Raw genomic sequence first — 72089 nt, forward strand, 5'->3', positions numbered from 1 at the left:
AACTGTCCCTAACGACAGATGTAGAAAATAGTCCAGAAGGCTAATAGGAATACCTGTCTTCATATCTAAAAGCTGGACTACAGAGATGCAGACATTATGCTGCAGTTAGACTAGTTAGACCCCACTGAACTACCATGAGCAGATCTGGGTACCACACCTTAGGTAGGATGTATAGGCCCTGGCAGGAGTTCAACACAGGTTCACAAGGACAACACCTTGACTTCAGGGGTTACATTATGAGGAGAGTTTAGGCCTTTATTCTCTAGAATTTAGAAGGTTAAGGGGTGATCTAATCAAAAGTCTTCAGGACATTAACAGGGAAAGACAGGGTCAATAAAGATAAACTATTTCCACCAGTTGAAGATTCCAGAACAAGGGGCAGAGTCTAAGAATTAGGGCCTGACCATTCAGGAGGGATGTTAGAAAGTGCTTCTCCATGGAAAGAGTAGTGGAGGCTTGAAAATCTCTTTCTCACACAGTGAACAGTAAATCAACTGTTACATTTAAATCTGAGATAAAACATATTTGTATTAAAGGGATATGGGCTCAAGGTAGACACAGGATGTTAGGCCACAGGTCAACCATGATCTTATTGGAGGAGGATTGAGGGCTAAATGACCTACTCCTGTTCCTATGTTCCTTTGTGCCCATGTTCCTATGTTCCTTTGCAGGCGTACCTATCCTAGTTAAAAATCACACAACACCAGGTTATAGTCCAACATGTTTAATTGGAAGTACAAGCTTTCGGAGCGTCGCTCCTTCATCAGGTGATAGTGGATTGAGCCCTCCACTATCACCCAATGAAGGAGCGACGCTCCGAAAGCTAGTGTGCTTCCAGGTAAACCTGCTGAACTATAACCTGGTGTTGTGTGATTTTTAACTTTGTACACCCCAGTCCAACACCGGCATCTCGAAATCGTACCCACCCTATGGGGACTACAGCATTTCAGACTCATGACCACCATCTCAAAGGCCTTAAGGATAGTGAACGTAGGCATAGTGACATGAAGGAATAAAATCAGATCATCTCTTTACTATCACAATAGTGTAGATGGGAGCTTAGTGAGTGTAAATTGATTGCTGCTATTCCTATGCTACAAGGTCACACGTCAGGTTATAGTCCAACAGGTTTATTTGAAATCACTAGCTTCCGAGCATTGCTCCTTCGTCAGCTGAAGGTGAAGGGACAGCGCTCCAAAGGTTTACAATTTCAAATGTATCTGTTGGACTACAACCTGGTGTCATGTGACTTCTGACTTTGTCCACCCCAGTTCAACACCAGCACCTCTACACCATGGATCCCTATGCTACACCAGTGAATATACTTCAGAAAGAAATCTATAAGTATAGAACACTTTGGACTATTCCTGAGGTTGGGAAAGATTCATTATAAACTTGAGTTTCTTCATTTTCAGCAACTTGAACAGTCCCTGAGTCAGGAGTGTGCAGATTTAAATCTGTTACAGGAAAGTTAAGCATTCACACACAGATCATGTAAACTGAAAGCTCTATTCAGAGGAAGTCAAACATTGAAGAGAGTTGGACTGCTGTAAGTCACTGAAACATCCAATTGCTGAAGGTTCTGGCATTGCAAAAGCTAAATAGGAGAGAATTCATGAATAAATTAAAAGCCCTTGTTCAAAGATTCTTGCGAGGATAATAATCTAATTGAAGGACATGTCAGTGGATTTCACTAATTAAGTAAACTTCCATTTATTAATATATAATGAATCAGATGAGTCGAATGGGTCATTTGGCAGAAGAAAATGTTTGCTCAAACTTTATGAAATTAGTTTTGTTTAATCTGATGCAAAGAGTAAGTGCTGAAACGATCAGGCAAGTTAGCAAACCATTGTGTGAAGGCTAGCTGCTGAAATCTAAATGGGTCTGTTTGAACTCAGGAGACCATGTGAATGCAAGCAAAGGGTTCTTGAGGGTCAGTAGCAGTGTTTCAACCTCTGAGCCAGGAGGCCTGGGTTCATTTCCTACCTGTGATGTCACAGTGTGCAGTGGTTAGCACTGCTGCCTCACAGCGCCAAGGACCCAGGTTTGATTCCAGCCTCAGGTGTCTGTCTGTGTGGAGATTGAACATTCTCCCCATGTCTACGTGGGCTTCCTCTGGGTGCTTTGGTTTCCTCCCACAGTCCAAAGATGTGCAGGTCTGCTGAATTGGCTATGCTAAGTTGCCCATGGTGTTCAGGGATGTGTAGATTATGTGCATTAGTCAGCAGGAAATGTAGAGTAATAGGGTAGGGGAATAGGTCTGGGCGGGGTTCTCTTCGAAGGGTCAGTATGGACTTGCTGGGCCAAATGGCCTGTTTCCACACTGTAGGGATTTGCTAACATCTGTGACCAGGTTGATTCACAAATAGTAAGTGATAAATTAACTAATCAATGCAGGTTTCATGTAGCTCTCCTTCCTGAAGGATGAACTCAGGAGCTTGTGCCATTAAAGATGGAGTGCATGTGAAACTGGGGAGTAGAGGAAAGACCGAGGGGAGTGTTTTTCCTGTGCATCATCAGTGCCGGGTTTTGAAAGAGAGCTGAAAATGCATCAAAAATCATGGAATCTTAAAGCACATAAGGGAGAACCTCTTTGGAATATAAACCAGAAATTGCTGGAAAAGCTCAACAGTTCTGGCAGAGAAATCAGAGTTAACGTTTCAGGTCAAGTGACCCTTTCACAGAACTGATAGTAGCTAGGAAAATGTTGGTTTATATGCAGAAGAGAGGATGGGGCGGGGGGGAGGAGGGGGTAAGGAATAAATGATAGATGGGGATGGAGCCCAAAGAGAAAGAAGAACAGTTGGACGGAGAAAGGAGTGGATAACAATCAGGCTAGGAGGATGAATAGCTGTTAATGGGGTCTGTTAGTGGCTAACAATGGGCTGTGTGTAATAACAGACCATGTGATAACAAGGCCTGGTGTGTGGGGATAGGATAGGGATATGGGCGAGCTCAATCCCTAAAATCGTTGAGCTTGATATTGAGTCCAGAGGGCTGCAGGGTTCCCAAGCGGAAGGTGAAGTGCTGAGACAGAGATATTGACCAGGGAACAGGAAAGAAGAGCACTTCTTTGGTACTGGCTTTCTGGAAGAGCTCTCTAATTCCTCTCACTCCTCTGCTATTGCCCCATATCTGTAATTTTCAGATAAATATCCAATTCCTTTTTGCAAGCTGCTGCATGATTTGAGGCAGAGAAAACCTCAGTCAGAGCTACATCTCTGCATTAAAAGACAAACCTTCAGTTCCCCTCTTTTACAAATTATCAGAAAACTGTGTGCTCCGATTAGCAATTCACCCATCAGTGGAAAACAAATTTCTAATCTTTCTTTCAGTTGCTGATGGACAAGCTGCACTTTCTGGCATGTTCTGTTTCTCTCGCCCTCTCTGGAGTGCCAATGGGGTGAAATTGTTCTTTGATTTGTCGCTGATCAGCTGGCCACAGCAAATCTGAAAAGCTTGTCTTTCTACAGCGCCTAGTAGGATAGTTCAATGTGCTTTATAGATAATGAAACACTTTTGAAATGTGATAATGTGTGGAATAATATGTGAATCAAACTCCAGCAACCACTGCTGTTACTGCAGCTGTTCCCCTCTATTGTTACTGCTGCCTGCCAACATTTGGTCTCTCTGCCTTTGACGTCTTACCTCTTCCAATCGTCATAACAGAAGGAACTCACTGTAGTGTCAAGCCCCACTAATTAATTGGAATTTCTTTCCACCTTGCCCTCCCTCAACACCCTATCAATGGTTTGTCTGGTAAAGCTGAATCGTTCTGAAGTGTCTGTTTAACTCAATAACCCAACAGTGGTCTAGTTCACTATTGTAGCAATCTCTGCAATGCCAACTAGCTTATTCCAGTCAATAATCCATACGTGAGTGTCCTCACAGCACGTAGCAACTCTCTCAGGATATTATTTCTAGGTTCTGATGTTCTTCATGTGGTCTCATTTTTGTGCCATCCATTACTTTAGCTGGCCGTGCCTTGCTTTGTGACTTTAGACTTTGCTGCAGCTCATCTGGGAGCATTCTTATGTCTGAATTAATGGAATGCAGGTTCAATTCATAATCCACCAGCCTTTTCCAAAGACAGAACTGTGAGGGTCCAGGCTCACTTCCCAACACATTACTGAGGGATTTATTCAAGTGAGACACAAAAATCACATGCGGTATGCTTTGGTAAGTGGGCTGAAGAGATCCCGGGGAATCCAGTTGCCAGTTCCAGTTGTTGGGAAGCAGCAGGAACGGAGCCAAATAAATTCCAGAAGACACGGTACAGCAGCATCTCACAGGAGGTTCCAAAGCACTGACGATTTCACATAGACGGGGGACAAAACGCCTGTAAATCAACTTCCCAGCTCGGCAAACATATCCACAACCATGGCATTTTTTGAAGTCTCCACCAACAATTTGCAGGAGTGAGATTTCATTGTTTAAATTGTTCACTTTCTGGACCTGAAATGTTCAAGTAGTATTGAAGCAAGTTAAAGGTCATCATCAGAAAGTTTCTTACGCTGTTAAACACCAGCCCTCATTTTCTGCAGCCAAGTTAGCGGACAATTAATGTGCAAGTTCAGCAATTTCATTGTGTGAGAATGAGGTGAAGCTGCTATTTTCAGAAAGTTAAGAGGAGAGTGGGGAAATAGGGTGAGTTAAAATCAAATCAAACACAGAAAATGAAATGAAGAAAAGAGAAAATTGAGGATTGGCTGCCAAGAGGAGAGAAAGAAGAGAAATGAGAATGAGAAAGCAGCTGAGCAATTGTCCAGAAAATTGGCGATGATTTGAACCTCATCGTGGAGTTTTTGTTTGCCTGAACTTTCTGGTCAATTTACATTTCAGTCAGCATGCATCAGAAACAGCAAGGTTCAGGGCTGATGGTTTGTACATTATACACACAAAGACATTATACTCCTGAAATAACTTTTTCTTTAAATCTTTGTATCCGAGGGAATACATAACTCAGTGGCAATCCTCTGTTCTCTGTAGAGCAGTCCAACTGGCTTCAGTGAGTTCAGATCCATTTTGTATCCCTATTAATAAATAAGGGGCCTAGTGGACAATTCCCTATCAATCCCCTCGATACCAAGTCAAAGCCCCAATTCCTTCCCAAGCATAAACGAGCTGTCAACTCTAAGTTCATTACCACAAACAGCAATTTAATTTGATGGATTCAAGGAACTTTGTCAGAATACATTAAAGATATTGCATTTTTCCCACTTGGCATTAAGCTTCGCAAAATATTATCTATTTTGAGGGATCTTTGAGTGTGTTGTGTTATTCTTTGTGTACTTCCACCATCTAGTGTTCACATAGAAGTACTGCACTATTATAGTGTCATAGTCATACAGCGTGGAAACAGACCCTTCAGTCCAAATCGTTTGTGCTGACCAAGTTTCTCTAACTCAACTAGTCCCACTTGGCTGCATTTGGTGCATATACCTCTAAACCTTTCCTATTCATGTACCCTTCCAAATATCTTTTAATTATTATAACTGTATCTACCATTTCCTCTAGTAGTTCATTCCACATCTCTTTGGAGGGGTGGTGTGGACTTGTTGGGCCGAAGGGCCTGTTTCCACACTGTAGAGAATCTAATCTAATCTGCATGAGAATTTTGCCCCTCGGATCCTGTTTAAATCTTTCTCCACTCACCTTAAAAATATGCTCACTTTCAACTCCCCCAGCCTGGGGTAAAGATCTTTGCTATTCACCTTACCTATGCTCCTCATAATCTGATAAACCTCTGTGAGATCACCCAACTATTGCTAATAATTGGATAATATTTTCTTAACACGTTTACGTATTCTTTTTGCTGATCTTAAAACTTATTACAGATTCTCCTAATATGGTGATAATATTTTAGTATTAAAGTCATCTGCTCCCCCTCCAACTCTGTTTTGATTTAATCCCAGCACTCTGTTTCACCTTTTTGATCACACAGCATTGCCCTCTGAAAAGGGCACTGCTTGTCACTGGCCACTTGGGTGCAGCCTTTCTTCCTGGTGGTGGAAATTGAATAAAGATTCGTGCACCTTGTGTCTTTCACTGTGTCTCACACCCGCACACACAACATGGATGCTGGGGAAAATATAAGCAGTTAGGCGGTAGTGTGGGGGTTTTGAAAAGAAAAGAAATATAACCAGGAGATTTGGAGTCACCTCAGTTCTAAAGAAAAAAAAGTTATCTGCTCAACATTCTTTGTATTTTGAACTATTTGACCAGGCAAGACTCTAAGGACCATCTCATGACTGAAAGTAGCATGTTCCTGGAACTGGGATCACAGCAAAGAATCAGCAAATTCACTCTAGGTCAGTCTAATGAGATAGAATTGTGCAGAATGCCCAATATTCTCTGGAGTTTAGGAGAATGGGCCACCATCTTATTGAAATGTGTAAAGTTCGTGGAGAGTTTGCTAGGGCAGGTACTAACAGGCACTTTCCCTGAATCTAAAACCCAAGGGGCTCAGTTACAGGATGACAAAGAGGAAACATTTCTTCACTCTAAAGATTGTGAATCTTTGAAATTCCCTGCCTCAAAGAATAAGGAATACACAGTTACTGAGTATGATAGAGAATTAGAGTTATTTCCATAGAATCCCAACAGTGTGGAAGCATACCATTCGGCCCAGCAAGTCCACACTGAAGAGCATCCCATCCAGACCCATTCCCCTCCCCTATCCCTGAATCTTTCATTGCTAACCTACCTAGCCTGCACAAAATTGGCACTATGGACAATTTAACAATGCTAATCCATCCAACCTGAACATCTTTGGACTGTGGGAGAAAACCAGACACCCACAGTAAACCCCCAGAGACACAGGGAGAATGTGCAAACTCCACCCAGACAGTCACCTGAGGCTGGAATCAAACCCAGGTCCCTGGCACCGTGAGGCAGCAGTGCTAACCACTGAGCCACCGTGTCACATGTACTCAAGTGCAAAAAATGTAGTGAAAAGTGTACAAAGTCGCTATTCTCTGGTGCCATCTTGGGTACAAAAATGTGAATTTAAAAACAAATCAACCTTTTAGATACAAAAAACAGTATTTAAAAGAAAACAGTAATACCAAAAAAAAGAACCAAGAAGGAAGGGCAATAAAAATTGTAAGAGAACATGGGTACTTCTAATTTTTCTGGATCTCGAAACTGAATTATCTTCCCATCGTCAATATTTTTAGAACCAATAAACAGAGACGTCACAAGAAAATGAGAAAAAAATGCAGCCATTTATAAAGTCCTGTGTGATTTTTCTCCAAAGGTTGTTTATAACAGTCAATATTGATGAACAATAACGTGACCACCTGCAGTGATTATAAGGAGGTCACGCTTTCAAGGTGAGAGGTGAAAAGTTTAAGGGGGATACATGCAGTAAGTACTTTACCAAGTGGTAGGTGCCCAGAACGTGTTGCCAGTAGAGTTGGTAGAGACAGGCACGGTAGATTCATTTAAGATGTGTCTGGACTGATACATGAGTAGTTGGGGAACAGAGGGATACCGATGTTTAGGAATTGGGCGACAGGTTTAGACAGTGGATTTGGATCGGCTCAGGCTGGGAGGGTCGAAGGGCTTGTTCCTGGGCTGTAAATTTCCTTTGTTCTTTGCTTTTAGGTCAGTCAGCTAGACCTCAGAGAGTATGAGTTCTCTGTTTGGGGCTGTTAATCTGGTTTATTCAGGGAGGCCTGTCGGACACATAAAGGTTGAGTGTCAGGGATATTGACTCTGACTCTGAATGAGGCAGCGCTATAGTCAAGGACAATTCATGTGTAAATAAATGGTGAGCTGGTGACAGGATCCTAGCCTCTATGGAGGTATTTCACAACTAGGGGGGTCTTCTGCTCCGTCTAGAGTCTTTGTCACCCATATTGACTCTCAATAAGTCTCAATTAACCGGGCAGGTGTTGGTGATATCGGGAGTCAAGGACCCTGAGGATCAGAACTCTGGAGAAATCAGAGACTATCAGCTGTGTATTGTTTGACATTGCCACTGGGAGGGCAGTGTCAGTTGTTGGTATTACACTTACACCTGGCCCAGAATTACCAGATGGCCCAGGATACTGGAGAGAGATGGCAACAGAGAAGGGAGGGTGGTTGTGGGCTGGAACGACACAGACAGAGGAGAATGATGACATCTCTCAGAGTGAGGTACCCCCTTTCTTATGACAGCTCCTGGTACTGAATGACTTTGAATGAGGAACTGCCACCTCTCCCCACAACTCTACTCCCCAGGAACCTGCAAACACCCCAGGATTTGCTTTACTTTCTTAACTTCCCAGAGAGTGAGAGCCCAACCATTGCTGCTTAAGATTAGATTAGATTCCCTACAGTGTCGAAATAGGCCCTTCAGCCCAACAGGTCCACACCGACCCTCCGAAGAGTAACCCACCCAGACCCATTCGCCTCTGACTAATGCACCTAACACTATGGACAATTTGGCATGGCCAATTCACCTGCCCTGCACATCTTTGGACTGTGGGAGGAAACCGGTGCACCCGGAGGAAACCCACGCAGACATAGTGAGAATGTGCAAACTCCATACAGTCACCTGAGGCGGGAATTGAACCTGGGACCCTGAGTATGATCAACTTGTGGAATTCTTTCCCAAAGAAGGATTTGGAGGCTGGGTAACTGATTATCTTCAAGAAAAAAGATCATTTTTAGGTATTAAAGGCATCAAGGGATATGGGAAAATGTGGGAATATGGCATTGAGACAGAGGATGGAGGGATTGTCTTACGAGCAAAAACCAAACTGGTTGGGACTCCACTCACTGGAGCTCAGAAGAATGAGAGGGGATCTCATTGAAACATATCGGAATCTGAAGGGGCTTGATGGGGTAAATGTTGAGAGAATGTTTCCCATTATGGGAGAGTCAAGGACCAGAGGATGTAGTCTCAGAATAAAGGGAACACCAATTTAAGATCAAAATGAATTTCTACCCTTAGAGGGTTGTGAGTGTTTAAAACTGCTTGCTACAGAGAGCTGTGAGGGCACAGTCCTTGTGTATATTAAAGGCTGAGATAGATTCTTGATCAGTCGGGAAATCAAGGGGAAAGGGCAGAATAGTGGACCTGAGGAGTGTTGGATCAGCCACAATCCTATTGAATGGTGGAGCAGGCTCGAGGGGCTGAATGACTTACTCCTAAACCCTAGTAAAATACATTTTTATTTTGCTCCGTCACCCTCTCCCTCTCCCTCTCCCTCTCTCTCCCTCCCTCTCTCTCCCTCTCAGTTTTTCCTCACACTCCCATCATTGTGAATAAATAGTAATATAAACATGGACAGCAGAAGGGCCCCACCTTGGGGAGAAGATTGGACCTCAGGTATTCGAAGGGCCATTTGCAGAATTCAATCTAGTCCAGCAGCTCGCTTTTCAGACTGCATGTATCTCACTAAAACATCTCCAGCTAGTAACAGAGCACTAACAGTTGCTCCATGTCACAGGAAACCTGGCAGGCCTGTGATCACCTTAACAACAGACTGAGCCGTGACTGTGGCCCTGTTGTTAGCATCCTCCTTTCTCAGAGCTGTACGAGTGCTGACAGCTTAATATCATCTCTGCTGCAGCAGCTAACAACCTGAGGGAGCTCAAGCAGGCCAGAGAATTCCTCAAGGCACCAGTGAAATGGTGCACTCTGCTATCAAGCAAAAATAAAGAGCTACAGTTTCAAACCAGTCCTGTCAAACAGGATACCTTCCCTAAATTGTTAAAGAGGGAGGGTAAAGTGCACATCAGAAACTGAGCATCACAACAAGCTTGTCCACTGCTAAAGTGCAGTGTACTGATCTATCTAATGAGTTACGTGGCCTCAGTTAATCTAATGCACTCTTGGCTGGTGTCCATGGTAGAATATTAGATTAGATTCCCTACAGTGTGGAAACAGGCCCTTCGGCCCAACAAGTCCACACCGACCCTCTGAGGAGTAGCCCGCATAGCCCCATTCCCCTCTGACCAAGGCACCTAACACAAAGAGCAATTTAACATAGCCAATTCACCTAACTGCACATCTTTAGACCATGGGAGGAAACCAGAGCACCAGGAGGAAACCCACACAGACACTGGGAGATGTGTAAATTCCACACCGACAGTCGCCTGAGGCTGGAATCGAATCCAGGTCCCTGGCGCCGTGAGGCAACAATGTTAACCACTGAGCCACCTTGCTGCCCCGGTGAATATCTGCCATTTTAAGGTCATCCAACTGGCCATATCCTGCTCTGTATGACATCCTGGTAGGTAAAAACAATGACTGCAGATGCTGGAAACCAGATTCTGGATTAGTGGTGCTGGAAGAGCACAGCAGTTCAGGCAGCATCTGAGGAGCAGCAAAATTGACGTTTCGGGCAAAAGCTCTTCATCAGGAATAAAGGCAGAGAGCCTGAACCGTGGAGAGATAAGCTAGAGGAGGGTGGGTGTGGGGAGAAAGTAGCATAGAGTACAATAGGTGAGTGGGGGAGGGGATGAAGATCAGGAGGAGGGTGGAGTGGATAGGTGGAAAAGAAGATAAACAGGTAGGACAAGTCATGGGGACAGTGCTGAGCTGGAAGTTTGGAACTGCGGTGAGATGGGGGAAGGGGAAATGAGGAAATTGTTGAAGTCCACATTGATGCCCTAGGGTTGAAGTGTTCCGAGGCGGAAGATGAGGCGTTCTTCCTCCAGGCGTCTGGTGGTGAGGGAGCAGCGATGAAGGAAGCCCAGGACCTCCATGTCCTCGGCAGAGTGGGAGGGGGAGTTGAAATGTTAGGCCACAGGGCAGTGTGGTTGATTGATGCTGGTGTCCCGGAGATGTTCCCTAAAGCGCTCTGTTAGGAGGTGTCCAGTCTCCCCAGTGTAGAGGAGACCGCATCGGGAGCAACGGATACAATAAATGATATTAGTGGATGTGCAGGTAAAACTTTGATGGATGTGGAAGGCTCCTTTAGGGCCTTGGATGGAAGTGAGGGAGGAGGTGTGGGCACAGGTTTTGCAGTTCCTGCAATGGCTGGGGAAGGTGCCAGGATGGGAGGGTGAGTTGTAGGGGGGCGTGGACCTGACCAGGTAGTCACAGAGGGAATGGTATTTGCGGAAGGTGGAAAGGGATGGGTAAGGAAATATATCCCTGGTGGTGAGGTCTTTTTGGAGGTGGCATAAATGTCAGCAGATGATTTGGTTTATGCGAAGGTTGGTAGGGTGGAAGGTGAGCACCAGGGGCGTTCTGTCCTTGTTACGGTTGGAGGGGTGGGGTCTGAGGGCGGAAGTGCGGGATGTGGACGAGATGCTTTGGAGGGCATCTTTAACCACGTGGTAAGGGAAATTGCGGTCTCTAAAGATGGAGGCCATCTGGTATTCTGTGGTGGAACTGGTCCTCCTGGGAGCAGATACGGCGGAGGCCGAGGAATTGCGAATATGGGATGGCATTTTTGCAAGAGATAGGGTGGGAAGAGGTGTAATCCAGGTAGCTGTGGGAGTCGGTGGGTTTATTAAAAATGTCAATGTCAAGTCGGTCGTCATTAATGGAAATGGTGAGGTCCAGGAAGGGAAGGGAGGTGTCAGAGATGGTCCAGGTAAATTTAAGGTCAGGGTGGAATGTGTTGGTGAAGTTGATGAATTGCTCAACCTCCTCACGGGAGCATGAGGTGGTGCAAATGCAGTCATCAATGTAGCGGAGGAAGAGGTGGGGAGTGGTGCCAGGGGTAATTACGGAAGATCGACTGTTCTATGTAGCCAATAAAGAGACAGGCATAGCTGGGGTCCATACATGTACCCATGGCTACCCCTTTGGTCTGGGGGAAGTGGGAGGATTCGAAGGAGAAATTGTTAAGGGTGAGGACCAGTTCGGCCAAACGAATGAGAGTGTCGGTGGAAGGGTACTGTTGGGGATTTCGGGAGAGGAAAAAACGGAGGGCTTGGAGGCCCTGGTCATGGCGGATGGAGGTGTAGAGGGATCGGATATCCATGGTGAAGATGAGGCGTTGGGAGCTGGGGAAACGGAAGTCTTGGAGGAGGTGGAGGGCGTGGGTGGTGTCTCGAACCTATGTGGGGAGTTCCTGGACTGGGGGGATAGGACAGCATCGAGGTAGGTAGAGATGAGTTCAGTGGGGCAGGAGCATGCTGAGACAATGGGTCGGCCAGGGTGGTCAGGCTTGTGGATCTTGGGAAGGAGGTAGAACCGAGCAGTTCTTGGACTATGAGGTTGGAAGCTATGACACCCTGTTCACTTCCTGTTCAGTGACTGTGATTGGCTTTTCATCTGACTATTCCTCAGTTTTAATATAAAATAAACAAAATAAGTAATACTGGACCAAAAAGATTGTCTCTGCTTTCTCACCATAGATGTTGCCAGATCTACTGCATCCATTGCACACAATGTTTTCTCCTCTACATCAGGGAGACAGGACGCCTACTTGTGGGTCATTTCAGGGAACATCTCTGGGACACCCACACCGACCAACACCTCCCCCCCCCCAAATGCTGAACACTTCAACTCCCCTCCCACTCTGTCAAGGCCATGCAGGTCATGGGCCACCTCCAACGCCAAAACATTACCTGGAGGAGGAATGCCTCATACTCCGCCCTTGGGACCCTGCAACCACACGGGATAAATGTGGATTTCAACAGCTTCCTCATTTCCCCTCCCCCAACATTATCCCTGTCCCAAGCCTCCAACTCGGCACCACCCTCCGGATTGTCCATCACTCCACCCTCTGCCCTATCACCTTCATCCACCTATCACTTTCTCAGCTACCTTCCCCTAATCCCCTCCCATTTATCTCTTAGCCCCTAGGCCCACAAGCCTCATTCCTGATGAAGGGCTTATGTCCGAAACGTTGATTCTCCTGCTCCTCGGATGCTGCCTGACCTGCTGTGCTTTCCCAGCCACACACTCTCGACTCACTTTCTCCTATGCTACCAGACATGCTGAGTTTCTCCAACAAGTTGTCTTTTTCTTCTTCGGTTTTAATCCTTAGAGTCAAATTCGTCAACTGTCATACCTCCACAAAATCTCTGGAACTCTCTCCAGCCCTGCAACTTCCTGGGATCTCTGTCCTTGTCCAATTGATTAGATTACCTACAATGTGGAAACAGGCCCTTCGGCCCAACAAGTCCACACCAACTCTCCAAAGAGTAACCCACCCAGACTAATACACCTAAAATTATGGGCAATTTAGCATGGCCAATTCACCTGGCCTGCAGGAGGTAACCAACACAGATACAGGAAGAATGTGTAAACTCCACACAGACAGACACCCAACGCTAGAATTGAACTTGGGACCCTGGTGCTGTGAGGTAGCAGTACTAACCACTGAGCCACCACACCACCCTGTCCCTTGCACAATCCCAATTTCCTGTATCCAGCAATTGGTGATCATGCCTTCAGCTGCCTCCTTACACCTCCCTCTTCCTTAAGATATATCTTTAAACCTCCATCTTTGACCAATCTTTCTGCCAGCTATCCAATAATTCCTTCCAAGGCTTGGAATGAAATTTTAATAGCGCCTTCGGATGTTATACTATAGCAAGGTCAAGCTGTAGATATGAGTTCTTGTTGGTATTCACTAACAAACTCACATACAATGAATTGATCCATGAACAATGTGTTTTAGGAAGCCTGTGCTGCCCCGCATAGTTCAATAGTCCACCAGCCTCCATTACTGTGGTGACCACAGGAAAATCACCATTTGTTCAAAAAGTACATGGGACCAGAAGCAGCAAATACAAATGAAAGCCAACCAAAGAGATAAAAGGAAATGTAGGAGCAAAGACTTTAATAGGTTGCATGTTTATTCAATTTATAAAGTGTTATTGCTTTGGATCTTTTCATAAAATTGGATACCTTCTGAATGTAACTTTGATCACAAAAGTTTGATTTGCATTTTGGGAATAACAAATTTCTCATTAATCTAATCCGTACATGCAAATCATTCAACTCATTAATATTTTGCCCCTATTAACCTTGTGTTTATATCTTTCCATCATCATTAAAAATAGAGTTTAAATATTTTGCATTACAGGAAAAACTTATTTAGGTAATTAACCTGCATGGGTTATGCACATGATTCATTAAACATGAGCCACTGAATAGGTGCAGAGTATGTCACACCATAATACTGTAACATGTTATGTTTGAATTAAAAAGCAAAATGGAATGAAAGCAGTGTTTTAACATTACTGCAACATTATCCAGAACTTTCTCCTCCTTCAGTTAATACACAGTGACTGTACAACAGCATACTGGATCTTATCATTGTATTATGGAAGGATACAGAACACTTGGAGGCAGTTTGGGCATTTTATGATTGGCCCAATTCTCTGGCAAGAGCTAAATAATCAGCCTGACTCCAACTTTCTCCCATAGCCAAGGAAATGTTATCCTTCACATACATTGAAAGTCCAATATAACATAAATATTGGGACTCTACAAAGTGAAATGGTGTTACATCTACTATCTCAGTTACTCTGCATCAGGAAAGATACAAACAAAAAAAAATAATGATTTAGACCATTTGGGAGCTTAATAATAAACCATGTTAATGTCAAAGTCTCTGTGTAAAGTATTCCATTGCTTCTGACTGAGTTGCCCATTTCAGAGTCAAACTGCAAGTCATTAACTATCACTCAGAAGCCAGAATGTAAAGATATCGCACACACACATTCTCCTTCCTGCAATTTTGATATTTCGCCATTGCCACGTCCAAGGGAGGTCCTATAACCTCCCTCATCACACTCAGTTCATATTCTGGCAATTTTGATGCAATCAATTCTTTTCTGTTGTGCTCATATTCACGAATGAGAAACAAGAATGAAATTTATCCCATTGGAGGGCCCAGGAATTCTCTGAACTGTATGTGAATTTGCTCATTTTGTTGTATATTATGTCTGTCCTCTGCTACATCTGGCCAGTTCCAATTTGTAAATTCCTATTGAATCCTCTTCCACTGGCCTTTCAGGCAGCACATTCCCATGTGTTGCAAGTCACAGAATCAAAAAATAATATTTCCTCAGGACAGTCCTGGCTGTTTTGGTAATCAGCTTAACCCTCTCTTAGCAAGTCAGTTGAAAGATTATCTCCAGATCCTCCATCAAAATCCTTCAGGATTTAAATCTAACCCTTAACCTTCTCTGACTGCAGGAAGACAGTTCCAGCTTCTCCAGGCTATCCATGTAACTACAGTCCCTCATGCCAGGCACCATTCCAGTAAATCCCCTCTCTATCCTTGTCAAAGTATTAGCATCTATTGAAAAGTGATCTGCGATGTAGACCTATTTGAGGAAATATCTAATGGTTGTGAGATCAAGTCCATTGAAAGTGATCTCCTAATGTCAGGGCAATAATGGTATAGGAGTAAGATCTTTACACTACTAATACCAGAGAGGCTGATGGTAACCATGACAACTGGGGGAACTTCAATTAATAACTTTGAATTTGAAGAGAGTTTCAAGGTCACCATTACAATTATTAAACTCCATTACTCCTTTAGGGAAGGAAATCTGCCATCCTTACTTGAACTGATCTACCTATCACTCCAGACTCACAGCTAGGGGGGTCTTAACCTCCCTCCAATATAGCTGAGTATACCATTCAGTTCAGTTAGGAACCACCAACAAATGTTGATCTTGTTGTGAGGCCCATATCTCATGAAAGAAGAAAACAAAAATAATCTTTATTCCAAATTATTTCTTTCAGACCCTGTAGACAGTTTAATTCAGTCAATAAAATACTTGGGAGATAAAGTGATGATGCAAATGACCAATCAGATATTTCAGCTCTTTAAAAGTGCAGGAAGATGAAGTTAACGCGGCAAACAGCTGACCAAGCCGGAGAATGGGAACCTGGGAGAATGAGTAAATGAGGAGGGGTCTGAAAATTGGGAGAAGAGTAGGGTCAGGTTAGGTGTAGGTGAGAGAGCTTGAGACAATGAGGACAATGGTCTGGTCATTGTAGCATTGGGCACAGGAGTATCTTAGTCGGTGAAATTCAATAGCAGGGAAAGTTCAAGCAATTGCTGAAGCAAGTGTTTAATTGCTGCTTTATTCAATATTGTGCACTTACACCAGCCTCCAAATATACTTTTCTGCAGAATGAGACTCTCTTTCCACTTCACTACTTTTTAAATTCTTGTCAAAATGGGGAACGTCAGTGACCAGTTCACACTTTCCCAGACTCTCCCTCAAAACTGCTTCTGGACCTTTATCTTCCAACCTTAATCCTGGACCTAAATTTCTGGATTAAGTACAGTAATTGGATTGAGTTTTATTACCACTGGAGCATTTAATTTCCAACGAAGGCTGAGTGTTTTTAATACCAGTTGGATTGGAATACATTAGGAAATTACACCAATTGATTCTCCAACACTGCTGCTTGATCCAATGTGCATGACAGGGCAGTTTGTATTAAGTGTGTTCCAACAGTATGAGCACTGGCCACAGAGCAATAACACTTTACAGTAAAAATAATTTGTCTTCTTCTTCAACTGGGGAAAGCCAACCAACCTCCCAAGTAAACAGATTAATAAAGTATTCCAAAGAAGTTCTACAGATTTGAAATCATGTAATGAGCACTGAGAACAGTTAACATAACAACTGTGGTGATGTGGTGAACTCCCCAAGGTGCTGCACAGGCCTATATTCAGACTGAAGTGCATAAGTCACCAATACCCCATGTGAACAAAGGTGTGGGCAGAGAAGAAGTCATTAAGAGAGGAATAGAGGAAAGGAAGCGACAGAAACAAAGGAGTGCACCCATCTCCTGCATTCCTAACCTAACTCCATTACAGGAGTTGCCATCACCGGATGGATCCCACTGTCTTTGTGGAGTTGGATAGTATATCCATAACTCACAGTTCACAACCTCTCAAAGGAATGATGAACCACTGACTGGGTTCTGGAGCCTTGTGAAATTGGAGCCAGGTACAAATTGTCAGACCCATGCCACCCCTTGCCACATCCACATCCCTGCCCATTCATTCAATAGGAAACATGTGCAGGGCCAGTAAGTCATGCATTAAGAATGAATATCTTAGAAGCGTGGAGAAAACAGGTTCAGAATGTGACAATCCTACAAATGTGCCACCCATACAGGGAAATTGCAAAGGTTTAATCGCAAAGGCTTTAACCTGATCACACCACTTATATATTTGTGACTGGATCAAAAACTGAATTGAGATTTCTGGTCTGCTCCTTCACCAATTGGCTTTCAGAAATGAAACAGATAATATTATTTCACAACCTGAGGATGTTCCAAAAGCATTTTTTCTGCCAATGCCATTTTTTTCAGATGGTTGTACTGTCCAAAATGTGACTTCCAATATTGCGCAGCGAGTTCTGATAAACAGCAATGTGATAATGTCCAGGTGATTGGTCCAATTTATCGTTATTTCTGGTTGAACAGAAATTTTTACAACATACAAAAGCATCACTGTCATACTCAAATATTTTAAAACCACACCAAGTGTGATTTATAAGTCAAGGTATTCTGAAAAGAACTGTCCTATATTGCTGATGCCATGGATATTTGTTGTTTGCTGAGCTTCAAACAACAACTGCGAAATGCACCCAAAGTGCAGGACATTATGTCATAATTCCTCCCAGAAAGTTAGCAATTTTAATTTCAGTGTGGCTGAGTTATCACACTCCTCACCGAAAGCAGCCCCAGGATGAACAGCAGTAATCAACCTGCAATGAAACTGGCAAAATTGCAACAGTTATGAAGCAAGTTGAAAATATAGTGGACAGTAACAGAGAAATATTAAAACACTGAGAGTTATGTTAAGGTTCAGTAGAACCTGCAGCAATTCTGTGGCTATTTTTTACATCATTCGCTGTTGTAACTGTACATGATTGATAAAGTGAGGATTCTATATTTAATCATTCATGTTATAGACAAAGCATACATAGATATTTAAATACTGCCTTCAGCAAGAATTATTCTCTTAAAGTACTGTCAGTCTTAGAGAAGATTCAGCAATATGTTAACGGAACCTCATGCATGATAGATAGTGTAAGCAGCATTTTATCGACAGGGCTAAGTGATCGCACGACCAATGGTTCAGATCTGAGCTCTGCAGACCTTCCACGTCGAGATGAATAGTGGTGGACAAATAAATAACTCACCAGAGGAGGAGGTTCCACAGATGTCATTTAAGCTTTGTCTTTTTTATATATTCTTAAGCTATTCAAAATAGCACAAGATCATGGCGACAGTGGAAGCTTTTCACTGAATTTTATTGTATTTTTCACTGTCAAATAAATTTGACAATAAAATCATTCATTCATTCATCCATCCACAAGGATGGGAGATCCCGGCACATCAGTGCAAAAGATAAGGCTGAAGCATTCACAAATGTCTTCAGTCAGAAGTGTGAACTGGATGATCCATCCTGGCCTCATTCCAGGTCTCCAAACTTAAAGATGCCAATTTTCAGCGGATTCTATTCACTTTGTGCGATAATGAAAGAAGCCAGCATTATGATTGGGTTCTGACAGGGCTACTCAGTTCTCGACCTCATTACAGCCTTTCTTCAAACACGGATGAAAGAGCTGAATTCCAGAGGTGAGGAGAGAGTGACAGTCTGTGATAGGAATAAGGCATGTCACCAAGAGTGTCATCGAGAAGCTCGAGAAAACCTGGAGTCAATGTGAATCAGACACTGTTTGGTGTCAGACTGTTCCAAATGCAGGCTCCTTTAATGATAGAGTAGAACAGCTCCAAACTGAGAGCTTGTGATGCTCATTGTACTTTGAAATCTACCTTCCTCAGCTATGTTATTGCCAGGGTGTCCTTAGAGAGGGAGCATGCAGTGTCCACCAATACCCTCAATACTTATGGAGAAAGATAGATGCGGAGTGCTTTACCTTCCCTTACAACTCCATATTGATTTCACCCCCTCTCTATCTCCCTACTGCTCGCAGTTTGTATTGCCACTAATGAGCTTTGCACGTAATTTGATTAATTAGAAAACGCAGGTGATGTAGTCATGGTGAATAATAGATTAAAAATACCATGGATTTGGTGGTGGGAAAACAAACCATTCCATTGTCTTTGATAATACTTCCAAACATAAAATTGTAGGGTTTTTGTGGTGTAGCCATAGTGTCCCTACCACTGGACCAAGAAGGATGGATTCAATTTCCACTTTTCTCGATGACTTTCTCTCTCTCTCTTTTTTTTATTATTATTCACTTGGGGATGTGGTGTCGTTGGCTGGGCCAGCATTTATCGCTCATCCCTAGTTGCCCTTGAGAAGGTGAGGGTGAGCTACTTTCTTGAACCGCTGCAGTCCATATGCTCGAGGTAAATCTACAATGTTCTTAGGGAGGCAATTCCAGGATTTTGACCCAGTAACACTGAAGGATCGGTGATATATTTCCAAGTCAGGATGGTGAGTGGATTGGAGGGGAACTTGCATGTGGTGATGTTCCCCTTGTCCTTCCAGATGGAAGAAGTCATGAGTTTGGAAAGTGCTGTCTGAGGATCTTCAGTGAATTTCTGAAAATCCCCTGTTGAAAGAAATGACCAGCAGACCTGAAACCTTAATTCTGATTTCTCTGCACAGATGCTGCCAGACCTGCTGAGCTTTTCCAGCAACTTCTATTTGTGTTTCTGATTTACGGCATTCACAGTTTTTCAGTTTTTATATGGCTGTTACTGTACTCTTACTGTAGGAGTCTGGTCACACAATTCCACGAACTTCCTGGGAAAATTATGTTTCCTCTGAAGGGTGAGGTAGAGAGAACGAACCTAACAGCTCTGCCACAAAATGCTAATTTTGGGCCGTAGTGTGTAAATGTTATTTGTAGATACGATACAAATCACACTCATGATTAAGAGGCCTTTTTGTTTTCTAATTCCATTTGTAGATCAAGTGAGTTCAAGCTATCAATTCTCTCCCACTCTTTGTAAATTGCATCATAACAAAATATGCCAGAACCTGTCACTTACTGGATCTGACTTAATTTTGAATTAAGCCATTCACTCATCCAATCCCATTGTCAGTTGAACAGCAAATGAAATGAACTCTTTGAAGACCATTAATTACAAAAGAACTCAATGTCTTGGGCTGTTAATTCATGCTGGAGTTCTAATGGAGAGTGGGTTAGATGAGTTCTTCAGCTTTGTCATTAACATAACACACTGCTCACAAATCACAAATAACGTCCATTGCCTTATTTTACTGTGATCTGCATCATACCAATGCAGCACTCAAAAAATCGTTTCAATTGATGATGTTGTTGCAAAGAGTAGAAGTCCTATTTCATACATATTTCAAAAATAACAATATAGATTTTTTTAAAAGTCACTGCAGAGATAGGAAGAGAGATACAACTGGTGGTGGTTTCGCCTGAGAGTCACCATACCTCATGTCCACTTAATATTAAGTTGAGAAGGAGGTTCCTTCATGGTAACCTCAGCCAATGCAGGAATTGAACCCACACTGTTGGCATCACTCTGCATTCCAAACCAGCCATCCAAGCTAACCAATTCCCATAATAGCATTAAAGCACAAAATCAAAAGTTGTTGGCAAAGCTCAGCGGATCTAGCAGCCTCTGTGAAGAGAAATCAGAGTTAACGTTTCAAGTTCTGAGGAAGGATCACTGGACCTGAAACATTAACTCTGATTTCTCTTCACAGAGGCTACCAGACCTGCTGAGCTTTTCCAGCAACTTCTGTTTTTGTTTGTGATTTCCAGAATTTGCAGTTCTTTCAGTATTTGTATGGCAATATACAAGTTGCTCAATGATACAGAATAGGAAACATTAAGAGATAGGAATTCTGCTGCTGGAGTCTCAATTCCGAGGAACGCCAGCTATTAGCTTCATCGATGTCTGATCAATTTGAAGTTTGGAAACCTCCCTGTAAAGACTCAGTACTGGTCTCTCAACCACTAGTCTCCGGGCTGGCAGACAAGACGCTTGACACCACCACAAAAGTCCTCCTTAGTTTCCGAGTCTCTCAGATGCCGAACTGGTGTTTTAGCTTATATTAGCAGCTTTGAGTTGACAAGCAACTCATTAGGTAACACACTCAGCAAAGTTTTCCATTGCCAAATGAATTGCTGAGCAGTTACAGCGGATTGTTTAGAGGGCAGGTAAGGCACCAGCTGAAATAATCTCTGTGTCTCTTTGAAACTAATTGGAAGTCAGTTGACCGCACCAATTTCCCTCCTCCAGCAAAGTGACAGTTCCCTTCACACATTCTTGTGAACTGTCTTGGAAAATTGGTCTGCAATTAACATCATTTGGTGCTGAGCTAGAGATAACTTTGAACTGGAAAGTCCCCACACTGAACTTAGAGAGACTGCCAAAGTTCAACTCATTTATAGCCTGCTCAAGTTCAAGACACTATCAGTTTTTGCTGTATTAGAACCCTTCTCCCAGAGCTGCTTTAACAAGCTGTCTACACCAAGACTGTCCACTTAACGTTAAACTCTAATCCACTGGGATTTCCCCACAAACAATAACTGGTCAGTTTGCAACAACCATTTACAGCTCAGGTCACATTGTCTAAATTGCTGGAATAGGAGATATTGTTGTCTCTTAAGTTGATCATAGCAAAAAGAACACCAATTGACTGCTGCAATCAGTACTGCCAAGAAGTTTCTAAATTCTTCTGTTATCATCCAAACTTTACCAGGCTGAGACACGCTTTCAAGTCTTTTGCTATGAAATTTTCAATTGGTTGCTGCACAATACAATAGTGAATACATTTCAAAATTACTTCATAGGTCCCGGTTCTAGAATCAAATATTTTTGATGTACATGTTCAGTAGATAGAGTTGTGACATTTAAAGGTTTATTTTCAGTGGAGTCGGGCAGGGTGACTTTGAGAATGACACCGGATAAGATGCTTTTGTTGAGGTTGTGTTTCTTTTCGCCACGTGGTTTAATGCCACATTATAAGTCTACATTTAAGACTAATTGTCCAAGTAAAGTTGAGAACTGTCTTCAAGCCTGGGCTTCAAAGTAGCATTACTCACTTAATATTAATATTAAATACTGCTCTACATTTCAAAGCTGCCATAAAGCACCTTATAGCCAATGAGACTGTAGTGATTAGAACAAGGTGGATCTCATTGAGTATGAGGTCCTTGTTTGGGGCAGTTAACCTTGGCCAATCAGGGAACCTTGGCTGACAGATATAAACTGGAGTATTATGGAGGTAAAAATAATGACTGCAGATGCTGGAAACCAGATTCTGGATTAGTGATGCTGGAAGAGCACAGCAGTTCAGGCAGCATCCAAGGAGCAGCGAAATCGATGTTTCAGGCAAAAGCCCTTCATCAGGAATAAAGGCAGAGAGCCTGAACCGTGGAGAGATAAGCTAGAGGAGGGTGGGGGTGGAGAGAAAGTAGCATAGAGTACAATAGGTGAGTGGGGGAGGGTATGAAGGTGATAGGTCAGGGAGGAGAGGATGGAGTGGATAGGTGGAAAAGGAAATAGGCAGGTAGGACAAGTCCAGACAAGTCATGGGGACAGTGCTGAGCTGGAAGTTTGGAACTAGGGTGAGATAGGGGAAGGGGAAATGAGGAAACTGTTGAAGTCCACATTGATGCCCTGGGGTTGAAGTGTTCTGAGGAGGAAGATGAGGCGTTCTTCCTCCAGGCGTGTGGTGGTGAGGGAGTGGCAGTGAAGGAGGCCCAGGACCTCCATGTCCTTGGCAGAGTGGGAGGGGGAGTTGAAATGTTGTACCACGTCTCCTCGCTCTAGGCACTGGCTTGGAGCTGACGGGATAGAGTTTATGTATTGTCCATGTGTAAATAAAGAGTGACTGGGTGATGGGACTCCACCCTCCACACGGTTATTTCAAAAACACTGCGTTCAACTGTAGTCACTGTTGTTTTGTACAAACCAAGCTCCCACCAACAATAGTGGTATATTAATCAGGTGGAAACAGAAGGTGCTGGAGAAACTCAGCAAGTCTGGCAGCATCTGTGCAGAGAGAAACACAGTTAGCGTTTCTAGTCAGGTATGACTCATGTTGAGCACTTATATTTTTCCTTTATTGATCAGTGGTCTTGATTGAAGGCAAATGTTAGCCTGGTTGCCAGGGAGACTCCCCTGCCCTTCTTCATAATAGTGTCACAGGATATTTTACACCCACCCAAGGGGGCAAATTGGACCCAGTTTGATACCTCCTTTGAAAGACAGTACCTCTGACAGCACTGCATTTTACAGAACCGTATGGGGGTGTTAGCCAGGATTACCTGCCCACAGATTTGGGATGAGTCTCCAACCAATGCGCTTCTGATAAAATCATAGAGACATACAACACAGAAGAAACCCTTCAGCCCATCAAGTCTGTGCCAACGTATTTACATTAATCCCACTTACCAGCAGTGAGATTCCAGCTTTCCTGCACTTTTTTCACTTTAAGACAAACCACTGAACTGCAGCTTTAACAGAAGAGCTGAAGAAGAGTGAGCTGGAAGGGATGGACATACCTGCAGCAAGTATACCTAGTCCACCATTTAATGACCAACCAATCCTTTTCAGAACAGAGAGAGAAAAAAAAGACTACTCTCCATCAAAAGACAAGTACTTGACACTGAGATGGTGGGAATTCCTTCCCACTGGTCTTACAGACAATGGAATTATAATTGATCCCTTGAGTCATGTGAAAACTGTGAAGCTGTTGTTTTACTTTATAGATAACAGCAAGATTTGAGAGCTATCTTGGGAACAGTAACCTGCATTGGGTAAAAGTGAATCTGGATGCTACAAAAAATCCAGCCTCAGCAAATTGCAAAACTTTGTTATCATTCCCTCAAGTCAAGTAGTGATCAGCTTGAACTTCTTCGAAGTTGAAAGTATTTATTGGAATAGTTGCATGCTGGTCACATTGCTAGGACGGACTAGATGAATAATTTAGGGTTACATATTCAAGTCCCACCATGGTAGTCAGGGTTAATGGTCACATAGGTAAAAACAAGGACTGCAGATGCTGGAAGCCAGAGTCTAGGTTAGAGTGGTGCTGAAAAAGCACAGCAGGTCAGACAGCTTCCGAGGAGCAGGAAAATCGACGTTTCGGGCAAAAAGCCTGCATCAGGAATAGAGGAATAGTTAATGGTCATATAACCTACTGGAATTTTATTCCAGCCCAAATGGATTACTCTTGAGTTCTGAAGATGACTATAGAGTCATAGAGTCATACAGCATGGAAACAAACCCTTCGGTCCAAACAGTCCATGCCAAACATAATCCAAACTAATCTAGTCCCATCTGCCTGCTCCTGGCCCATATCCCTCCAAACCTTTCCTATTCATGTATCCTTCCAAATGTCTTTTAAATGTGGTGATTACACCCACATCCACCACTTCCTGAGAAAGTTCATTCCACATACAAACCACCCTCTGTATTAAAAAAAAAGCCTCATGTCTTTTTAAAAAATCTCTCTCCTCTGACTTTAAAAATGTACCCCTTGGTCTTGAAATTCCTCATCTTCCTCAACTCTGTCTATATCTCTCATTATTTTATAAATTTCTATCAGGTCACCTCTGAACCTCTTATGCTCCAATGAAAAGAATCCCAGTCAATTCAGCCTTTCTTTACAACTCAAACCTTCCATACCTGGCAACATACTGGCCAATCTGAACCCTCTATGTATTATATTGAACTTTGAATGTTAACTCTGTTTCTCTGATCACAGATGCTGCGTTTCTGGATCACTCAAATGAATAAGAGTCCACCATGTTAGGACCCGCTGTATCCTGTGGGTGATTCCTGTCTGCCCTCTGAATTAGCAGCAAGATTGTTTGTCACTGCCACCTCAAAGATGATAGTGTTGGGCAATAAATAATGGGATTGGTATCAGTGTTCTCTTCCTAGGAAATGAATCAGAGAAATGTTTTTTTTTCTGGTGAGTGCATCGAGAGCCAATGGGCACTTGTTTGAAATTAGACATGGATCATTTCAGAAAAAAATTAGAAAACAATTTTTCACACCAAGTATAGTGGAAATTTGGACGTGTCTCCCAGAGCTTGTAGATTCTATAGCTGTTCAACCTGTCAAGACAGTGATTGGTACAGTTTCATTGGACAGTGATGTCAAGGAAAACGCAGAAGACATGAGCATCTGGAATTGTGTCACACAATCAAATTGAATGGCCTAGTAGGCATAAGATGGCTGAATGGCCTACTCCTGTTCCAAATAACTTCCCCATCAATTACATTGAAATTACTCAGCAGCTTGTGGCATTGTTGTCTCCGTTCTATGGTACTGATGTTTAAAAGTGAGGCCTTATTTGCCTTGTAGGAAGGAGAAAGTTAAAATATTTAGCGCCTTAACCTACTGCATATTTACCTTCGGCTGGTTAATGGTGGCTCTGCCCTCCCAGCTGCAAGAGTTTGTTTGAGCCCAAGAGCCCTCCCTTGAAATAAAACTGCAAGGATAGCAAACCTAGGCAGTGATTGGTGACGTGTTTGGCTCCAAAGGTTTTGGAACATGCCTTCCCCATGGTTACACTAATGGCTTTATAATGGGGTAATACCAGTTGCTGACTTTGCAGTGTCATAAGGCCTTTCTCTCTGCCCATTCATTATTTGCAGCTGCACCTGCATTCTGTCCTCGGTGAAGTTAGAATTTTCCAAGATTCACAGTAACTCATCAATTAATAGAATATTGTTCATATTTGTGAAATACACACACACACACACACACAGACACACACACACACACACACACACACAGACCTGCATAGAAAGCAAACTGTAATAGCTAATACATGTGCAGATATAAATTCTTAATGTTAACCTTCCCACATATTTACTCCATGACTTGCAAAAGGATTAACTTGGATCAATTTTGAAGTGTTTGACTTCGAGTTTTACAAGTTATCCAAGCCATCATAATCCGACTTACTCAGAGCTATTTGCTTAGTCACATTCTCCAGCTTATTCTTTTAATAATTTTTTTTTCAGATAATCAGCGACTAACCTCTGTAGATTAATTTCCTGCTTAATAAGTTGATTTAAACTTCTTTGTGTGTTTTCATATTATGATCATTAACACACTTACTTTAATGATTACCTTTTAAAACAGCACACAAATACATTAACTAAGCATTAAGCAAGTACGGACCAACCAGTATCAAAGGATAATGAGCATCCTTAATGTAGAAGTCACTGAATATAGATCAAGCAGCATTTGTCAACTTTCCTTGAAAGGAACACTCAACCTTATTTAAATGAGTTTGAGCTACATGTGTCAACTTGTTTAATTGTTTCATCATTAGAAAGTCATTTGAGCTTTGGGCAAGATCCAAATGACCTTGGGTTTGGTGGACTGATTCCTTCTGCGATCTTCCATACCATATCTTGCTAAACTCATCACATTAATTGGTGTTTCATGGGGTAAGGGGTAATTTATTAGTTTGGGGAGAGGATTAGCTGAACAACCGTGAGTAGCGATTGGGATAAACGGGCCTTTTTTGTGGTTGACAAGATGGAACTAGTTGGGGTGTCACAGGGTTTAGTCTGAATTATTTACAATCATATGAATGACTTTTATGTGGTGGGATTCAAAGTACAACAGCCAAATTTGCAGATGATGCTGATATAGGCTGGAACATAAGTTGCAGGGAAGAAATAAAAGATTTACAAAATGAATATGGATAAGTGAGGTGAATAAGTCAAATTTGGCAAATGGAATTGAATGTGGGTAAGTGTGAGGTCATCTATTTGGTGGGACGAATAGGAAGTCAACTTATTGTCGAAATGGAGAGAAAGTTCAATGCAGAGGGATCTGGGTGTCCTTCTGCATGAATCACAGAAAAATAGTATGCAGGCACAGCAGGCAATAAGGAAGGAAAATAGAATTTTGGCATTTATTGCTAAAAGAGTAAATTATAAATTTAGGGACGTGTTGCTACAACTATACTAGTGAGAGTATTGTGTACAATTCTGATCTCCTTATTTGCAGACAGATATAGTTGCATTGGAGACAGTTTAGAGGAGATTGCCTGGATTGATTCCAGAGATGAGGGGTTTATCTTATGAAGAGACCAATGAGTGGGTTAGGCCTACTCCCTGTCTGGAGTTTAGAAGGATGAGAGGAGATCTAACTGAGGGATTGACACAGTAGGCATAGAGTAGATGTTTCCTCACATATGGCAATCTAGAATGAGAGCCCACAGTTTCAGGATGAGAGGTACCAGATATAAAACAGAGATAAGAAGCAATTACTGCTCTCAATGGGTCATGAATCTGTGGAATTCATTGCCCTGGAGTGAGGTGGAGGCTGGAAGAGTGAGTCACTTTAAGGAGGAGATAGACAGATTTTTAATTAGTAATAGGTTGAAGGGTCATGGAGAGTGGGTGAGAAAGTGGAATTAAGTCCAAGATGAGAGCTGCCATAATTGTACTAAACAGCGGAGCAAGATCGAGGGGCTGAATGGTCTACTTCTGCTCCTAGTTTTTATGTTCTTAGATTATCACAGGCAACAAGGGACAGGCATTAAATGCAGACCCAACCAGCACTGCCCACAAGTCATGAATGAGTAATAAAAACATTATCATCTTCATCAACACCATCAAGACATTCGGCTATGAGAGCAGCAGTGAATTGTTGAAGCTTCTGGAGAGAATTGGCTGGCAGGCAAAGCTGCTCATTGAGATCTCTTCTTTCCATGTCAAAGCAAAGAAGTTATAGTCATAAAATCATCGAAATGTACAGCTCGGAAACAGACCCTTTGGTCCAACTCATCCATGGTCACTAGATAGCCTAAATTAATCTAGTCCAGTTGCCCATCCAGTTGCCTTTGTAATTATACTAGGCTCCAACACATCCAAGTTAGTCCAATTTACAAGAGACCCAACATGCAGATGCCAACGTTGTTGTTCTTTCATGTGATTTGGGTGTCACTGGCAATGGCCCTATTTGTTATCATTCCTAATTGCCTCTGAATTAACTGGCTTGCTGGACCATTTCAAAGGGCAATTCAGAGTTAATCATGAGTCTGGATTCATATGAGGGTTGTCCTGGCTAAAGATGAACAATGTATTTCTTTAAAAGGACATCAGTGAACTGAATGAGGTCTTTTTTTTTAACAGCAATCAATGATAGTTTAATGGTTGCCATTACCAACATTCATTTCCAGATTTATTAATTGAATTTGAATTTCACCAACTACTGTGGTTCAAGTTGATCATGTGGTCCCAGAGAACTAGCTTACTTCTCTGTCCAGCAACATGCCATCATCTTCCCCATGCCAACAACACAGGATCCAGCCGATGCGCATGCCTTGTTGACATACTCACTGTAAAACATCCTTGCACTGTGTCACAATTCCACAAATAATTGCCAAAGACCAGGTTTTGGGCAGAAAACTCAAGAAGGAGATATATACATCTATGGCATGATTGAAGTATACAAAGGGTGTACTGTTAAAGGAACCTGGTCCCGTTGGCAGGTAGTCCAAAAACCAGGCTCATAGATTCAAGCTAAATGGCAGAAAGCTAAGAGGGAACATGAAGAAAAATTGTTTTACGCAGAGGGTGGTGGGTGTCTGCAATTCACTGCCTGAGTTGGTGGTGGAGACAGAGACCCTGAACTCATTTATAAATTACCCAGATCTGCACCGTGAGAGTTGTAAGCTGAAGGACTATGGGCCATGTGCAGGTAAATGGGATTAGAAATGGCACCTGGATATCTTTGGGTTGGCATGGCCAAGATGGGCAGAATTACCCCTTTTTCTGCCGTATCATTTCTATAGTCCTATGGTACACCCATTCATTGCAATCTGTTAACAGCCTGCACATGTACTTACCCTTCATCAGATACCATGATGTGGAGGTGCCTGTGTTGGATTGGAGTGGACAAAGTTAGAAGTCACACGATACCAGGTTATAGTCCAACAGGTTTATTTGAAATCGCAAGCTTTCAAAGCACTGCTCCTTCATCAAGTGACATTCACTTCATCAGACACCAACATGTATCACTGTATTATTTAAAGTGATATCAGAACATCCGACATTCAAGAATTAATCTTTCAGTCCTGATGTCAGGAGCTTCTGATACCAATAACAGGTACCAGTGGAGTCTGTGCCAGTCTAACTTTTTATTCTGCTGAGTCAATGTCCTTTTGTTGCCAAAACAAACAGATTTTCAAGGCTTTCTGACAGCTGTTGGATCACTGAAGGTTAATGAGTACCAGTATCGAGGACAGGCTGTCCCTTCGCTGGCCTGGAAATGTTCTTTATGCCAATGTAGAATGGAGCAAATAACTCAAATACAGTTAAACCTCAGTGAAACAAATTAATCTTCATGAGCTAAGCAGAGCCACAATGTAAATACCATTCTATCTCACAAAATATCCAGCATAACTGAACTAGTCAAATAAATTAATGTAACAAATAACCTACAAAGATAAGAAATTGTTGAAACAGCTGATACTCCTTCAATCCTTAAAAGAAGGTGAAGATTCAATGATAATCTCAGTGGGCTAGAATCCTGAACCCCAGGCCAAAGGTCAGACCATGGCAGATGGCAAAATTTGAATCGAATAAAATTCTGGAATTAACAAAGTTAGTGACCATGGAACAAGTGCTGATTGTTGGAAAAACCCCTTCGCTTCACTCATGTCCTGTAGAGAGGGAAATCCACCACCCTTACCTGGTCTGCCATATGTGCGGTTCCACAACAATGTGGCTCTTTGCTACCCACTAGGCAATTAGGGACAGGCAGTAAATGCTGACCTCACCAATAATGCCCAAATCCCATGTCTGACTTTTTGTTTTAAGGAAGTATCTTGACCTTACTTTTAATTAAGCTGATGAGTTCTCAGCTCAGAATGCACAATGATCCTGACAAATATACTAAGAGTAAACGTATGGCTAAATGCATTGAATCTTTTTCCCCTCGAGAATTGCTACATTGGCAGAGATTCATTTCACTCGCCGAATTTTATGAATGACTATCTACCTATTAAATTTTATTTGAGGAATGGGATTGTACATTTATTTGGAAATATCACTGCAGTGGTGGTGAGTTGTGATTGCTATAGTTGGCAGAGAACATTTTAGCCAGACTCTGTGGATTGGTGGTTAAAGTTCTCAGTGTAAATAGACTAGTTGCAGCAATATACTGTTTGCTGTGAGCTGTACTCTAATTCCTGCGCCAGCCCCAGCTCCAACCCACCCTACTTCATCAGTAGCTCTTTGGCACATTGGTGCTAATAGACTTTCTGTTAACATCCTCGATAGACAATGTCAGATGACTTAAAAGTATCAGATCAAACATTTGTGTCATATGACTTTTACATTTGATATATCCCTACGCTATAGATGCAAAAGTCACACTACATTCACTCTCAATGTATCATTTAAAGTAGATAGAGTCATAAGGTGATACAGCATGGAAACAAACACTTTGGTTCAACTTGTCCATGCCAACCATATATCCAAAACTGATCTAGTCCCAGTTGTCAGCGTTTGGCCCATATCTCACTAAACCCTTCCAAGATTAGATTCCCTACAGTGTGGAAACAGGCCCTTCAGCCCAACCAGTCCACACTGACCTTGCGAAGAGTAACCCACCCAGACCCATTTCCCTCTGACGAATACACCTAATACTATGGGCAATTTAGCATAGCCAATTCACCTGACCTGCACATCTTTGGACTGTGGGGGGAAACTGGAGCACCTGGAGGAAACCCACGCAGACACAGGGAGAATGTGCAAACTCCACACACAGATACTCAAGGTCGGAATTGAACCTGGGATCCTGGCGCTGGAACAAAAAGATGGTGAGTCCAAACTAACTATAGTCCTTAGGCAAACCACTCTCTTCTTTTTAAAATTGCATTTCCCGCTTAATTAGCATTTTGTACAGAATTCTAATTACTTCACCTAAGAATGTGTTAGGCACTATTACACAGAGCACATTCTCATAACTCAAATATATTAATAGTGACTTCCTTATTAAGGTACTCTTCATCATCACGTTATAAACTATTCCAGATAAAAGAATCTTGCAGGGCATTAACACTCTCCAACAAAGATCAGTGGCGTTCAGCTTTTGTTCTTTCATTTTCAAAACTCAGTTAGGCAACTGAGTACCTCCTAACAGCAGACAGTGTGGCCACACTGCAGGCATCACCTGTTATTATTCAAAATCTAATTTGTGATACTATAACTGAGAAAAGACACCAATGTAAACATTTTAGTAAGATCCCACTGGCTGAGGGTTAGGGTGTTTCACATCCAGAAGTCACTCAGTGGCTGGAACAATTTTATCTACTCAGAGTATCCCTCATTCAAGATCATTGGATGGTCAAACAGGTGGCAATCAATCGTTCAACATCACCATCATTCTCAAACACTCAGGGAGAAATAGCCCTAAGTTAGAAGACAATAAAATTATTACATAGAAGTTGCAACTAAATAAACTGGATAGCTAGCCCAACGTTGAGGTTTGTTTTTCAAACAAGTTACTTCTAATAATGACAGCTTAAATTTCTTTAGCATCTTAAATGGAGTGAAAGGCGTTTCATGGGAGCAGTAGATTTTGAGCAAAAATAGAAATTGCTGAAAAAACTCAGCTGGTCTCTCAGCATCTGTGGAGAGTCAACATTTCAAGTCCAGTGACCCTTCCTCAAAACAGGTAGCTAGGAAAAGTTTGGGCTGATGCTGAACATAGAGTGGGATCAGTGCCTAAGGAGTAAGCGATAGGTGGAAATAGACCCCAAAGAGAGAAAAATAGTTGGACAGACAAAGGATTGCATAAGGTCAGCCCACGAGAAGGAATGGCTGCTAATGGGGACTATTACTGGCTCACAGTAGGCTGTGTTTAATGATAGGCCATGTGATTTTTGGGGGTGGGGGAAAACCTGGGGATGGTGCTCAACCCCTGACGTTGTTGAACTCGATATTGAGTCCAGAAGGCTAAAGAGATCTCAGGGGAAAGTGGTGTTGTTCTTCCAGCTTGTGCTGAACTTTGCTGGAACACTGCAGCAAACCTGAGACAGAGATGTTGGTCAGGAAACATGGTGGTGTATTGAATTAGCAGTCTACTGGTAGCTCAGGGTCTATTTTTTTGCAGATAGAATGTAAATGTTCTATAAGGCAGTCACCCAGTTTATGCTTGGTTTCCCAATGTAAAGGAGACCACATTATGAGTAGTGAATGCAATAGACTGGATTGAGTGAAGTGCAAGTGGAGTACTGCTTCACCTGCAAGGTGCGTTTGGGCCCTGGGGGATACTGAGGAAGGAGGAAGTAAACCGAAAGCTTCATCGGTCACAGAGGAAGGTACTGTGGGGCTGTGGGGTGGTGTTGGGAGTGAAAGAGGGAGCTCACCTGAATGTCCCAGAGGGAACAGTCCCTCCAGAAGGCTGACAAAGGAGGGAAGGGGAATATGTGCCTGGTGGTGGCATCCTGTCGAAGATGGAAGAAATGAAGAAGAATGGTCCTTTGCACGTGGATGATGGTGAGTTGATAGGTAACGACAAAGGGGGCCCTATTGCTGTTGTTGGAGGGAAGAGAGGGGGTGAGGGTTGAAGTGCTGGAGATAGGTCGGACCTGGCTGAGGGCCTTGTCAATTACAATGCTGGGGAATCAGGTAGACATTTTGGAGGGTCCCTTTATCAAAGTTGGCACCACCAGAACATATGTTTCGGGTAAAAGCCCTTCATCTGATGAAGGGCTTTTGCCCGAAACATCGATTTCGAAGCTTCTTGGATGCTGCCTGAACTGCTGTGCTCTTCCAGCACCACTAATCCAGAATCTAGTTTCCAGCATCTGCAGTCATTGTTTTTACCACCACTACACATATAATGAAGATGGAGGAACTGGGATAAGGAAGGAAGGCTGTGTCAAACCTGAGAAAATGGGCGAGATCCTTAATTATTGCTTTGCATCAATGTTCACTGAGGAGAGGGACATGATGAATGTTGAGATTAGAGATAGAAGTTTGATTCGCCTGGATCACATTGATATCAGTAGGGAAAATGTGTTGGGTAGGTTAAAGTGGACAAATCCCGAGGAGTGGATCTATCCCAGGTTGCTGAGGGAGGCAAAAGAGGAAATAGCTGGGGCCCTAACAGATATCTTTGTAGCATCCTTAAACACAGATGAAGTGCCAGAGGACTGGAGGGCTGCTCATGTTGTCCTCCTGTACAAGAAGGGTTGTAGGGATATTCCAGGTAACTACAGACCAGTGCGCCTGATGTCAGTGGTGGGAAAGTTGCTGGAGAAGGTACTAAGGGATAAAATCTATTTATATTTGGGGAAAAAAGGGTTTATCAATGATAGGCAATATGGTTTTGTGTGCTGGAGATCGTGCCTTACCAAATTAATAGAGTTCTTTGAGGAAGTGACCAAGGTGTTAGATGACAGAAGGGCTGTAGATGTTATATCCATGGACTTTAGTAAGGCATTTGATAAGGTTCCCCATGGTAAACTAATGGAGAAAGTGAAGTCACATGGTGAGCAGAGTGTTCTAGATAGGTGGATAAAGAATTGGTTGAGCAACAGGAGACAGAGAGTAGTAGTTGAAGGGAGTTTCTCGAAATAAAGAAAGTGGTGTTCCACAGGGGTCAGTGCTGGGGCCACTGTTGTTTGTAATATACATAAATGATCTGGAAGAGGGCATTCTTGGTTTGATCAGAAAGTTTGCAGGTGACATGAAGATTAGTAGAATAGCAGAAAGTATAGGGGACTGTCAAAAAATACAGGAGAATATAGATAGACTGGAGAGTTGGGCGGAGAAGTGGCAGATGGAGTTCAATCCAGGCAAATGTGAGGTGATGCATTTTGGGAAGTCTAATTCTGGAGTGATTTACAAAGCAAACAGAAGAGCCTTGGGAAAAGTTGATGAGCAGAGAGATCTGGGAGTCCAGGTCCATTGTACCCTGAACATTGCTGCACAGGTGGATAGAGTGGTCAAGCAGGCATATGGTATGCTTGTCTTCATTGGACGGGGTATTGAGTATAAGAGCTGGCAGATCATGTTAAAATTGGACAAGACATTGGTTCGGCCACATTTAGAATACTGTGTACAGTTCTGGCCACCACATTACCAAAAGCATATGGACACTTTGGAGAGAGTGCAGAGAAGGTTTACGAGGATTTTGCCTGTTATGGGAGATGCTAGCTATGAAGAGAGGTGGAATAGGTTTGTTTTCATTAGAAAAAAGGAGATTGGGGGGACCTGACTGAAGTCTACAAAATCATGAAGGGTATAGACACGGTAGATAGAGATAAGCTTTTTCCCAAGGTGAAGGATTGAATAACAAGAGATCATGCTTTCAAGATGAGAGGTGAAAGTACTTTACACAGAGGGTGGTAGGTACCTGGAATGCGTTGCCAACAGAGGTGGTAGAGGCAGGAATGGAAAATTCATTTAAGGTACATCTGGACAGATGCATGAGTAGGTGGGGAGCAGAGGGATACAGATCCTTGGGAATTGAGCGATAGGTTTAGACAGTGGATTTGGATCAGTTCAGGCTTGGAGGGCTGAAGGGCCTGTTCCTGGGCTGCAAATTTTCTTTGTTCTTTGTTGTTTGGGAGAATAGAATAGACCCTTTACAGGAAGCAGGGTGTGAGGATGGATACTCAAGGTAACTGTGGGAATCGGTGTGTTTGTATTTGATATTGGTGGCCAGCCTTTCCCCAGATGTAGAAACAGAGATGTCAAGGAAGGGAAAGCAGGGGGCAGAGATGGACCAGGTGAAGGTGAGAGCAGGGTGAAAATTAGAGATGAAATTGATAACCATTTCTAATCTGGAAAATAGAGGGAAGGAAGGATGAATTTATTGGCAGAGCGGAGAAATCTATTTAGGTAGATTTTCAAATCTTTTTTAGCGGGGATGGAAGCAACGAGACTGAGAAGCTTGGCAAAGAAAGTTCAGGGTCTATGGCTTAAGAAAAAAAATGATGTTCTAATGCAGGAGACCTAGAATGCAAGGTAATGAATAGTTCTGGCAAGTATTAACTAGCATTTTATTATCCTGGCATTTCATTATTTATTTTAATTAAATACTCAATTCAAGTTAATTTTCCATTTCAGCAGGCCAGTCGCTCAGTGGTGGATTGGCTATATTAATATTCTGCCTGTCTGCTCACTCTTACCAGATAGTAACCCAGCTCCCCTTGTTAAATGTCATCAACTTCCCCAAGTGTTGTTTTGCATATGTGCAACCATCACCACAGCAAATATTTCCAAGGTATCAGCTGAAAGAAGGCTGCAGCTCACCTCAGTAACCTGCTTGTTACCAGTACTTGCGCATGTTGTCATTACAGCTGGTGCTTTTTGTTTTTTTTTTACACAGTAAGTTAGTAACAAAAGTGATTAAAACAGATGTGTGAGAGCAGAGCAGGTAATATGTTTGCCTGGTTTAGGAAGCAGCTTGAGATTGAGAGACATGATGTGACATGGAACATTCCTTACATAGGACTTACAGCTCCGGAACAGGCCATCTGATCCATGCCAGTATTTATACCCCAGAGAAAACTCTTTCCTCCATGACCATCTCACTGTTTCTGGCAAAACCTTCTAGATTTTGGTCCTTTGCAGGTTTTAGCCAGATTCCCCTAAAAAGTAGAGAAACAGGAGCCTTGAAGAACATAGCAAGTCAGGCAGCATCAAGAGGAGAAGTCAATGTTTCAGGGAGAACCCTTCTTCAGGGCCAGATGTGGGGGTGGGGAGAGCTACAGATAAAGAGAGAGGTAGGGATGGGGTGGGGAGAGTAGCAGAATAGTGAGGCAGTGATTGGCGGACACAGGTAATGAATATGACAGGTTGGTCGATGGGACTTCTGTGCTGTTCGTCTCAACCAGCCCTTGTGGCCCTGAGTTCCACATCAGTTAAAAACACAGAAAATAGGAGAAGGAGGTGGCTATTCAGCCCTTCAAGCCTGTACTGCCATTCAATATGACCATGACTGATCATTCAGCTCAGCACTGTGTTCCCACCTTTCTCCACATACTCTTTGATCCTTTTAACCCTAAGAACTACATCTATCTCCTTCTTGAAAACACTCGATGTTTTGGTCTCAACTGTTTTCTATGACTGAAAATTCCACTGGCTCACCACTCTCTGGGTGAAGAAATGTCTTCTCATTTCAGTCTTAAATGGCCTACCCCATATCCTTAGACTCTGACCCCTTGCTCTGGACCCCTTGGTTTTTGGGAACATCTTTCCTGTGTTTACCTTGTTGAGTCCTGTTAGAATTTTATAGGTTTCTTAGATATCCCTTTATTTTAATAACCTCTAGTTCAAATCCCACTCTATAAACAGACAAGTTTGATCCCATGTGCTATTCTATATTAATGCAACAAAAGGACTTTGAGACAAAGAAGATCCAGGTCCATCTCATTCACTTTCTCCCTTTGTATTTGTCAGACAGGAGCATAATAGGAAAGAGCTGAGCTAATACAGTGGTTATGTTAGTATTTTAATAACCCAGAAGACTGGATCATTAAACCAACCCTAACAGTCAGGGGGCTTTATTTTTAAATCAACCTGTTCAGAGATATTATTGCACACCTCTGGAACAAGTAGGACTTGAATCTGGGCCTCCTGATCTAGAGGTAGGGACATTACCACTGTGCTACACAAGCCCTGCAGATACCTTTTAATCAATTGGTTCAGAGATGCTACTACACAGATCTAGAGCAGGTGGAACTTGAACCCAGGTCTCCCAGTCTAGAGATAGGAACACTCCCACTGAAACACACTATATCCCTACTATCCTCAGGGGTATATATTTTCTAATCGACTTGTGCAGTTAGGGCTTATGTCCAGGCCTCTGGCCCAGATTTAGGGTTGCTACAACAGTCAGAGGATAAAAATTAAAATAATAAAAACAGGATTGGGGCACTTCAGCTACAGGGAGAGGCTGAAAAGGCTGGGGATGTTTTCCCTGGAGCATTGGCTGCTGAGAGATGATTTTATGCAGGTTTATAAAATCATGAGGGGCATGGATAGAATAAAGAGGCAAAGTCTTTTCCCTGAGGTTGGGGAGTCCAGAACTAGAGGGCACAGGTTTAGGGTGAGAGGGAAAAGATATAAAAGGGACCTACGGGGCAACGTTTTCAAGCAGAGGATGGTGTGTGTATGGAATCAGCTACCAGTGGAAGTGTTGGAGGCTGGTACACTTATAACATTTAAAAGGCATCTGGATGAGTACATGAGATTAGTTTTAATTCCCTACAGTGTGGAAACAGGCCCTTCAGCCCAACAAGTCCACACCAACCCTTCGAAGAGTAATTCACCCAGACCCATTTCCCTCTGATTAATGCAGCTAATACGATGGGCAGTTTAGCATGGCCAATTCACTTGACCTGCACATTTTTGCATTGTGGGAGGAAACCAGAGCATCCAGAGGAATCCCACACAGACACAGGGAGAATGTGCAAACTCCACACAGACAGTCACCCAAGGCTGGAATCAAACCCAGGTTCCTGGCACTGTGAGACGACAGTGCTAACCACTGAGTCACTGTGCTGCTCCACCTATATGAATAGGAAGAGTTTAGAGGGATATGGGCCAAGTGCTGGCAAATGGGACTAGATCAGGTTAGGATATCTGGTCAGCATGAACGAGTTGGACCGAAGGGTCTGTTTCTGTGCTGTACATCTCGATGTCTCCATCTGGAATTAATAATTAATCTTAATTACTATGAAACTACAAAACTATGAAAAAAAACTATGCAACTGGATTAGCATAAACACCTCCCTGATTCATTTATGGCCCTTTTGGAATGAAAGCAGCTTTTTAAACCCAGTTTTGCGCACATATGGCTCCAGACTTGAAAGAACATTCTTTTCTTTCCTATAATAGTAAAAGGCAGTGGATTCTAGAGAGATGAATTGAAAACGGAAAGCACTGGAGAAATTGGAGAAAGAAACAGTTATTTTTTCAGTTCCAATGTCATTCACATTTCTGTGATCCTTAACTTCTGAAAAAGCTTAGCAGTCTATTCCATGAGGGTTGCTCACCATCTACTTCTTATTGTTGATTATGGATGGGTGGTAAGTGCTTTCCACACCCTGTGGATGAATTAAAATGATGATATGTGAGTCATTCATCACAATCAAACTTTACTGAAATGATCTAGAATAGGAGACAGATTTGGGGGCCTCATGCAGCACATTGGTAATGTCACTACCTTTGGATCAGGAAGCCCAATTTCAAGTCCGATTTGCTTTAGAGATGTTCAATAATACTCCTGAGCAGGTTGATTCGAAAATATCTAGATCCAGTCATGGGTAACTCGGTGGTAGTATCCCTATCTCTTGGCCAGGAGATGCAAGGTTCAAATAATATCTGCTTCAGAAATGTGTTATAACATGAACAGGTAAAAATATCTAGATCCAGAAATAGGGTGATAATGATATTTGCACATGGCAGATCCAAATTTATGTGTTATGCCCAGGAATGCTATACCCATCACAGGAAAATCATTCCTTATATTGTCTCGCAAAAATGTTAACCTCTGAAAGGAATCTATTGAATGCAGCCATAGAATGTAGCATTTCACTTTCAGAATTCTCCAGTATCCTCATTCATCCCCCATTGTTACAGTGAAGATCATAAGCTATTGAATTCAGAGAATCCTACAGTGCTGAAAGAAGCCATTCAGTCCATTGTACATTTGCAGACATATTGCAAATGAATCACCGTTGCAGAAATTGTCCTTTTTTTCTGTAGATACTTTAATACCGAACCCATGTCGCTGATAAAAGAGCCCACGGCCAGAGTATCGGTCATGGAAAGAAATCTTTATCTTCACACCATTCGTGAAGTGAAGCCAAGTTCTAGGCAATGAATGGAATAACAAAATAGACTTTCATTTTTTTTAACTATCTTGATCTACCAAAGATGTGTTTTTTTTCTGGCAAACAAGTTATAAGTTGGACACTTTGGGGAGTTAAGTGTTAACTGTCAAACATTTTGCGTAAGGACAAAGAACAAGCTTCCTCAGGTAAAAGGGATGGCTTTGAAGTCTCATGAGAAAGAAGATAACTTGCTGTCTGCTTTCAGAGGTTGCGTGCTGTATCTGTAAAGGACTTTTATAAGGGAATATGTGACAGGAAAATGTCAGCATCAACTGATTAAGGTGTAACATTAGTGGTTCCTATAATAAACATAGTATAGAGCTATAGAACAGAAAGCGAATGCTTAATAAAGCCTGTTCGTTTTCAGAAAGCTGAAGAACTATTTGGTCTGGAAGCTTTACTTATGGAAAATCATTTTGAAGTAAAGAGCAACTGTTTACATGAATGGACTGTCTTCAAAAGGATTCAGGAATAGATAACATCTCAAGGTCTTACCTGTGACGTGTAACTTTGATGTATGCAAAATTTGAATTACAAAGGACTCTGGTAATCAAGACATGTTCAGAAGGCTGAAAAGACAGCACTTCAGATCAAAACCAGCCTCTGATCTGGATTCAGCTGATTCCTCAACGTGGTGTCAATAATTTTGTTCCATACGCCACACTATTGTATCTCATACTTATTCAAAGTGTGTTCCATGGAACTACAGAAAGATGGACTTAGTCAGAATTTTCTGCTCCAAGATTTGAGCTTCTGACATTTATAAATTAAGTCACTCACTTGGCATTCCTCTGTGCATTGTTTCTAAATAGTATTCACCCAATTAACAATAAACAACCTTCTGTAAATTAGTGCATTACAGAAAACAATTCAAGTATTAAACACGCATCTGCAAACCCTAGAGATAAAATGTTTGTAAATCGAAGGATGCATTTTAATAAAAGCAGATTTAAGTGAATTGGCAAAAGAACCAAAAGTGAAGTGAGGGGAAAGATAAATTACATAACAGTTATGTTCTGGAATTTAGGGTCATATCAGAGTCTCTCCACTGATGCTGCCAGACCTGTTAGTTTCTCCCGTATTCTCTGCATTTGTTTCATGATCTGGAATGTGTTGGCTGAAAGGGTGCTGGAAGCAGTTTCAGTGATAACTTTCAAAAGGGAAATGGATAAATACTTGAAAGGAACAAATGTGTAGTAGGGAGTCGGCAGAATAGGAAGAATCGGATAACTTTTTTTATGGAGGATTTATTATGTAGGACTCTGTTGGTGAAATATTTCGACAAGATCCCTCATCCCTCTGCTCTTTGTGATATACATATAGGATGAAAATGTAGTAGGGTGGGTTAGTAAGTTTGCAGACAATACAAAGAATGGTGGAGTTGTGAATAGTGAAGAAGGTTATCAAAGAATACATAGGATATAGATCAAGTTGCAGGCATGGTTGGAGAAATGGCAGATGGAGTTTAATCTGGGTAAGTGTGAGGTGCTGCACTTTGGGAGATCAAATGTTCGGGAAAAGTATACAATTAATGGCATGACCCTGAACAGCATTGATGTACAGAGGGATCTTGGGGTTCAAGTCCATAGCTCCCTGAAAGTAGCCACACAAGTAGAGACAGTGGTAAAGAAGGCGTGTGGCAAGCTTGCCTTTTATTGGTCATGGAATTGAGTACAAGAGTCAGGATGCCATCTTGAAGCTTTATATGACTTTGGTTACGCCACACTTAGAGTTCTGCATTCAATTCTGGTTGCCACATTACACGAAGAATGTGGAGGATTTGGAGAGGGTGCACAAGGGGTTTACCAGGATACTGCCTGGATTAGAGGGTATGAGCTGTAAGGAGAGGCTGCAAAAACTCAGGTTGTTGCCTCCAGAGCGGCAACAGCTGAGGGGAGAGTTGATAGAAGTCTATAAAAGTATGAGATGCATAGATAGGGTTGACAGTCAAAATGTTTTTTCCCAGAGTTGAAATGTCTAAAACTAGGTATTTAAGGTGAGAGGTGGAAATTCAAAGGAGATGTGAGGGGCAAAGTTTTTACACAGAGAGTAGTAGGAGTCTAAAATGCACTGCCAGGGTGGTAGTTGAGGCAAATACAATAAGGTCATTTAAGAGACTTTTAGATAAGCACATGGATATGCAAGGAATGGAGTGGTATAGACCAAGGGCAGGCAGAAGGTGCTCGTTTAATTTGGCATCATGTTTGGCACAACAACATGGGCCGAAGGGCCCAATCCTGTGCTGTATTGTTCTATGTTCTATGTTCCAATGGTAAGGTTGGCAGCAGTGCAGTGCATAGAGAGTGACATTTCCACTTTAAGTGGGATAGCTGGCAATGTGTGTGGTTTTTTTTGTAATAAACCAGTCATTGGCTGTTGATGTAATAAGCTTGACTAACTTGTGCTTAATATTAAACCTGGCAATGTCTGAAATGGCTAAATCATCAACTGAGTTCAATTTAAAATGTGGAGGAGTGGGACTGGAAAAAGAAACATTGATCCCTTCCAGCTTCTGTTGTAAAAATATGAATGACTTGGATGAAGAGGCAGAAAGTAATGCACTTCAATTTGCTGTTAATATAAAGCCAGATGGAAAAGTAAGTTATGGGGAGGACACAGAGAGGCTGCAAAGAGATGTAATGAGATTAAGTGAATGGGCAACAAGAGGGTACACAAAGTATAATGTAGTGAGGGGGGAAGGTACTCCCTTGAGTGGTAAGAACAGAAAAATGGAGTATTTTTTGAAAGGCGTGAAACTTATAAATGTTGATATTCACTGAGATTTAGATGTATGTATGCAAAAAAAGCAAGTTAACAAGCAGCAAGCAATTAGGAAGGTAAGTGGTATGTTGAACTTCATTGCAAGTCTGATTAAAATTGCATAGGATTTTGATGAGATCATATCTGGAACACTGTGTGCAGTTTTGGTTTCTATACCTGCACGAGAGGCAATACAGTGAAGCTTCACAACATTGGCCCTAGAACTAAAGGGAGTTTTTGCTATAAATCTAAATAAAAGCAGAACACTGCAGATCATGGAAATCTGAAGGAAATTTATTGAATGCTGGAAAAACTCAACAGGTCTGGCAGCATCTGTGAAGAGAGAAATAGAGGTAATGTTCCTAGCTGTCTTCTTCTGGGATTTATCCTTGAATGAGAGGTTGAGTGAACAGGACCAAGATTCACCAGAGTTTAAAAGAATGAGAGATAACCTCATTGAGACACACAAGATTCCAAATGGGCTGAGAGAGCATACGCTGAGTGATTGTAAGTTAAGAGGGAGCCTCAAGTCTAAATACAGAATTACTCTTAGGAAAAGAAATGAGAAGAAATTACTTCATTCAAAAGATCAGAAATCTTTGGAATTCTCCTCCCCCCCAAAGGATTGTGCATGCTCCATTATTGAGTCCATTTAAGACTTGGATAGTCAGGAAGGTGGTCTCTCAGGGAATCCAGCAATATGGGGAGCGGGCAAGGTGGGGTTGAAGCCCAAAACCAGCCACAATTTTGCATAATTGCAGAGCCGGCTCAAGGAACTACATAGAATTTGGAGCAGTACAGCACAGGAACAGGCCCTTCTGCCCATCATATCTGTGCTGATCATGATGCCATTCTAAACTAACCTCATCGGCTTGCACAATATCTCGTATTGCTCCTGTGTTTCTTGTGGTTTTGTGTTCAACATAATCCTCAGGAGCAACACTTAGGTAATTTGTTGGTTTACAAAATGTCCAGGCTTTGATAATGCATTAGTGCATGGCACATCATTTCATCTCGAGGATCCATATTTGAATCAAAATGAAGCTGAAAGGGACACAGACTCCTCTGTATGAAGACATTGAAGGTTTTAAGAGAGCAAATTCTATTGCATCCTATACACATTTGCAATTTAACAAAACAGCCTAAAGTTCAATAATAATTGGCACTTGTTTTGTAGTCTGACACAGATTGAAAATGTAATTGTTATGTTTCTGCTGATATAAGGCACAGGTATCACAAGTTCTTGTGAATTCAATGAGGATAAAACAGACTGTAATCTCTGATCTGTTGCTGAGAATGATGCTCTGGAAGTTAAATTGCATCTCAATGTGTGTATGTACACAAAGGAGCACAAAAACAACACATCTCATTCACGCAGTGCCTTTGACATGCTAAAATATTAAGGCCATAAGACATAGGAGCAGAAATTAGGTCATTTGGCCCATCAAGTCTGCTCTGCTATTCAATCATGGCTGATAAGTTTTTGAACCCCATTCTACCGTTTTCTCCCCATAACCTTTGATCCCCTTGACAAACAGGGATATTCAAAGAGTCTTCATAAAAGTGGAATCAAATAGAATTGAATATGAGATATGAAAGGTGACATTAGGACACTGGTCAAAATGGGGGTGTTAATCAAGTTAAAAAATATTTTTAGACTTCTTGAAAGTATTTTCAAAATAAATTTCTTACCGCGTATTCATTGCACCACCAAAACCCTCTAATTCCTCATCCACGGATGCTTGTGGATGTGGTGCCAATCAAGCGGGTTGCTTTGTCCCGGATGGTGTCAAGCTTCTTGAGTGTTGTTGGAGCTGCACCCATCCAGGCAAGTAGGGATCATTCCTGAGATGTGCCTTGCAGGTGGTGGACAAGCTTTGGGGAGTCAGGAGGTGAGTTACTTGTTCCAGAATCCCAGCCTCTGATGAAGTCTTGTAGCTGCTGTATTTTTATGGTTTCATCCTTTATCCACCTGACCTCTGACAGGAGATTATTATATATCAGAAGTTATTAGAAAATAGATGAATGTTTGAATACTAAAATTCTTCTTTCTACATACCCCTGCACTTTAGAATTTGGTAACCAGTAATTCCTGCACCTTTGGCTTGTGAGTTCTAACTGCGTAAAATGAGACTGCACTCTAACTTTCCTTGTCATTGCACAAATGGATTGAAATATCGCTTAATTTGGCTCCTGTCCATTTCCCTACATTAAAAGAGGACTTTTCTCTTGGCTCCCTCTCAATCTATTATAGTTTTCAGATAATGACAATTCCAATGACCTTCCTTGTGATTCCTGAACAATGTGCCCACTGCGTGTTATTTTTCTCATCACAATCAACTTTGTCACTTTTCCTCTGTCCCTGACCTGGTTCAATGACCTTCTCATTACTCATTTTTATCATTTTTTTTCTTAGCATGCATAAATAGCATTATAATTCAAACATCCTCAGCTCTCTTCCCATTTTATTCTTCAAGATCCAAGTTTAAATCCTGCATAATGCCCCCCGCCCCGCCTCAACCCATGCAACACATCAGCATTCTACTTATCACCAGTTTCATTTAACTGGTGCCCATATCTTGTTAAATGTGACCTTGTAATTGTTTCTGACCATGTGTCTTCTTTATTACTTTGTCCATTTTTTTGTCATGAAACGGCAGAAGCAAACAAGTCCATTTATTTTCCATGTCAATCTTTGAGATAAACTTTATCTGTGTTTTTTTTAATTCAGTTGTGGGAGTTGGGTGTAATTGGCTGGCCAGCATTGATAGCCCATTCCAATTTGACCTTGAGAAGGTGGTGGTGAGCTGTCTCCTTGAATCCCTGCAGTGCACTTGCTGCGAGTTGATCCACAATGCCGGTAGGGAGGGAATTCCAGGATTTTAACCCAGTGGCTGTGAAGGAACGATGGTATACTTCCAAGTCAGGGTGGTGAGTGGCTTGGATGGGAACTTGCAGGTGGTGGTGCTCCCAAGTGCCTGCTGCCCTTGTCCTTCTAGATGGAAGTGGTTTGGGGTTTAGAAGGTGCTGTCTAAGGATCTTTGGTGAAATTCTGCAGTGCATCTTGTAGATAGTACACACTGCTGCTACTGAGCGCCAATGGTGGAGTGATTGAATGTTTGTAGATGTGGTACCAATTAAGCAGGTTGCTTTGTCCTGGATGGTGCAAAGCTTCTTGAGTGCTGCTGGAGCAGCTTCCATCCAGGGCAATTGGGGAGTATTCCATCACACTCCCAACTTGTACCTTGTAGATGGTGGACAGGTTTTGGGGTATGAGGAAATGAGTTACTCGCTGCAATACCCCTAGTCTCTGACCTGCTCATGTAGCCACTGTGTTTATGACCTGAGTCCAGTTGAGTTTCTGGTCAATGGTAACTCCAAGGATGTTGACAGTGGGGGATTCAGTGATAGTAATACTGTTGGATGTCAAGGGGCATTGATAAGAGTGATAAGAGTGTCTCTTATTGGTGATGGTCATTGCCTGCTACTTGTAGGTCCAAGTCTGGATGTTGTCCAAGTCTTGTTGCATTTGCGCACGGACTGCTTCATGATGTGAGGAGTTGCAAATGGTGTTGAACACTGTAAAATCATCGGCAAACTTCCCTACTTCTGACCTTATGACAGAGGGAAGGTCATTGATGAAGCAGCTGAAGATTGTTAGGCATAGGACACTACCCTGGTGTCCTGGAGCTGAGATGGCTGACCCTCCAACAACCACAACCATCTTCATTTTTGCCAGATATGACTCTAACTAGCGGAGTGTTTGCCCCCGATACATATCGATTCCAGGAGAAAGTGAGGATTGCAGATGCTGGAGACCAGAATAGAGAGTGTGGTGCTAGAAAAGCACAGCAGGTCAGGCAGCATCCGAGGACCAGGAGAATCGATGTTTTGGGCATAAACCCTTCATCAGGAATGGCTCTTGATGAAGGGCTTATGCCTGAAACATTGATTCTCCTGCTCCTTGAATGCTGGCTGACTGACTGTGCTTTTCCAATACCACACTCTCGACCCATTGTTTCCAGTTTTGCCAGGGCCCCTTGATGCCATACTTGGTCAAATGTGGCCTTGATGTCAAGGGCTGTCACTCTTACCTCTCTGTGATGTAGGCATAAGCCAGATAGTGTTCAGAAGCTTGCTAGACAAGGTCCAAACCTATGTGACCTTTACCACCTGGACAGACAAAGCAAAGTATGTATGGAAACAACAATTTACCAACTGTCACATGCCATCCTTGAAGTTTATCACCATTTCCTTCACTGTCACTGGGTGAAGATGGTGGAGCTACCTTCCTAATAGTGTATACCCACATCACATCTGCTCTAGTGTTCCAGAGGGCAGCTCACCATCACCTTCTCCAAAGCAATTAAGGATGGGCACCAAATGCTGGTTCAGTCAGTGATGCCCACATCTTCAGAATGCATGAGATTAGGTTAGAATGGATTCCCTACAGTGTGGAAACAGGCTCTTTGGTCCAACCAGTCTGCACCGACTCACAGAAGATTAACCCATCCGGACCCATATTCCTCTGACTAATGCACCTAACACTATGGGCAATTTAGCATGGCCAATTCACCTGACCTGCCCATCTTTGGATTTTGGGAGGAAACCAGAGCATCTGGAGGAAACCCATGCAGATACAGGGAGAATGCACAAAATCCACACAGACAGTCACCTGAGTCTGGAATTGAACCTGGGTTTGGTGCTGTGAGGCAGCAGTGCTAACCGCTGAGCCAAAGTGCCACTCAAATAACAAAGCAATTGTTCTACAATTTTGAAAGTTAACGGGTGATCTGATCAAAGTCTTCAAGATATTAACATTTGGAATACTGTGTGCAGTTCTGGTCACTGCACTACAGGAAGGATGTGGATGCTTTGGAGAGGGTGCAAAAAAGGTTTACCAGGATGTTGCCTGGTTTGGAGTGGATTAGCTGTAAGAAGAGTTTAGACCACACCTGGATTGTTTTCACTTGAGCACTGGAGACTGATGGGCAATCTGACAGAAGTATATAAAATTATGGATATCTTAAGTCTTTTTTCCAGGGTGGAAATGTCAAGTAATAGGGGGCATGGGCTTAAAATGAGAAGTGGAGAGTTTAAGGGAGATATGTGAGGAAAGTCTTTTTCTGCAGAAGGTGATAGGTGCTCAGAATGCATTGTCAGGGGAAATGGTAGATGCAGATAAAATAACAATGTTTAACAGACATTTGGATAGACACATGAACAGGCAGGGAATAGAGGGATATAAGCCAAGTGCAGGCAGATAGGATTAGGAAAGAATGGCATTATGGTGGCATAGACAGTGGGCTGAGAGGCTGGTTCTTGGATTGTAGTGTTTGACCAAAAGATAGGGTAGGTCGAGATAAACTATTTCAATTGGTTGTATATTTTCGAAATAGGTAATGTTCGGGAAATCCTGATTCAAATGCTGCCATGGTAGATGGTGGAATTCAATTCAATAAAAATCTCGAATTAAGCATCTAATGATGACTTTGAAACAATTGTCAACTGTTGGAAAAACCCATCTGTTCACTAACATCCTTTCAGGAAGGAAACTGTCATCCTTACTTGGTCTGGCCTACGTGTGACTCCAGACCCACAGTAATGTGGTTGACTCTTAATTGCCCTCTGGGTCATTAGGGATGGGCAATAAATGCTGGTCTAGCCAAGTGCACCCTCATCCCATGAATGAATGAAAGATTACAGTCTAAAAATTGGAACCAGACCAGTCAAAAGAGTCACCATAAGGGTCTTAGAGGTTTGGAATTCTACTCCAGAAACGGTAGTTCGTGCTAGATCTATTGTAATCTTGAATCTGAGCTACATACACTTTTGTTAGATTGAAGTATTAGGGGATCTAGCCCAAAGGTAGTTTTTATGGAGTTAGGTCACAGATCAGCCACACTCTCATTGAATGGCAGAATACGCTCGATGGGCTGAATGACATATTCCTGTTCCTTTGAAAGCAAAAAGCAAAATCCTCAATTCAGTCAGGGAAGTTTTTTGTTCCCTGAGGTATTTGGTGGTGAAGTTTCTGTTTGAATCTTTGCTGTCTCCTGTCTGTGAATATGAAGGATGCTATTCAGTAAGGAATGCTCATCACAATGAAGAACAACAGTATGTCCCAAAGCAGAGTAACATGCAAACTGGAAGAGGATTTGAGATTAATCATGCTTCTATGGGCTTTCTGCTCTCACCTTTCTGTTAACAATCACAGGGTAGTGGATATCTGTCAAACTAAGCATTGCATACCTAGACTTAGATAAATGTGAGGTGCTACATTTTGGAAAAGCAAATCAGAGCAGGACTTATGCACTTAATGGTAAGGTAATGGTAAATGTTGCTGAACATAGAGACCTTGGAGTGCAGGTTCATAGTTCCTTGAAAGTACAGTCGCAGGTAGATAGGATAGTGAAGAAAGCATTTGGTATGCTTTCCTTTAGAGGTCAGATTATTGAGTACAGGAGTTGGAAGGTTATGTTGTAGCTGTACTGGACATTGGTTAGGCCACTTTTGGAATATTGTGTGCAATTCTGGTCTCCTTCCTATTGGAAGGATGTTGTTTAACTTGAAAGGGTTCAGAAATGACGTCCAAGGATGTTGCCAGGGTTGGAGGCTTTGAGCTATAGGGAGAGGTTGAATAAGCTGGGGCTGTTTTCCTTGGATCATCAGAGGCTGAGAGGTAACCTTATAGAGGTTTATAAAATCATGAGAAGCATGGATAGGGTAAATAGACAAGGTTTTTTTCCCTAGGGTGAGAGAGTCCAGTACTAGAGGACATAGGTTTAGGGTGAGAGGGGAAAGATATAAATGGGACCTAAGGGGCAACTTTTTCACGCAGATGGTGGTGCATTTTCATGTTGAGGGTGGTACGTGTATGGAATGAGCTGCCAGAGGAAGTGGTGGAGGCTGGTACACTTGTAACATTTAAAAGGCATCTGGATGGGTATATGAATAAGAAGAGTTTAGAGGGATATGGGCCAAGTTCTGGCAAATGGGACTAGATTAGGCTAGGATATCTGGTCAGCATGGATGAGCTGGACCAAAGGGTCTGTTTCCAAGTTGTACATCGCTATGACTTTGACTCTATGACTCTAAACACCGCAACTATACTGAGTTAGTCCGAAGACAGTGCAGGAGGGATGGGGATCTTGAGTCTATGATAGGGACACTGACCTCGTGATTTGACCTGGATGATTCCAGAAGTCCTGAAAGCTCCTATCCATTACAGGTATATTATAAATCTTCCATCATGCCTGTGACACAAGCTTTATTGAAGGGAGGAACAATTTTGAAGGGATCAGAGGTTACCTCCAATGTAGAGTGACTCCAGCCTATAATTTGCAAAGGATGACTTGTATTTTAATCAATCTAACACACAATGATGAGGCAAGGTATTATTGCTTAAATGTCAAATGTTTTGCATATCATAATCTCTTCTTCCTCTCCCTAGCTAATGAATGGAACCACACAATGGAGACCTGTAAAGTCTTAGTCATTGTACTTCTGTCCACGAATTTAATAAAAGCTTAAGTTTTCTTAATGTGCTGACACTTTCCCTGTACGTGTCCATGATGCCAAAATACAAAAACCACAGATCATAGAATCTCTTCTTTAATACTCACGTGTCTGTTCCCATTTTTGTTGTGTTGCCATTGCAGATGAATTTCCATATTCGAACCAATATTTTTGTAGATAACGCTAGCTAAACCAGACAAGACTTCCTGACATGGCAGTTGGGTAATAAAAATCTCTTGCTGAAAATAGCCTCATGCTTGGTGTTGAGTATTAACAGTGTGACTACTTTCTTTAGCAGCTTGTTTCATTGTGAGTTTGCCTTGGGAAGAAAGATCATTGATGTACTGTCTTGGAAACAAAAGATCTGTGAGTTTGTGTAGATAATTACTCCATGATTTGTAATTGCTGGAGGGAACCTGGTTCTTGTTTCTGTTACCTCCCGATGGTTTATTCCATATTTTATGAAACATGGTCAGTGTGCTTTCTTCCCTCCTTATGCTATGAGCACTTGCTAATGAATTCTGAAATGGTTTTGAATCGCTGTGACTCTGTGGGGTGGCATTTTTGCCTCAGAATGAGAATAATCTGAGTTCAAATCTCACACTAAAAATGTAGTCATAAATTCAGGCTGATGATTCAATGCAGAACTGAGACAAAGCTGCACTTTTCAAAGGGACTACTTTTTGAATGAAGTTTGAAAGTAAGGCCACATCTGCCTTTGCAGGTGGATGTAAAAGATGTCATGCATTATTTTTGAGAGAGGGCAGGGACATTCTGGACAATATTTATTCCTTATTCTTTTATGATAGTATTATTGTGAGTGTGAGCTTCCTGTGCGTGAATTAGCTGTTGGGTTTCCTATTGTACAACACTGACTGTACTTCAAAGTTGATTTGAATTAATTTAGTATTGTCACATGTACCTAAATACAATGAAAAGTTTTGTTTTGCATGCAGTCCAGGTAGATCATATCATAGAAAGATCACAGGGTGATAGAACAAGCAAGGAACACAAAGTTAAGGTTGCAAAGAAGGCACACAGAGAGTGAGATCAATGTTTGTGGGCGGCACGGTGGCTAGCACTGCTGCCTCACAGTGCCGGAGACCCAGGTTCAATTCCTGCCTCAGGCGACTGACTGTGTGGAGTTTGCACGTTCTCCCTGTGTCTGTGCGGGTTTCCTTTCGGTGCTCTGGTTTCCTCCTACAGTCCAAAGATGTGCAGGTCAGGTGAATTGGCCATGCTAAATTGCCTGTGGTGTTAGGTAGGGGGTATAGATGGGTTGCGCTTTGGCGGGTTGGTGTAGACTTGTTGGGCCAAAGGGCCTGTTTCCACACTGTAATGTAAATCTAATCTAAATGTAAAATATGAGAGGTCCATTCTGAAGTCTAATAACAATGGGGAAGAAGCTGTTCTTTATTGTCTGGAAAGTAATCTATAAATGTAAGAACGTTTCTGTTCTTTATCAATCCAATTGCATTTTACTGAACAATACCAAAGTTTTTACAGAATGGAGTGTTACTGGAAAAAACAGAGCCAGACTATTAAAGCTTTGTCTTGGAATCAACAGGACATTTGCAAAGATACCACATTTCAAAAACTGCAGTTTAGACAGCATGAAGAGATGTTAATTTCTTGTCAAGTGGACTTTGAGTTATTTTCAGCAATAACAAAATGCTCCTTAACCAATGTTTAATCATCACTGATTAAGTAATCTTAGTAATTTACAGGTCAAGGAGGGAATCTGACTTGGATCTGGGTTTAAATAATTTCAAGCAATGTGGAAAGATGTCCCAGGCTGGGACTTTTTTATCTGGAAGGTAGGAAGTTGAGACATGACCTTATAGAAGCTTGTTAAATAATGAGGAGTACAGATAGGGATAGTGATAGTTGCCTTTTCCCTAGGATGGGGGATTCAATGCTAGGGGACATATTCTTAAGATGAGAGGAGGGAGATTTAAGAAAGACATGAGGGGCAGTTTTTTTACACAAAGGGTGGTTTGTTTGTGGAATGAACTTCCAGTGGAAATGGTGGATATGGGTACAATCACAATGTTTAAAAGACAGTTGGATAAGTACACAAACAGGAAAGGTTTTGAGGAATATGGGCCACGAGCAGGCAGGTGGGACTAGTTTAGTTCGGGATTATGTTCAGCATGGACTCGCTGGACCAAAGGGTCTGTTTCTGTGCTGTATGATTCTGTGACTCTATGACAATTATGAAATTGTGTTTAGTATTTGTTATCCATGGCAGTGTCCCTGCCTTTGAGCAAGATGGCCTATGTTCATGTCTCACTTGCTCCTGAAGTATGTAATACAGGTCGTTTAAAAGAAAAGTGAGGAAGCCCTTCATAATTTCAGCACAAGTGATGCAATGGAAATCATTGGATTTGCAAAGGAATCTTCCAAGACATTCTACTTCCCTGTGCCATTATCTCTTACCTGAATATGCATTGTTTATAAAGTACTGAGAGGGGGAACAAAAATGGGATGCAGCAACTCAACAGTATCAGCAAATTATACTCACCAGGTGGCACACAAATGCAAAACTGAATTAATTTGAGCTGAATTATGAATTCGCTACCGCTACTTCATCCCACTGAGTGAAAATCATAATAATGAATTTACTCCACAGGAGTTTCAAAATTACATTCCATTAGAAAGGTGAAATAATTAACCCATTCTTCTAGAATATAAATGATAGAATCATCAAAATTAGCAATGCTCGGAGAAATCATGTTTGAAGTTTATAGTTTGAATTTATGTATTGCTGCACAAAAGCATCTTTTATCAAAGGTTTCCTCCAGGTACTCCGGTTTCCTCCCAAAGCCCAATATTGTGCAGGTTAGGTGAATTGGCCCTGTTAAATTGTCCATAGTGTTCAGGGATGTGTAGGTTAGGTGCATTAGTCAGGGGTAAATGTAGAGTAATAGGGTGGGAGAATGGGAATGGGTCTGGGTGGGATACTCTTCAGAGGGTCAGTGTGGACTTGACCGCCAAAATGGCCTGTTTCCACACTGTAGGGATTCTATGATTCTATGAAAGGTTCTTGTTTTAACACATTAGGATATTCACAAGATATTTGTCCCAGTCAAAGTGGTGTCCTTCCTCAACCGTATGTAAGGATACTAGTGAGAGAGGGTCATGTCTTTTTGTGGCTAGTTGGTGTTCATGTATCCTGGTGGCTAGCCCTCTGCCTGTTTGTCCATGCAAGGACTGTAACAAACACTATATTGGACAAACAGGCAGAAAACTAGCCAACACATCCATCCTAGGACAAGGCAAACAAAGACACACACAAGAATTCCTAGAAGCATGGCATTCCAACCGGAAGTCTATCAACAAACACATCGAGTTAGACCCTATCTACACCCCATGGGAAAAGGAACAGGACGTGACTTCACCACAGGAAATAACATCACCACAGGAAATAACATCACCAACCCAAAGAAATAGAAAGCAGGAATTTTCAGCAGTTCTTCGCCTGAGGCCCACTGAAGATGTTACGTAGTAGAGTGACGAAACGTCTGAAAATGAACCTTCTAGCTCAGTGAGCAAACCTACATCCAAAACCTCAACCTGAGCTACAAATCATCTCAAAACTTGCTATGTGAGCAAATCCTGTGGAGAATCAGGAAGGTGAACTGTCCTTTTGGAAAGCGAACAGGAATTAATGAACAATGTACATTGTTTCAGGAAGTTCACAAAGATTAAATTTGTAATGTAGTCATGGAGTCATAAAATCATACAGCACAGAAACAGACCCTTCGGTCCAACCAGTCCACGCTGACGATAATCTCGAACGAAACTAGTCCCACTTGCCTGCGTGTGGTCCATATCTCTCCAAATGTTCCCTATTTGTCTGTCTATCCTAATGTCTTTTAAATGTTGTAACTGTACCTGCATCTACCACCTCCTCCAGCAGTTCATTCCGAACATGAACCATACTCTGTGTAAAAAAAAAATTGCTCCACAAGTCCTTTTTATGACTTTATTTTTCTCAGCTTAACAAATATGCATCCTAGTTTTGAACACCCTGACCCTAGGGAAAAGACCCTTTGCTATTTACCTTATCAATGCTCCCCATGATTTTATAAACCTCTATAAGACCACCTCCTCAACCTTCTATGCTCCAACGAAAAAATTCCCAGCCTGTCCAGTCTCTTGCCATATCTCCTTCATTCCCACCAATACCCTGGTTAATCTTTTCTGAACTATCTCCAATTTAATAATATCCTTGTTATAACAGTGTGCCTACACAAAGAGGCCTCCCCAACATCCTATACAACCTCAACGTGATGTCCTGACTCCCGTACTCAAAGGTCAGAGCAATGAAGGCAAGCATACTAAATGCTGTCTTAACCACCCTGTCTACCCGTGAAGCAAACATTTGTGTGCCTGAATCCCTAGGTCTGCATTAGCTCAGATGGTTAGAGCAAGGTGCTAATCAGACCAACATTGTGGGTTCAAACCCCACACTGACCAGCTGTAGCATTGGAGCTTCCACTTATAGGGTCTGGGGTGGCACAGTGCCAGGGACCCAGGTTCAATCCCTGCCTCGGTTGACTGTCTGTGTGGATTTTGCACATTCTCCCCGTGTCTGCGTGGGTTTCCTCCCAGAATCCAAAGATGTGCAGGTTAGGTGGATTGGCCATGCTAAATTGTCCACAGTGTTCAGGGATGTTTATGTTGTCAGGGGTTAAATGTAGGGGAATGGGTCTGGGTGAGTTGTTTTTGGAAGGTTGGTGTGAACTTTTAGGGCTGAAGGGCCTGTTTCCACACTGCATGTACTCTATGAGCTATGATCCTCTACTCCATGATTGTCTCTCTGTTCTGCAATACTACCCAGGACCCTATCACTAATTTTATAAGTCCTGCCCTTATTTGTTTTACCAAAATGCAATACCTCACATTTATCCAAATTAAACTCCATCTGCCACTCCTCCACCCATTGACCCAATTGATCAATATCTCTTTCTAATCTTAGATAACCTTCTTCATTGACCACTATAGCATAAACCTAAAAATCATGCATCACCAGAATATAGTTCACCAGGTTTATTTGGAAGCACTAGCTTTCGAAGCGCTGCTCCTTCATCAGGTAGTTGTGGAGTATAAGATCGTAAGACACAGAATTTATAGCAAACGATTACTGTGTGATGTAACTGAAATTATATATTGGAAAAGAGAAATCCAGGATTATAACCTGGTGTTGTGTGATTTTTAACTTTGTCCATTCCAGTCCAACACTGGCCCCACCACATCATGAATACCCTGCACCACCACTCTGTCTCCTACCATCAAGCCAATTTGGTATCCGATTGGCAAGCTCAACCTGAATCCCATGTGATTTAACATTAATAATTAGTCTACCAGGTGGAACCTGTCAAAGGCTTCACTAAAGTTTACCGCTCTGCTCTTATCAATCTTACTTCCTCCAAAAACTCAATCAAGTTTGTGAGACACGATTTCCTTTGCACAAAACCCTACTGACTATCCTTAATCAGTCCCTGCCTCTCCAAATGCATGTGAATCATATCTTTCAGATTCACCTCCAACAACATACCTAACACCAATGTCAGTCTCACAGGTCAACAATTCCCAGGCTTCTCCTTACAGCCTTTCTTCAGTTAAGACTTATTATTAGCCACTCCCCATCCTCCGGCACTTCACCTGCGTTTATAGATGATACAAATATTTCTGGTATGGAGTCTGCCATTTCTTCCCTAATACCCACAACAACCTGGGACACACTTGATCAGATCCCAGAGATTTATCTACCTTTATGTTTTCTAAGACCTCCAGCACTTCCTCTACTGTTGACTGATCATTTCTCAAAATATCAATAATTATCTCTCAGCGTTCTCCAGTCTCTATTTCTTTCTTGGCAGTAAAAACTGACATTTTCAAACAATGTTACAAATGCACAATATACCCAACTTCATTAATAAATGACACGCTGACTTTTGAAATAACGTGTGAAGAAACCTACATAACACACAGAAACAAACTTTGAAAATTAATCTTCCTCATAAGAATTCAGATGTGGTTTTAGGTTACTTAATTTCACACAGCTAGGCAGAATTATTAATTGCAGACTGAAAAGACATGAATTCATTTGTAGGTTAAAACCTTGTCATGTCTTTACATTCGTAATTTATAAGGCGATATTGCAGGAAACCAGCAAAATAGATTAAATTTAACTCTTTTCCGGCTCTACCTCACAAACTACGCAGACATCGGAACTAAACACTTGATGTATCCTGTCACATCAGGATGGCAGGGCTGACGCGGGGGTGGGGTGGAGAGGGGGTGGCTGTGGTGGTGGTGGGGTTGGGTGCTGCCACGAGTGTGTTGGTCGCAGCAATCAGCCCGAGAATTCAATTTAGCAAACTCATTATTTTGACTTGTCATTTTGAAATTACAGTCAGAAAGATAATGCAATTAAATGAGTTTAAACAAGACCATCTGTGCGAGTGTGCACGTTTGGAAGGGTGGGAGAGTTAGGTAGTGGTAGCAGCTAAAAGGTTTTTAATTAACTGGAGGTCCTTTATGAATGTCACTTCACGAATAACTGATAGGGTACTTCATACCAGCTCTCACAATGAATTTGACCTTTAAAGAGTGCACTGATGACTGCATTGTTCCACAAGCAATAAGACAAGGATGATGGAGACAATGGGATCATTCTCAGCTTGAAATTAATGAGTTGAAATTTCTACAGCAAGCCAATTCCAAACCAGCGGGTCCCTACCCCTGATGTGAGGCTTGAAATTTAGCCCTAGTATTCCGAACTCCCTGTGGACCAAACAGAGATGTGGAGCTATTTTCAAATCGATCTTTCAGAGATCTTATGACACACCTCTGGTACAGGTTTCCTAGCTAATTTAAAACAGAGAACTGGCATGCTGGAAATCAAAAACAAACAAAAAACAGAATTTGCTGGAGAAACTCAGCAGTTCTGGCAGCATCTGTGTGTTGAGAGAAACAGAGTTAATAGAACTGAAGCAGGGTCACTCCAAATATGAAATCTGCTTTTCTCTCCACAGATGCTGCCAGACACGCTGAGTTTCTCCAGCTCTTTCTGTTTATATTTGTTTCTCCCAAGCTGGGTGTTTTTCAAATTTTAGTGAGTGTGCGCAAGAGAGTGTACATGTGTGTACATGTTTGTGAATATGCCTGGGAAAGAATGTATACAGATGAGTGAATATGTGAGGGTGAGTGTGAGTGAGAAAGAGTGAATATATGTGTGTGAGCGAGTAAATGGGTAACAATATGTGTCATTGTGTGTGGATGAGAGTGTGAATGAGGGGGTGTGTGTGTCATTCTGTGGATGAGTGTGTAAGAGTGAGTGTGTGAGAGTGAGTGTGTGAGAGAGAGTGAATATGTGTGTTATTGTGTGTATGAGTGAGTTTGTGTGCGTGCGCGTGTGCATTTGTACATCTGTGTATGGGCGTGTGAGTGTGTATGTATCATGTGTGTGTGAGTGTGTGGGTGAGTATGTGTGCATGAATGTGTGATTTGGGTGAGTGGTGGGTGTGTGTGAATGAGGTTGTGTGTGGGTGTGTGTGGGTGAGAGTGTGTGTGTGGGTGAGAGTGTGTGTGGGTGTGTGGGTGGGTGTGTGTGTGAATGTGTGGTTGTGGATGGTTGTGTGTGGATGTGTGGGTGGGTGTGTGTGAGTGAGTGTGTATGTGTGAGTGTGTGGGTGAGTGTGGTTGTGGGTGGGTGGGTGAGTGTGTGGGTGGGCGAGTGTGTGGGTGTGGGTGGGTGTGTATGGGTGAGTGGGTGTGGGTGAGGGTGTGTGTGTGTGGGTGAGTGTGTGTGGGTGAGTGTGTGTGGGTGAGGGGGTGCGTGTGTGGGTGAGGGGGTGCATGTGTGGGTGCATGTGTGGGTGAGAGGGTGAGTGTGTGTGAGAGAGGGTGTGTGTGTGGGTGACTGTGTGTGTGGGCGAGTGTGTGATGGTGTGTGGGTGAGCATGTGATGGTGGGAGGGTGAATGTGGGTGAGTGTGTGTGGGCGAGTGTGTGGACGAATGTGGGTGTGTGTGGGTGAGTGTGTGATGGTGAGTGGGTTAGTGTGGGTGAGTGTGTGTGTGGGCGGGAGAGTGTGTGGGTGAGTGTGGGTGCGTGTAGGCGAGTGTATGGGCGAGTGTGTGGTTGAGTGTGGGAGTGGGTGAGTGTGGGTGAGTGTGTGTGGGTGAGGGGGTGTGTGGGTGAGGGGGTGTGGGTGAGGGGGTGCGTGTGTGGGTGAGAGGGTGAGTGTGCGTGTGAGAGTGTGTGTGTGTGTGTGGGTGAGTACGTGGTTGAGTGTGGGTGCGTATGTGCGCGTGTGTATGTGTTAGTGTGTGGGCGAGTGCGTATGGGTGAGTGTGTGTGGGTAATTGTGTGTGTGGCCGAGTATGGGCGAGTGTGTGATGCTGTGTGGGTGAGCGTGTGATGGTGTGAGGGTGAATGTGGGTAAGTGTGTGTGAGCGAGTGTGTGGGCGAGAGTGGGTGTGTGTGGGTGAGTGTGATGGTGAGTGGGTGAGTGTGGGTGAGTGTGTGGTTTTGTGTTGGTGAATGTGTGGGTGAGTGTGTGGGCGAGTATGTGGGTGAGTGTGTGTGTGGGTGGGCGAGTGTGTGGGTGAGTGTGTGTGGGTGATTTTGGGTGAGTGTGTGATGGCGAGTGGGTGAGTGTGGGTGAGTGTGTGTGGGCGAGTATGTGGGTGAGGGTATGTATGAGAGGGTGTGTGAGTGTGTGGTTGTGTGTGGGTGAGTGTGTGTGTGAGAGGGTGTGTGAGTGTGTGAGTGGGTGTATGGGTGAGTGTGTGTGGGTGAGTGTGTGTGAATATGTGTGTGTGAGTGTGTGTGAGTATGTGTGTGTGGTTGTGTGTGGGTGAGTGTGTGGTTGAGTGTGTGTCTGTGTGAGTGTGTGTGGGTGAGTGTGTGGGTGAGTGTGTGATTGGGTGTAGGTGATTGTGTGCACGTGTCAGTATGACCATGAGCGAAACAGAGCCAATCCCCAGGTCCCTGGTTTATCTCTTGGTCTGTGCTGACTGATTTCCACCGTAGGATTTAGGGCATTGGCAACAGAAGATGCAACAATTTGTACAACTTCCTTTATTTGAAGGTTCAGAAGTGAAACCTGTTTCTCATTATTACTCAATGATTAAATTCCTATATGAATGTATGAGGTTTGTGAGTCTATGGCTGGTTGAACTGTTGCAAAACCGGCTGGTGCATGTGTTCAGGCTTCTGTACCTTCTCCCTGATGGTAGAGGTTGTAGAAAAACATTGCCAGGGTGGGATGGATCCTTGAGAATGCTGGCAGCTTTTCCTTGACAGCGGGGCCTGGTAGATGGATTCTATAGATGGGAGGTTGGCCTTTGTGATTGTCCGGGCCGAGTTCACCACTCTCTGTAACTGTCTTGAATGGTACAGTTGCCATGCCAGGTAGTGACACAAAGATATCAAAGAGAAGATGATGGCTCTTACCCTGGGAGCGTGGAGATGGTGATTGACCTTCTTCCTACAGTGCTGGATATTCCTCCAGATGCTGAGACTGCACTGACCCATGGGGTTAATACGTTGGACCAGGCTGGTCATGGTCTGCAGCTTAGCCCCCACGGGAGGTACTGACAGAAGGGGAAATCCTACTTCAGCACCACCCCACCCAGAAGGACATCCAGGAGGCTGCCTTGCCAGCACAGTGCCAATTTCCCCCTGACTAATATGTTTGGGACATATGTTATGAACTTTGCAGGGCATCTCCAACTGACTATGTTTGCCTGGGTGCACAATAGGCTTCTGAGTGAATGATGCAGGCACAGGGAGTGCTTTTGAATTCAACATAGAATGGCCAAAGTAAGGTGAGTTTAGAATCAGTGTGGTTTAGTTAATGAGGCAGATTTGATAAGATACAACAAGAAAATTCACTTGGTCTGATGACAAAAATCCCTAAAAAGAATCAGACATAACACAGGCCATTGAGTCAATGAAGCATTCAGAGAGAACATGCTGGTGACCCAGTCTGTGGGTGGGAAGTAACTGGGGTTTGCATGAAGAGATTGTTAGAGAGAAACTGCCACTGAGCCAAACAACAGCACTCGCCCCCCCGCCCCCCCACTCCCCACAACACCCCCTCCCCCACCTCCTCACCCACACATCCCCTCCCCCACCTCCACTCCCACACATCCCCTCCCCCACCTCCTCTCCCACGAATCCCCTCACCCACACACCCCCTCCCCCACCTCCTCACCCACAACCCCCCACATCCTCACCAACACCTCCTCACGCACCTCCTCACCCACACACCCGCTCCCCCACCTCCTCACCCACACACCCCCACACCACCTCCTCACCCACACACCCCCACTCCACCTCCTCATCCACACACCCCTCCCCACCTCCTCACCCACACACCCCCACCCCACCTCCCCACCTCCTCACCATCAAATCCTTCCCCCACCTCCTCCCCCCCACATCCCCTCCCCCACCTCCTCACCCACACACCCCTCCCCCACCTCCTCACCCACACACTTTCTCCCCCATCTCCTCACCCACATCCCCTCCCCCACCTCCTCACCCACACACCCCTCCCCCACCTCCTCACCCACACACTTTCTCCCCCATCTCCTCACCCACACCCCCTTCCCCACCTCCTCGTCCACACACTCCCTCCCCCACCTCCTCAACCACACACCCGCTCCCCCAACTCCTCACCCACACAGCCCCACCCTACCTCCTCACCGACACACCCCCTTCCCCACCTCCTCACCCACACACCCCATCCCCCACCTCCTCACCCACACACTTCCTCCCCCACCTCCTCACCCACACCCCTCCCCCACCTCCTCCCCCACACACCCCCACCCCCACCTCCTCACCCACACACCCCCACACTACCTGCTCACCCACACACCCTCCCCCACCTCCTCATCCACACACCCCCACCCCACCTCCTCACCCACACACCCCCACCCCACCTCCTCACCCACACACCCCCACCCCACCTCCTCACCCACACACCCCCACCTTACCTCCTCACCCACACACCCCACCCCCACCTCCTCACCCACACACCCCCACACCACCTCCTCACCCACACCCCCTCCTCACCTCCTCACCCACACCCCCACCCCACCTCCTCACCCACACACCCTCCCCCACCTCCTCACCCACACACCCCGCCCGCACCTCCTCACCCACACACCCCTCCCCCACCTCTTCACCCACACACCCCCACACCACCTCCTCACCCACACCCCCACCCCACCTCCTCACCCACACACCCCCACCCCACCTCCTCACCCACACACCCCTCCCCCACCTCCTCACCCACACACCCCCACACCACCTCCTCACCCACACCCCCTCCTCACCTCCTCACCCACACCCCCACCCCACCTCCTCACCCACACACCCCCACCCCACCTCCTCACCCACACACCCCCACCTTACCTCCTCACCCACACACCCCCACCCCACCTCCTCACCCACACACCCCCACACCACCTGCTCACCCACACACCCTCCCCCACCTCCTCACCCACACACCCTCCCCCACCTCCTCATCCACACACCCCCACCCCACCTCCTCACCCATACACCCCCACACCACCTCCTCACCCACACCCCCTTCCCCACCTCCTCACCCACACACCCCCACACCACCTGCTCACCCACACACCCCCACCCTACCTCCTCACCCACACACCCTCCCCCACCTCCTCACCCACACACCCCGCCCGCACCTCCTCACCCACACACCCCTCCCCCACCTCCTCACCCACACACCCCCACCCAATTCTTTGGAATCTTTCTTAAAGTCATTGTCTTCAAAAAAACACCAGAAGACATCAATTGTACAAACTGAGATTTTTTTAAACAGGCGAACCAACTCCTCTCTCATCAGGAGAGTAGAGGAATGAACCAATTCCGGACAACTCAGTGAGAAACCCTGCCACCAGCAGTAACCCTCAGCTCCAGCCAATCTGACAACAATTTTCCCAGGTATTAAATGTCACTCACCAGATTTTAAAATCCAACATGGCGCATGAGTTCTATTATTGTTTTCTTTTCATAAATGGAAGGATTGTTGGGAGTTTCTTTTTGCAAAAGTACACAGTCAGATCAAATTGTAAATTCTTTATGTTAATTATTTGTGTGCTTTTACTCAAGGAAGTTGTGAAAATAAAACTGTATTTATCAATTTTCAGAACTTGGATGGCTTATTCCTTACACGAAATTAGACACAGTGAAGTATTAACTTGGCAAATTAGCAAATATGACCTCTCTTTTCAAATTTAAGCTCTGTTGTCATCAGCTCTGAATTTAAAGGTCTTTATCTCTAATTCTAACTTGCTAAGGGCAGTAAAGTGTTATACATAGGTGAAAGTGAGGGCTACAGATGCTGGAGATTAGAGTCAAGCTTGTGGTGCTGGAAAAGCACAGCAGGTCAGGCAGCATCTGAGGAGCAGGAAAAGGACCTTTCAGGCAAGAGCCCTTCATCAGGAAGCCTCCGGGGTAGAGAGATAAATGAGAAGGGGGTGTAGGCCTGGGGGGGAGGTAGTTGAGAGTGCAATAGGTGGATGGAGGTGGGGGTAAAGGTGATAAATCGGAGGGGAGGATGGTGCAGATAGGTGGAAAGGAAAGTGGACAGATTGTCAGACAGCATCCAAGGAGCAGGAAAATCAATGTTTCAGGCAAAAGCCCCTCATCAGGAATCATTCCTGATGAAGAACTCTTGCCCAAAATGTCGATTTTCCTGCTCCTCAGATGATGCCTGACCTGCTGTGCTTTTCCAGCACCATTCTAATCTTGACTCTAATCTCCAGCATCTGTAGTACTCACCTCTGCCTAGACAGACAGATGGAACAGGTCATGAGGACTGTGTTGAGCTGGAAAGTTGGAAGTGGGGTAAGGTGGGGAGGGGAAATGAAGAAATTAGTGACATCCACATTGATGCCCTGGGGTTGGAGGGTCCCGAGGCAGAAGATGAAAAAGTGGCGATGGAGGAGGCAACCTGTCTCCCCATCGTAGAGGAGACAAATGTAGCAATCTCCTCTATATTGAGGAGACAGGACCCCTACTCGCAGACCGCTTCAGAAAACATCTCTGGGACACCTGCACCAATCAACCCAAACGCCCCATGACCAAACATTTCAACTCCCTCTCCCACTCTGCCGAGGACTTGCAGGTCCTGGACTGCATCCATCACCACTCCCTTACCACCCGACACTGGAGGAAGAACACCTCATCTTCCAGCTCAGGACCTCCAACCTCATTGCACCAATGTGAATTTCAAGTCTTATACATACTTGACTCTTCAGTACAGCTATGAATGTTGCCCTCTCGAACACTTACACATATAACGGGTTTCCTGGCTAATTACTTTCAAGCTCTTTACATTCTCAAACTGATGTTTGGAGAATTTGTTGTGTGTGCATTGGCTGTCAAATGTCCCATTATTGCACCAGTGACTGTGCTCCATCAGTACTTCATTGATCATAAAATGCTTTGCAACATCCTGGAGTTCTGCAAGGTGATATACAACTGTTCACGGGACTTTATTTTTCTTTGAATGAAGAACTGGATCAAACCAATTTCGATCAAAGACCTTAGACCTGAAACATTGACTTTGTTTCTCTCCATGTGGGATTGGAATGATCTGCTAAATGTTTCCAGCATTTTGTGTTTCTCACGCTCACCTCAGAACTGATCTGGAATGCCGCCCCAGATAGTGTACTTTTGGCGTTGGAGAGGAACTTGGAGGTGACAGGCTTCTACCTGAGAGGCAAGGAAATATAACTCCCTAGCTCTCTGTAATTTTTTGACAACTATCTTTGCAACTACGTTATTATACCTTGATCTAACTTGACTGGTTAGGAGAAAGAGCATTCTCCTACTCTTTATCTGACAGTGCAGTGCCCTGGGATATCACTATGCTGAAGGGTTTGTGTAAATGCCAAACGCTCTCCTGCTCTGCTGTCTGCAACACTGCCTTCAAAGGGTAAAAATCATTTTACTTAAGCTCTTCAGCCTGGCTTACATAGGTTGAACTTGCTCGCATTCCAAGTTATTAAAGAAACAAGCCTGCGGTGTGTAAAAACTATGATTGGTTTTGACTGCAATTTGAGAAGAAAAAAAAATCTGGCATGTCCATCTCACAGTATGAATAATTCAGTTTTAATTTTGTTCCTTGATATTTAGCTAAATCATTGTGACTGGCCCATATCTTTTCAAATCCAGTGTACTAGCAATATCCACTTCACTTACATTGATAATGATTATTTTGTATGAAAACCATTTATTCTGTTAGTGTGTGAAGGAATGAATTATTGAGCTGAGGATTATTTTATTGTCTATTCTGACTTCATTGCTTCATTTGGCTGCAGGTGATGTAATCAGGGCTGCATGAATGTGTTGTAGTTACAGCAGAGAGGTGTCTGGATTTGCAGTGACACCAGTGAGGAAGATTGAAGGAAAGAAAAAGCTGAATGGTCTGCATTTGTGTGGCACCGCAGGGCACTCCTGAGCGCCTTCGAACTAATGTGGTATTAAACCTGAAATCACTTTGATGATTATATCAGAAAGAAAATGTAACCTATTTTCTTTAAAATGTCAAAACCTTCACTAAAATCAAGATGGGGAGAATTTCAGTCAAAATCGCTAAAGTTGCACCAATGGTGGAATTTCCAAATTCCCACTTGCTCCAAAGTTGGAGTTTATTAGATTTCAGATGTTTGAAACATATCTCTACAAATATGATAGAGAAATATCCTGTTAATTTGCCAGACTGCAATGAAGTACATTATTTGTATTCCGTGGTATTTAAATTTGATTAATTTTCATGATATGGGCCTGAACATCATTTATTACACATTTCTTGTCGGCCTTGAGGTGATAAACCAATATCCTGAAACAGTGTGATGAAAGTGCACCCCGTGTCATCAAGGAGAGAGTTCCAGTGAAGATGTGACTGATGAACATACAAGTTAAAATGTGTGAACCTTGAAGGTATTTCCATGGACAAGAACCTTGACCTTCTGGGCATAACATCTCATGGGTTCGGAGGGTGATAGAGAACAAGTCTTGGTGAGTTACTGCACTGAATTTTGTTAATGGTAAACATACATACCATGCTGTGAGAATGATGGAAGGTATGAATGCTGAAAGTGGCACGTGAAATACTGGACAGACAAGCTGCTTTCACCTGAATGTGGCTGTGTTTCTTCAGTCTTGTTGGAGTTGCTTTCCCAGGCATGTCCATCTGGTGTAGGGGAACCCACATGCTGTTGGAAAGGGAGTGCCAGACTTTTAACCTAGTGACGCTGAAGGAATGATGAGATGGTTCCAAGTTAAAGTGATGTGTGACATGAGGGGTATTGTGTTGGTGGTGTTGCTGTGCATCTGCTGCCTTTGATGTTCTAGATAGTGGAGAATATCGGTTGGAGTGTGCTATTGAAAGTGACTGCAGTGAATCTTGTAGATGGTGCACACTGTGCTTCAGTGGTGAAGGGAGTGAATGTCAACCAATAAACATTCAACAATATTTAGCTTTTTAGCCACAGGGGCCCTTCCTCCATCTTCCTTTTTTTAGATCAGTGTCAATTTGAATTCCAGATAAATCTGGATTTTGGAACTGCTCAGGTTGTTACAAACTTCAAGTCTGTTGCAATGGTTCAATCCCAACCTCAGGATTGCCCAAATTATCCAGGGATGTGCAGGCAAGATGGATTAGCCATGGGAAATGCAGGGTTATAAGGATAAGGTAGGGGAGTGAGTCTGGGTGGGATGCTCTTTGGAGTGGTGTGGACTCGATTAGCTGCTGGTACACTGTTGGCATTTTATGATTTGATGATTCTGTCATTCGATGACCACAAGAAAGGACAATCATTGAAAAATATGGGCAATATCATTCCTTCCACTCCATTTGTGCTGATGTCCAACTTTGATCAGTATTTCCTACTTCTAGAATGAGCTCTTCAAGTTTCTATCAGAACATAAAGCCGAATACAATCCATTCTAGATTGCAGACTTGAACACTACTGTTTTTCTTTGACAGGATGTGGCCAGTATTTATTGCCCAGAAGACAGCTTGGAGTCAACCATATTGCTGTGGGTCTGGAGTCACATGTAGACCAAACTTACAAATGATAATAGATCTCTTTCCTTAAAAGACATTAGTGATTGCGATTTTTGTGAAGATTTGTAGCTCAGGTTGAAGCCCAGGTTGTACGCTTGCTCACTGAGCTGGTAGGTTAGTTCTCAGATGTTTCGTCACCATGCACAGTAACATCAGTGAGCCTCCAGTGAAGCGTTGGTGTCCTGTCCCATTTACATTTATGTGTCTTGGTCTGACAGTGGGTGTTATCATGTCCGGTTCTTTTTCTCAGAAGTTGGTAAATGGGGTCAATGTGTTTATTGATGGAGTTCTAGTTTGAATGTCTAGAATTCCTGTGCATGTCTCTGTTTAGCCTGTCCTAGGATGGATGTGTTGACCCAGTCAAAGTGGTGTCCTTCTTCGTCTGTGTGTAAGGATACTAGTGATGCCTGGTCATGTCTTTTGGTGGCTAGTTGGTGCTCGTGTATCAGATGTCTGTCCGATTTAGTGTTTGTTGCAGCCCTTGCAGGGTATTTTGTAAATGTCGTTCGATTTGCTGGTTGTTGGTATGGGGTCCTTTAGGTTCTTCACAGAAACAGTGAAGCAGAGACTAGAACAAACAGCCCTCCCCACAATCCAACCCAAAGTTTGGGTCGGCTATGTGGACGACACCTTTGCTATCATGAAACAGAGCAAATTAGAGGAAACCTACAATATCATTAACCTACAATATCACAACCACCTGATGAAGGAGCGGCACTCCGAAAGCTAGTGCTTCCAACTAAACCTGTTGGACTATAACCTGGTGTTGTGTGATTTTTAACTTTGTCCACCCCAGTCCAACACTGGCATCTCAGTATCATTAACAACATCCTTACTGGCATAAATTTCACCAACAAGGAAGAGAACAACAGACTCCCCTTCCTAGATGTCACAGCGGAACAAACAGTCAATGGAGAACTGCAGATCAGCATCTACAGGAAAGCAACACACACAGACCAGATACTCAACTACAAGAGCAATCATAGTCTAGATTAGAATGCTGCTGGAAAAGCACAGCAGTTCAGGCAGCATCCGAGAAGCAGTAAATGCCAACACCCACAAACGGAACTGCATCAGGACATTATTTAAATGGGCACAACACACTGCAGCACCCAGCAACTATAAGCAGCAGAAGAAAAATACCTATACAGCATATTCCAAAACAGTGGGTACCCAATAAACACAGTCCGCTGATTCTTAAACAACAAGCCCAAACAAGAAGACATAATATGCACAGATCTCTAGCCGCACTAACATACATCAAAGACATCTTGGAGATGACTACGAGATTATTCCGACCTCTTGGCATCATGGTAGCCCACAAATCTACCAACACACTGAAACAGCTACTAAAGAACCTAAAGGATCCCATACCAACAACGATCAAATCGAATGTCATTTACAAACTACCCTGCAAGGACTGCAACAAACACTACATCGGACAGACAGGCAGGAAACTAGCCATCAGCACCAACTGGCCACCAAAAGACATGACCAGGCATCAGTAGTATCCTGACACACAGATGAGGAAGGACACCACTTTGATTAACCACACCGAGAGTATTGTGTGCAGTTTCTGGAATCTGTATTATAGGAGATATGTGACAGTGCTGGGGAGGGTGTGCAACGATATACCAGGATGGTTCCTAGACTGGAGAGTTTCAGGACAGATTGGATTGGCTAGCATTGTTTTCCCTTGAGTAGAGGAGATTCAGAGGGGTTATGATTGTGAGTGTATGAAATTATGAGAGGGAAAGGTAGGGTAGACAGAAACAAACATTTCCTCTTGGTGGAGGGATTAATGACCATGGCATGGATTTAAGGGTCAGAAGATTTAGAAGAGATGTGATCAATCTTTTTTCCTCAGATGATGGTGGGAACTGGGAACTCACCATCTCCAAGGGTGGGAGAGGCAGAAACCTTCGCATTTAAGAAGTTGGTTAAGCCACACGTTGAGTATTGTGTGCAGTTTTGGTCTCTGACTCTGAGGAAGGACATTCTGCTATTGAGGGAGTCCAGTGAAGGTTCACCAGACTGATTCCCGGGATGGCAGGACTGACATATGAGGAAAGATTGGATCGACTAGGCTTGTACTCACAGGAATTTCAAAGAATTAGGGGTGATCTCATGGAAACATAGAGTCCTGATAGAACAGGCCAGGCTACATGCGGGAAAAATGTTTTCGATATTGGAGAAGTCTACACCTGGGGGTCACAATTTAAGAATAAGGGGTAAGCCATTCAGGACTGAGATGAGGAAGAATTTCTTCACTCAGAGAGTTGTGAACCTGTGGAATTCTCTCCCACAGGAAGCTGTTGGGGCCAGTTCATTCGATAGATTCAAGAGGGAACTGGGTGTGGCCCTTCCAGCTTAAGGGACCACGGGGGATGGGGAGAAAGCGGGAGTGGGATCCTGAGGTTGCTTGATCAACCACAATCATATTGAATGGTGGTGCAGGCCTTAAGGGCCAAATGGCCCACTCCTGCTCCTAATTTCTAAGTTTCTATGATCTGGGATTTGGACAGGATATGTAGAGAAAAATGTTTCTGCTGTGAGAAGGATTGAGAAAAAGGCGTCACAGATATAAGGACATTGCCGAAAAAAGCAATGGCAATGTCGGGAAAAAATGTTTCAGGCAGCAATTAGTTACGATCTCGGATCAGGTTTTAGATTAGATTACTTACGGTGTGGAAACAGGCCCTTCGGCCCAACAAGTCCACACCGCCCCGCCGAAGCGTACCCACCCATACCCCTATATCTACATCGACCCCTTACCTAACACTACGGGCAATTTAGCATGGCCAATTCACCTGACCCGCACATCTTTGGACTGTGGGAGGAAACCGGAGCACCCGGAGGAAACCCACGCAGACACGGGGAGAACGTGCAAACTCCACACAGTCAGTCGCCTGAGGCAGGAATTGAACCCGGGTCTCCAGCGCTGTGAGGCAGCAGTGCTAACCACTGTGCCACCGTGCCGCCCAGTTAGCTGAAGGCAGGTTCTCTTGAGGTTTTTAAGGGGGAGGTGGATCATAAAGTGTAAAGGGAGAATGTGCAGGGTTATGGAGAGAAAATGGGAGAACAGCGCTGGGTTAGTTTACATGATCTGGAGTGAAGCATCCTGCTTGATTGACGCCATATCCACAAACATCATTCCCTCCATCATCGGCACTCAGGAGCAAGAGTGTACTCCTTTTTCCACAACCAAGGATTACCCCCACCTTGGTTGGCAAGGTCCTCATCCGTATTTGACTTATTTTCCACACTTCTGCCCTCACCCCTTCCCCTCCCTCTCAGAACAGCTACGGGGTTCTCCTCACCCTTGCTTTCCACCTCACTTTTCTCTACACCCAAAGGTTCATCCTCTCCCACCTCCAGCTGGATGCTACCACTAAACACATCATCTCCTCCCCTCATTTGTCAGCATTCTCGATTGGCTGAATGGCCTAATTTCTGTTCCTATGTCTTATGGTTTTATGGTCTCCTTCAGGGATCATTCCCTCCTTGGCATTCCTCTGTCACATTTCATCCCCCTCCCCCATGGCTCCTTCTCATACAATCACAGAAATGTGACACTTGCCTTTTTATCTGTTTGATGGTTTAGGCCCAAACACACCTTCCATGTGGAGCATGGATTTAAGGGATTTACTTGTACTTTGTTTAATTTAGTCTCCTGTATTCACTGTTCATAATGTGGTCTCCTTTACATTGGCAAGATCAAATGCAGACTGTTTTGTTCTATTAGTAAGAAGGCCTTGATCTTTCAATTGCTTGCCATCCACCATCTTACTGCCATGCTAAACTTTCTATCCTGGATGACTGCAGTGTTCCAGTGAAACTTAACACAAGCTTAAAGAACATCACCTTATTTTCTGCTTAGGCACTTCATAGCCTTCAGGACTAAACATTGAATGCAACAACTTCAGACTACGTAGACTGTCCTCCATTTTGATTATACCCCCTTCTCAATCCCTCCACTCCCAGTGTCTTATTTGAATGGGCTGACTCTCATTGGACTGAGCTATATTTTATTACTCACATTTACCATCAATATCAACTTCACATTTATGTCACTCCTCTACCATATCTTTTAATCCAAGCAGAAATGGGTACTGGAGATGCTGGAGATTGGAGTCAAGATTAGAGTGGTGCTAGAAAAGCACAGCAGGTCAGGCAGCATGGGAGGAGCAGGAAAATCAATGTTTCAGGCAAAAGCCCTTCATCAGGATATCTTTTGATCCGGGCACACTCACCTACTTTTCCACACACTCCTCTACCTGCATTATCAACAGCATCAAACTATCATTTTCTCATCCATTTCAATTCCAAAGAAAAGTCACTCTGAACTCAAAACATTAACTCAGTTTATCTCTCCACAGATTCTGCCAGACCTGCTGAGTTTCTGTTTTAATATGGATAATTAAGCAGTTTGGCCACATTATGAACACAGCTTCATTGGACATCCTGGGGTGGTACACAAAATTGAAGCTTCTAGTTTAATGACAGGGGAACCAGAGTGAAGAGTGTGGTGCTGGAAAGATCAGCAGGTCAGGCAGCATCCAAGGAACAAGAGAATTGATGTTTCAGGCATAAATCCTTCGTCAGGAATGAGGTTTGTTGACCGAGGGAGCTGAGAGATAAATGGGAGTGGGTGGGGTTGGGTGGAAAATAGCTGAGAATGTGATAGGTAGATGGAGGTGGTGGAGAAGGTGATAGATCAGAGAGGAGGGTGGAGCAGATGGGTGGGAAAGGTGATGGGCAGATCAAGAGGGCAGTGCCAAGTTGGAGGCTTGGCACTGGGATAAGGTGATGGATGGGAATTGAGGAAACTGGTGAAATCCAGATGGATCGGGTGTGGTTGCAGGGTCCCAAAGTGGAAGATGAAGCATTCTTCCTCCAGGCGTTGGGTGGTAAGGGTTTGGAGATTGAGCAAGCCCAGGACCTGCATGTCCTTGATGGAGTGGGAAGAGGAGTTGAAGTGTTCAGCAATGGGGCAGTGGGGTTGGTTGGTGTGGGTGCCCCAAGTTGGCATCCTGTCTCCCTAGTGTAGAGAAGACCACACTGGGACCAATGGATACAGTAGATGACATTGGTGGAGGTACAGGTAAATTTCTTTCGGATGTGGAAGGATCCCTTGTGGCCTTGGATGGAGGTGAGGGGGAAGGTGTGTGCGCATAGGTTTTGCAATTCTGCGGTGGCAGGGGAAGGTTCCGGGAGTGGGGTGCTGGCTGATGGGAGGGGGTGTGGATCTGACGAAAGAGTTGCAGAGGGAATGGTCTCTCCAGAACACAGATAGGGGTGGGGAGGGAAATATAGTGGCAGAGCATGATGCGATGTATCTAGAGGTTGGTGGGGTGGAAGGGGAGGACCAAGTGGGTTCTGTGCTTGTTGCGTTGGGAGGGGTGGGGTTCAAGGGCAGAGGTGTGGGAAGTGGAGAAGATGCACAGGGGAGGATCGTCTACCACGTAGGAGGGGAAATTGCAATCTTTGAAGAAGGAGACCATCTGGGATTTTCTAAGATGGAACTGGTCATCCTGGGAACAGATGCAGTGGAGCGGAGCAATTGGGAATCCTCCACCTCTTCCACCATCTACAAACAGACCCCACCACCGGAGATATATTTCCCTCCCCACCCCTATCCAGAGAGACTATCCCCTCTGCAACTCCCTCATTAGATCCACAGTCCCAGCCATCCAGCACCCTCCCATGCCACCACAGGAAGAGCAAAACCTGCGCCCACACCTCCCCCCTCACCTCCATCCAAAGGCCCCAAATGATCCCCTCTTTAAAAGAGTTCAATGATGGTATTTATGTGACATCATGCCATGTGATATAAAACTATCAGCTCCATCTACAAAAGCTACTGTTACACAGTTTATAATGCATCAGGAAAGACAGTCAGTCAACCACCTTCTGCCTAGACTTTATCAAAGTACATGATAGCGCTGTACAAATTTAATTGTTGTTTTAGTGCATCTTCTGGTACTTGTTCTCAGTAGGATCCCCAGTCTCAGAGTTAATGTGATAACTCTGAAGAACACACCAACCAAGGGTTTGACTTCATGCTTCAGCAAAAAGTCAGCACTCCCTCAGTATGACTCTGACAGTGCAGCACTCCCTCTGCACAGCTCTGACAGTGCAGCACTCCCTCTGCACAGCTCTGATGATGCAGCACTCCCATTGCACAGCACTGACAGTGCAGCACTCCCTCAGTATGACTCTGACAGTGCAGCACTCCCTCTGCACGGCTCTGACCATGCAGCACTCCCTCTGCACAGCTCTGACAGTGCAGCACTCCCTCAGTATGACTCTGACCGTGCAGCACTCCCTCTGCACAGCTCTGACCGTGCAGCACTCCCTCTGCACGGCTCTGACCGTGCAGCACTCCCTCTGCACAGCTCTGACAGTGCAGCACTCCCTCTGCACAGCTCTGACAATGCAGCACTCCCTCAGTATGACTCTGACAGTGCAGCACTCCCTCTACACAGCTCTGACAGTGCAGCACTCCCTCTGCACAGCTCTGACAATGCAGCACTCCCTCTGCACAGCTCTGACAGTGCAGCACTCTCTCTGCACAGCTCTGACAGTGCAGCACTCCCTCTGCACAGCTCTGACAGTGCAGCACTCCCTCTGCACAGCTCTGACAGTGCAGCACTCCCTCTGCACAGCTCTGACCGTGCAGCACTCCCTCTGCACGGCTCTGACCGTGCAGCACTCCCTCTGCACAGCTCTGACAGTGCAGCACTCTCTCTGCACAGCTCTGACAATGCAGCACTCCCTCAGTATGACTCTGACAGTGCAGCACTCTCTCTGCACAGCTCTGACAGTGCAGCACTCCCATTGCACAGCTCTGACAGTGCAGCACTCCATCTGCACAGCTCTGACAGTGCAGCACTCCCTCTGCACAGCTCTGACAATGCAGCACTCCCTCAGTATGACTCT

Source organism: Chiloscyllium punctatum, chromosome 20 (genome assembly GCF_047496795.1).
Source record: "Chiloscyllium punctatum isolate Juve2018m chromosome 20, sChiPun1.3, whole genome shotgun sequence".
Taxonomy (NCBI): Eukaryota; Metazoa; Chordata; class Chondrichthyes; order Orectolobiformes; family Hemiscylliidae; genus Chiloscyllium; species Chiloscyllium punctatum.